A 72,089-nucleotide genomic window follows, 5' to 3' on the forward strand; every position below is an offset into this window, starting at 1 on the left:
GTGCATTCACTCTGAGGGAATTCTCTATCGTTATAGGGTTGTCGAGCGTTGGTCAACCTGTTAACATCGATTTAAAGTTGGGTTTAAACTTCCTTGAGCGTCATTTCAAGGGAGTGAACTGTGTGCAGAGAAATGTCATAACAGAGAAGTTTTTTGAGTTGGCCGGGAATGAGTTTGAGATTGATGATTTGTTCAGATTTTTTTATTTTGCTGCTTTTTAGTTGTGTTATATTTCCTATTAGTAATTTTGGAACACCAAAGTTTATTTTCCAATACTTGGACAATTTGGAAACTTTTTTTGGAAATGGTTGGGGAGATGCAGCCTTTAGGTTTTTGCGTGATGAAATTGAAGATCATCTTAGATTCTCGAAAGTGAAAAAAATGATAAAGTATATGGGAGGTTGGATAGTTGGATTGATGGTATTTTCTTTCTCTTTTTCAAGCTTATATATGTTATTGTTGGTTGTAGTAAATGCTAATCATTTTAATTGTATAGGCTTGGGTGTATGAAAGAGTTCCTATACTTGGTGAACCTTGTATTTTACATTGCTTTTCTCGTTTATTCAAGTGGGGAAAGAGCAAGATTCCCGTGAATCCTAAAGGCGTAGAGGCTATATTAATAGCGGTGAGATAAAACAAGGTTTGCGCAATTTAAACTACATCATCCTATGGTTTTGTGTACATGCATTAATAAAACTAAAAATTTGTCTGTAATGTTGTTAGATTGTGTCGATCAAACCATTCGAGGAGGAATAAAAACTCGTTGATGAAATAGAGAGTATATTTTCAAGTTCAGTCTCGATACAATGATCCAGAATTGTTGGATCAGATAAAAAGGCTTGAAAATGAGATTAAAGTGTTGAAGGAAAAAAATGAAGTGGTTGAAGATGATATAACCCGATTTGTCTTGAAGGATGCGACACATATGTATGATGAAGGTCATACCGAGCAAGATGTGAATGGACATGTTGATTCTGCAGTTGAAAGTTTGAATGAAGTGTTTAAGAATAAAGTGAAAACGAACACAAAAGACAACATTAAAGTGGAGAGTTACGTGAGAGTGGTTGTGGACGAAGTGGAAATCAACACAAATTCTGGAGACAACTTGCACATAGGTACTGACATTGGAGAAGGGAAAGAAATGATTATTTATAATCCAAAATCATCTAGTTGTGAAGACGGTTAAAAAAAACAGATGTCACAGTCCAGCACACTTGTAATATTGTCCGCTTTGGCCCGATGCCTCACGGCTTTACAACGCATTACGAGGGGTTGTTACACATCGCTAAACCACGGGAGAGATGCTGATTATTTTAATGAGCGTGTAACAAGCCCTTGTGACGCATTTTAAGCCATGAGGCCTCGGACCAAAGCGGACAATATTACAAGGGGCTGGGCCGTGACATTTGGTATCAGAGCGACTCCGGATGGTGGGGCAAACCTCAGAGAAGACGCTGCATACCGAAAGGGGGGGTGAAGGCCCTTAGACGAAATCTCACATCACAAAACCACGGGAGAGATGTTGGGCATTTAAATGAATGTGTAGCAACCCCTTGTGACGCGTTTTAAAGCCGTGAGGCCTCTTTAAGACCCTTAGATGAAATCCCACATCGCTAAACCACAGAAGAGATGTTGGGCATTTAAATGAGCGTGTAGCAACCCATTGTGATGCGTTTTAAAGCCGTGAGGCCTCGGGCCAAAGCAGACAATATCACCAGTGGGCTGGGCCGTGACATTTGCTATCAGAGCGACTCCGTATGATTTTGGGATAGTGAGGCAAACCTCAGCGAGGACGATGCGTCCCGAAAGGGGGGTGAAGGCCCTAAGGAAAAATCTCACATCGCAAAACCACAGGAGAGATATTGGGCATTTAAATGAGCGTGTAGCAACCTCTTGTGACGCGTTTTACAGCCGTGAGGCCTCTTTAAGGCCCTTAGGCGAAATCCCACGTTGTTAAACCACGGAAGAGATGCTGAGCATTTAAATGAGAGTGTAGCAATCCCTTATGACGCGTTTTAAAGGTGTGAGGTATCGGGCCAAAGCAGACAATATCACAAGTGGGCTGGGCCGTGACATTTGGTATCAGATCGACTCCGCGTGAGTTTGGGATGATGGGGTAAATCTCAGCGAGGACGCTAAGTCTTGAAAGGAGGCGGTGAAGGCTCTTAGGCGAAATCTCACATCGCTAAGCCACGGGAGATATGCTGGGCATTTAAATGAGCATGTAGCAACCCCTTGTGACGTGTTTTAAAGTCGTGAGGCATCGGGCCAAAACGGACAATATCACAAGAGGGCTGGGCCATGACAACAGATATGTTGAAAAAGAAAAACATCCTGACTATTTGACACATCCTAGTACGACCGCAAAGCGCAAGAAAAAACAAGAATCATCACCTCTCTTGGATCTGGTAATTTAAAATTCATTTGTTTGACAATACCTAAAAACAATTTATATTTTTTATGATTTGTTAGTTCTTAAATTTTGTTAATGAATTTCATATTTGCATATTTCTTGTTTTTATACAAGATGATATTGATGTTAAAGGTATAGCTGAAATTGCCGTAGAGGAATCTTTGTAGGAGTTCCGAGGAAGACAAGACTATGATGGTCATGATCAGATATCAAAAGAAGAGAGAGACTATTGAAAAGTACATATGCGGGGATATTTTGGAGTAAAAAGATATTGTTTTTTAAAATTTTTTGAAATAATAATTTGCCATTTTTTGTTTGTTTGAGTTGTTAGGTTTGTTATTTTGGCTTTGTAGTAGTGTAGTGTGGCAAGATGATGACGTAATATTGCATGGGCACGACTTACTGCTTTGTTTCTTTGGCAACGAACTACGATATGACCTTATTCGTGCCTATTTCAATACTTTGAGCAATAAAAAACATATATATGAGCATGAGATATACTGCATGTCTCTCAATGTCCAGGTACAAATTGTTGATGTTAATTAAAGAATGTTTTCATCAAAATGATAGTTAACAATATTTTTTAAAATTTGCATAGATGAACATAATTCGGATGCTCGAGAAAATGAAGCAGAAGAGGGTGAAGATAAAGATTTTTCAAAAGTTACATCATAGTTGGACGGGAGTACATTGAGCAAGCTGTCCGAACTAAACAAAGAGGTTCTAGAACAATGTAAGCACATAATTTTTCTGATTAGTTACAGAGCACATTGGATCTTGCTCGGGTATACTAGAGTTGATCAATATTTCACACTAAGAGATTCTCTTAGTGGTCCCATTTACAAAGGTGCAACAAAGAAAATTGCAAGTCGGATACAAAAAAAAACTTTTTGTTTTAAACAAAAGTGCACGTCACATCTTTTATGATTTCTTAGAAAACTAATATTGATTGAATTATTTTTTTAGGCCAAATTTATGTCTGGATATCTTTAGAATGTGAAAAATTGTGATATTGACAAAGGTGAAGTGATTGCGTTAAAATGTCGACAACAAGGAAATGATTTGAATTGTGGTGTTTATGTTTGTCTATGAGGTGAATGTTTTGCTAGAGATAACCCTACATTTTGGAATGAAGAATGGAATACATCAATGAAATGGTATAGAGCTTGGATTGCTTTGGCGATTTTGTCTGATGAACGAGGCTTGTTCAAAGGGTTTAAAATGATTTGTCCATGAGGTGAATGATGAGTGATGAGGATAACAATGTTGGTTTTTGTAATGTTCTCATTTCTTGGACTTAGTTCTCCGGTCATCTCCAATGTTTTTTCTCGTCTTTTGTGCATCATGCTCATTATTTGAATTCGTATATTATCTATCATACACACAATATGTAGATATCGCGATGGTTTTACCCAATTGTTCCAGCTTTCAACAATATTATTATTAATGACACCCCATCGCTCACCCACAAACATAGAATTGGCCCAATTTTATGGGGACACACTCACAAGAAACTCCTGGGCAAGCGGCATCAAATCGATTATGCTTTTGATATGCTGCAAAAACTCATGTCTTGATGGGGTGTACGCAGCTTTCTCCAAAACAGAAGACTAATGTTTCTTGTTATGGAGAGGATACCTACGCAATACCTACAAAAATTAAATTTAAAAACATTAAAGATAATAAACAACTGATAAACAATAAAAAAAAACAAATGGCTAAAATATTGAAAAATCAACATAAGACAAACCTGCTTGACAAAGTTATCGACCATATGTTACCATGGAACACATACTGAATAGCTTTGATCAGTCCAGGATTTCGATCAGAGAAAAAAATGTAGCTACGGAATATCAAGATGTATTGGGATGACAAGACATGATTTAACTGGTAACAAAACCATTCTCAATTAGAATCGTTTTCTACATCAACAACTGCATACGCAAGTGTAAAAATATCATCATTCGCATCTTTTGCCACAACGCCTAATAAAAATCATTTGTACTTGTTCGTAATGCGAGTTCCATGCAAAAATATTAATGGCCGACAAACACTAATAAAACCAACAAGACATGCGTAAAAACATATGAATAATCATCTAAATTTGTTTGTCATCGAATCAATTTCACATTCAACAAAACTCCCAAGATTTGTTTCTTTAACAGCATGACAATACCATTGTAATTTATCATACGACCCCTTATTAGTTCCATGAATATCATGCATTGTCATCTCTTTACCCGCCCAAACTTTATGATATTCAAGTTCTACTCCATAATCTCTTTAAATGTCCTTCATCATTGTACATGGGGGATATGATGGCTCTCCCCTTAACTTCTCCTTCACAACATTAGCTGCCTAGGATGAATCAATTTTAGGGTGATCTCTACTCCGCAAATTGTCATCCCAACAACTATGGCTTAGGTTTCACTTTCTTATGCCGAATGAATTGTCCGATTTATGTTTGGAGGCATAAATTTTCCACTCACAATTCTCTTTGGTGCAAACAACTAAGATCTTATCACTTTCATTTTTCTTGTAACTAAAAGATCTTCTACTGGCAATAACATAATTTTTAAGACAAATCCTGAATTTGGCTGCATCTTTAAATTTTTGCCCAATACCACGTATGCAATGAATCAAAGAATCAATAGAATTGGTTAAAGTGCCAACGTCAAGCCCGTGACCTCCGTCTGAACAAACTTCATCATCAAAATCAAATCTAACCATTTTAATACAAATCAATAAAATATATGAGGAAACACATCAATATTTTTTTTACCTAATTTAACTTGAACTATAAAATATCACAAATAATACTCAAGTACTGCACAATAGTAAAAAACAAGCAATAAATCATTAATAAACTTTGCAATTTCTGAAATTTGCAAACAAACAATAAAAATAATGCAAACAAAAAATAATGAAGTTACCTCGCAACATTTGTGTTGAACAAGCTCTGATAATCTTTTGGAACTACTATCAATTTGATTATATTTAATTTCAAACAACTATGAAGGTTTATCATATTTCGGACATCATCATCTTCGTTCAGGGTTAATGCAATCTGCTCATGGGGTGCCATGTATTGCAATATCGTTAATTCAAAATTAATAGCCGCACATTTTCGTCCTAAACTCTGGAATATCTCTAATAGAGTTGCACCATTAGGAATTGAAATCAAATAAAGACCATTGACGTAGCGGCAACTTCCAAGAAACGAAATTATTGCGCTCCCGGAACCGACTTCCATCAATAAATCGATCGTGAATATCTAAAATATTAAAATTTGTTTATGTAGATTTATGCGTAAAAAAATTGGACATCCAAAAAAGAAAATTAATTCTACAATTTCTTTCTTTTAATAATAACTCAAATAATGGGGATAAATGAATTACATAAAATAAAATCACAACCAAACCAAATCGACCTTTGTGCTCAAACAATATTGAAGCAGAAATTTTTCTATTAGCATTATATTTCAACAAAATCGTCCAAATATTTCAGTACTCATTTTAGAAATATTTTACTATAAAATCATCGTAATAAGTCAATAATTCTTTTCAAAATTGTTTGATAAAAGGTAAGTCAAATCACACAAAAAATCATGCACAAAAGAAATCAAGTGGAAACATGACAATGATCTTACAATCTTACATCCAGAAACTAATATCAAATAACAATCACATCTGTCAAACCAAATCAAAAACATTCTATTAAAATAAACCAAAAAAAAAAACTCATTTTGACAAGCCGAACTAATCTCACATGACTATCATTCCAAGCATAGTCTCTAAACTAACATATTCTGTTAAACAAAACTCGTTCCCAAAATCATGCACATTAATGTTCGTACTCGGTCAAAACAACAAAATTAATTCCAGAATAATGTGCTAAATTCAATTTTACAATAATGCACCAAAATCTATTAACAAAGAAACCCCAAATTGGATTTAATCAAGCATATTACTTTGTTCAACCTTTTTCGTGCAAATGGTGTTTGTCTGAGCAAATTATCTGCCGTAGATTCAAGCTTCTTTCCGCAACTTGCATCTCTAAACTTTGTTTCCGGTCCTCTTCAACTATTTCACTTACGATGTCTTTTATGAGGCCGATGGATCTTTCCGCAAATCACAATCATATTACAAACATACAATGTCATAAATATATTTGTGTATTGAAAATGGTATTGAAGAAAAGAAATTGTTTTTACGAATAAAAACCATTACAACTACAAAAATGATGATAAATAAACGACAATTGAAATATGTACCCTTTAATCAACCTTTATTAGTTTTATAGGGTGGTAGTTCCACGGAAATCCGAAAATGAAGTGTGAAAATCTGCATGTGTAAATATAAATTTAGGAGGACCATTAAATTTTGGTACATATTTTGGATGGGATTATTTTGTAATACTTTTGGTAATGCAATATTTAATTAAATGGTATTAGTTTAGGCATTAAGGCATGCATATTTTCGAAAATTTGGTAATGAGGTTTCCAAGATTGGAATATCATACAAGTTTAGAAGAATTAAGGCATGATATTGCATGAGAATTTCGAAATTTCCACTAGATTAAATGTCTAAATATTGTTATGGATAGATGCTAGGTTTTTGGAAATAATCCATCAAACTTGTGCACAAAATCCTTACACCTAGCCTTATAATTTTCGAGCCAACCAATGGGTGTAAATCAATGAATAAATCCCACAATTTAGGTAGCTAAATCATCAGCCATGACAAGGGTATTTGAGGTCAAATTTGGTGAGATTTGGCACAATTTTGGGCATTTTTTAAGTGCCAAATTTAGCTTCATCCTCCTCCCTTATAAATAGTCCACCATTCTTAGCTTTCCCTACACCAAATTTCGAGATTCCCTTGCTGCAAATTTCGAGTTTCAGCATCTTCTCCCTAGCCAAAACTCTGCTCAAAAATTGTCCAAAGTTAGCTTAGATCATGAGCCGAAGTGCTGCCCGAACGAGGAGCAAGAAACAATCCAATCCGAAGCCGTGCACTCCTCGTTTTTAGCACTCAAAATATACTATAAGTGGGTTGTTTTAAAGTTGAAAATTTGAATTTATGCATATGTTGTTTTCGAAAATTCTTCGAGTACAATTCTTCTCCTACTCTTTTCTTTTGTTTATTTTCATACAGTTTTGAGCACTGTGAGGAGTTGACTGTATATGTGTGAGAATCCCAATCATGATATGATCTTTACGCGGTGGAGATGTAACCGCTATATGGCATCGCCTCCTTAGAGGAGTAAAAATTAGGGACTGACATCAGTAAACTATAGAAAGTAGATGAATCTCAGTGCTTGGTAAATGTTATGCATGTGATACGAATGATGTTATACAAGTCTAGTGTTTTCGAAATTTTATGCATGTTGTTATATTGTGCTCGAAAGATCCCTACTTGCTGAGTATTTCCCAAAATACTCACTCCCTTAAAATCATTTCCCAGATAAGCCTGAGGAAGAACTCGAGGAGGAAGAGTCGGACCAGTTTTGGGGCTGGTGAATTTCGAGACTTCAAGATATTAGATTAAGTTTGAACCTTTACTATAGTATTAGCGTTTCCGCAATTAAACTCTGTCATTTTGATTTTTTGGTTGTAAAAGACATTGTTATCTATAAGATATTATGATATAAACTAGTTTTCGGTTTACACTGTGCTACAAGGCTTGTTGTTTTCGATTGTGTGATTGCTAAACAACGTCGATGTCAACCCTGAATTTCGGGACGTGACATGAAGCGCATATTTTCTCCTCCTTAGCTACGCTGATTCGACCAAGAATTTCTGATTTTTGCTATGTTTCCAGCAATAGGACGACAATGGATGTTGGGACGTGTGATTTGCGCTGGTAGGGACTCTTCTTTGCTGGGAATTTTCTACACTTGGTTACTCAGATTTACGGTGTTGAGTGATGGATTTGTGGGAAGATTCAGTTACATAGACCTGCGGAAAATATGGTAAATTGTGCCGATGGGAAACGAGAAAGGGTTTCATAGATAATGGCGAGTAGGAAATTGAAGAAAAAAAATGGTTGCTCGCACAGAAGAGAAGAGGAGTGGGAAGCGGGAAGGAGGAGTAGAAAGAGAAGATGACCAACAAAAATAGGGATTCATACAATTTTTTATTAATTAAAAAAGGTAAAATGTAAAAATGCATGAAACATGGAGTAAAAAGTAAGTTAGACTTTTGTCAGGTATTAAAACACCAAAAAAAAATTCAGGAATAGAAAGAGAAGATGACCAACAAAAATAGGGATTCATACAATCTCAAATAAATAATTGCCAGATGTATTTTTCTCCAAATTACCGACTAATTTTCCTAAATCACATCATTTTGTTTAACTTTATATTTATATTTAAAATTATATGTAGTTTATGGTCGGAACTAAGCAACTATATCATCAATTTTTCTCTACATTTATCTGTGTTTTTATATTTTTCTAGAAAATCAACGAGTCTTTCGGAAAAAAAAAAAAAAACCATACCGAGACAAAAACAATTTGATTAGTCTATTGATTTTGAAAGTAGTTCTTGCCGTTGTAATTTCGTTTCCAAATTTAGATTTCTAGCTAGCTATCCACTACAAACCAGCATTTCATATTACATCTGACGCCTGCAGTCACCCTAGTCCGTAGCAGGCGAACAAAATAATTTTTTTTTGGTTGTAAAATTTGATGTTTTATTTGTACGTAATTTTCTTAATTTATGTTGCCAATTTCAGCTTTACTTCTCCATTTCATTTTCTTATTTTTGTAATTTTAATGTTTTTTTTAATGTGACGTTGACATAAACGATGCAAGGGAACAATCGGTGTATTCTTCTTTATTATGAAGTTCGCCGGTCCATCTAGAAATTAACATCCAAATGACGAGGATTAAGTAAGATATTGTTAATCTAGAGACTGACAAGCACCAGGTTAGAAAAAAATATGCATGTATTTTTATTAAAATAAGTATTATTAATAAGATTTCCAGTTATATAAGTTAATTATCTATTTGGATATAATTATTTGCGAAGAGGAAAGAATACACGTCCTTACCAGATGAATTAAAAGAGCCATCGAAACGTAACCATAAGAATGTTTTAGAATGTAAAAGATTTAACTGTCATCTTCTTACTCAATTTGGTAATGTTACGAAAACATATTTAACAATTTATATATACGTTAGTGCAATTGATCATGAAAGAAAGAGTATGTTTCTTGTGAGATGATCTCACGAATCTTTATCTGTGATACAGGTTAATCTTATTGATATTCACAATGAAAATAATATTTTTAGCATAAAAGGTTATATTTTTTCATAGATGATCTAAATAAGAGATATGTCCTACAAAATACGACCCGTGTGATTGTTTCACACAAGTTTTTACCTGAAAGAAATATTGGATTTGAGTTGCACTTCATAATCAATTATTTGAAAAATACCAATTTCCTATTCAATCTATTTTGTCCCTATGTTGGTCGGTGATGTGATCTCGATGAAATGGATGATCCGAGTAAGGAGCTCCACCGGATCAAATCAATAATTTAGTGTTTAGGAATTTGAGTGAAGATAATGGCTTCGATAATGACCTGCAGACAATGAAAGGAACTCGTGAATAGGCGCGGAAAGGTGTCTGACGTGGCCACTCCGATACTAAAGTCAGCAGGTTGAAGATGAACACAAGCGAATATATGTGAGAATATATGTGAGTGCTTGAGAGTTCAAAGATTTCATAATCGACATTAATACATGTTATTTATAGTAGAAAATGGGATAGATACCTCGTTTCCAATGCCACCTACTAAGTATTGCAAGTCGGTTGTCCATACTACAATCTTATGATGACTTTTAGAACACTCCAAACCCAAATTAGACATCATGTATCAATCACACTCGAGTGTAGTGCAATTTTCGAGGTGGTCTGAGTGGTAAGATACCCGGGTGCTTGTATAAAGGCCCGGGCTATTGACTAATGGGAAGAGAATAAATGCCCGGCTAATGAGGAAAGTACCATACATATTGGCTATGATCTGAACTATCAGATTAATATCATGGGTCAATGATGACCCGAATCGATGACTTGCATCCTTATGTGGTATCAGTCGGTTTATAAGAGAGGGCTGCAATGGCTTTTGATGCATGAAGATCGACTTGTGTGGAAGCTGAAATGAGATGATTGGGAATACATAGGAAGCTTCTTGTCACACATATTTCTAAAAAAAACATATAATTTACATTAATTTGATTTTTATATCTTCGTTTCAAATCCATTTTCAATTCTAATTTCGTTATCTCCGCAACAATTAAATTGAGATCAAAATATTTTCGAATTTTCACAAACCAAAATTACTATTTAAATAGACTGATCATATATATTTTCGGGAAAGAAAATAAAAATAAATTAATAGTATTTACTTTTGTATAAGGAAATCAAATAATAGAACAAAGTAAACACTTGTGTGAGATAGTCTCATAAGTCGTATTTTATGAGACGAATATCTTATTTGGATCATCCATGAAAAAATATTACTTTTTATGCTAAGAGTATTACTTTTTATTGTGAATATCTAACAAAAAATATTTTCATGATGCTTTTTAGAAAATATACAATTTTGGGAGTATGACCATTGAGTAAGTTTTTCATAACGGTTTCACGGACCTTCATACGTGAGATTGATCAATTTTACTATAAAAAAATAATATTTTTCATAAAACATAATATTTTTTTTATGAGTAATTCAAATAATATATTTATCTCACAGTATTTTGATATCTGATCCTGATTCAAATGGGTTGTTTTTTAAAAAAAATCATTTGTACAATTTTTGAAAAGAAAAAGAAAACCTCAACAATGCAGCAATCTTCAATCCATACATAATGCATAATTATATATTTAATAACAACATTATACACATAAAACTACGTTTAACGATATTTATAAGAAAACTATATAAAAAAAAAATTGCTCAAAAGAGAAAAAGAAAAGTTGGAAAAATATAATTTACTGAAATTTAAAAACACGATAATTTTCTTCGATCTTACCGAACTCCAAACAACAACAACACCTCTGTTTTCGTCGAGATGATCACGTGGAACCCACGCGCAGCCGACATCTCTGGGGACGTTACATCAGGCGCTGACCGGGTCTCGGCGGAAGAAGGCGGCGTCTGCGGTTATTGTCGTGTTTGCCAAAGGCACTGCAAAGCCCACAAGCAGAAACTTTAGGAGACGGCGGCTCAATCGCCGGAGACACCCTTCCAGTACGAAACCCTCTTGCGCCGCCGTTGGATCGGCTCCTCTCGATGGTTAATTGGGGCGGAGAAGGCGCGTTATTGGTGGGCAGCGCGGCGGGTGGATCTTGTTTGGCCTCAGCTTGAAGTTTATTGTTCTCTTCCTGTTGATTGATGAGTTGAGTCAATTTGTCGTCCCATACTAAACCTGAAGATCCTTGTCTCCTGAAAGATACTACAGATCTCTGCAAGCCTGCCATCCACAAACTCAGCTTTACTTCTCTGTCTCTCCTCTTCTCCTCTTCGGACTTGTAATGTAAATGGTGGTGCCTGTTGTATGAAGCGTTTATTGGAATGTCGGCTGTGCAATATTATATACTAGTTACACAACGTGTTTTATCGTTTTTTTATAATTATCGAGATATTAAAATAAAATTTGATAAATTATCGAAAAATTAAAATAAGATTTGAATTGTTGTACTTCAAAAAAATAAAAAAAAATGTTTTTTACAATTTTAAAAAACAAAAAACAAAATTATAATATTATTATGACATAAGGTGGATAAGAAAAAAAAAATGGTATTCATTTTTATTCATTTTTGTCTATTAGGCCCAACCTATATATATATATATATATATATATATATATATATATATATATATATAACTTAAATTAAAATAATTCAGAATTAATTGTGCACAAGTATAAATATTTATCACGGTGTCTTAGGACTAAATAATCACTAGAAAATCAATTTTAGTTTACAAAAACTAACACTAGTGATTTTAAACAAAAACTAATTTTCTCAACACATTGAGAAAATAAATTACTTTCTAAACAAACAAGCACAATACATATTCAAGAAAGTAAAAACACGATGTGGAAAATAAGATTAATAAAAACACGATCTTCAACCAATATTTCAACGCGTGTTGTCTTCAGATATTTTCAACAATCACGTCAACATGTAACACAACATTCTTCAAAACAAAGTCTTTGTGAATTATTGTTCTTTGAATTTCAATCGTCCGGGAGTGCAAAAGTGAGCAGCAACCGAAAGTCCCAACAAATGTCAAAAGTCTTTTTCCTTAACTTGCTTTTCTTATTTATAGTTTGTTTCTCTCCTAGGGTTTTCTCCAAAAGGAATCCTACAAGATATGAAAACCAAAAGTTTTATTAGAAATAAAGCTTTTTAAACAATAATATCATATCATAAAAATCTTATCATAAATATCATATCAAGAAAGACAAAGCTCTTAATTAAATATTTCACACATTTTTATCAATAAAGAAAATATATTTAGAAAAAAAATTATTTCAAAGAATAATTATGTATATATATAGTAACGTGTGAACATCGTTATTATGTCACTCACTTTTTAGATGAATAATTTTCTATGATATGCATTTCAAAACAACGAAAGTGGACATCGTGATATTTCAACTTGATTTCTTTTGACATCTCAAAATCTAGTTAATGTTATGTACGACAACGAAATTGATTTGAACAACATTGAAAGTGAAACAAAAGAGGTTCAGTATTCGAGCGAGGATGTTCGTGATATCTACGACGAAAGTGAATAATGTGGAGTTTATTTATGATTGATTTGTAATTTGAAAAAAAAAAAAAAATTTATGCACATAATTAATGAATTTTTTGCATACATAGATTATCTGGTTCATTACTACTCAGTTTTCGTTACAGACCAGCGACAGTGGTATTGGAAGGAGTTCATTGTAAGTTTGGTATATAGATTTTTATTTCAATTGCTTAACATTCTGATTTTTAGTTTTAAAATTAATTTTACGTCATAATAACAACAAAACTAAACCGTCGCTAAATAAAACTACATTTTATTTCAATTATTTTTTCATAGATTATTTACAAATTTGATGAGTTGAGGAGAATAATTTAAACATTCTGATTTATGGTTACGTCATTTTAACAACAAAATTTAGCGACGTTTTTTAAAAAAATGTCACTTTGTGAAAATACGTAGGTAATTAGCGATAGTTTTTGATAAATGACGACGGTTTATAAAAAAAACCTTCATCATTTTAGCGACAATATATCTACTCAAAAATGTCGCTAATTAGCAATACTTTTTGGAAAAACCGTCGCTACCAGATAGCAACGATGACTTTAGCGACGGTTGTAAGTTCCGTCGCTTATATATATATATATATATATATATATATATATATATATATATATATATATATATATATATATATAAACACGTACAAAGATTTGATTCATTGAAAATTTATGGATTTGAGAAAATAGTATTTGCCTATTGTTATTAAATTCCCCGAGAATAATTTGATTAAGTAGGCAATTAACTTATTCATCATTGACTAGAAATTGAGAGACGATGATGTTACCACCAACGATTCGATAAGTATGTTATTATCAATGAAAATATGAAAGATATCTCTATAAATGAAAATAGTTAAGAGTTGGAAAAATTATTATTTTTGGTTCACTAACTTGTCAAATTTTGAGTTTTTTTTTGTTAAAAATGAGACTTGGACCTAACTCAACCTCAAAAACTAACTGAAGAGGGGATGATTATCCAAGTCCATATATGCAAGTCTCAGAGATTTTATTTAACCGATGCGGGACAACTAACACACTTTCCCACACTTAGGAATGAACATATGGAGCGTAAAATGTTTAAATGACTCAATTATGGATAGATTGTATGAGCCAACTTGGGACGATCAAACACATAACGGTAGAACATGTGCTCTGATACCATGTTAAAAATGAAACTTGGACCTAACTCAACCACAAAAGCTAGCTCAAGAGGGATGGATTATCCAAGTCTATATATGCAACTCCCAGAGATTTTATTTAACTAATGTGTGACAACTAACATTTACTATTAAATTTTCAAAATTTTGTTTTGTTACAATAAGTTTTAATTTTTGGCTACTTTAGTCTACTATCTGACGTGACATTAGACATGACAATAATTTCTAATATCACATCAACATTTTTCATAACATATCAACATTCTTCAACGACACATCAATATATAACATAAATATTTGGAATATGTATGTGTGACACAACTTGGTGCTAATATCTATCACTACATAGAAGATTGGCATTAAAAAAATTATTCTTTTTCCAATATATATAACTCATTGACAACTACTTCCACATTAGAAAATTAAATTTGACGTTGATATATATATATATATATATATATATATATATATATATATATATATATATATATATATATATATATATATATCAACGTCAAATTTAATTTTCTAATGTGGAAGTAGTTGTCAATGAGTCTCTAGATTTGTGTATTGCCTCTTTTATGATGGGTTCAATTATTAAGCCTTTGAATTATTCCAAAATCTCGATCGTTCACATAAGGTCACACTATTTATTATTTATTCGATATATATTGCTAAATATCAACACTCAAAATTTGCCCAAACATCACTTAGTTTACCAATCGGAGTTTAAGTTTCATAAATGGATAATAATTTTCTAATCAAATTATACATAATTTTATATTTTACTTAAATATATCATGTTAATACTTAAATCCATAGAAAAAAATAATAAGAAAAGAATATTTGAAAGTAATTTTGGTTGCACCCATAAGTATTGAGGTTAATTTGAATAAAACTTATATGCATAAAAATAGATACCTTATAAGTTATCAAAAATATATACTAATAAGTTATTTATTATAATTTATTAACAATTTATAAAATATTTGAAATTAGTTCACAAATTTTTTCCTAAAAAAATTGTGAGATTTGTTTACCTAAAATAGTAAAATCAAGACACTTTATTTTTAAGATCATAAAATGAATGGAAACGCATGGGTATTTAAAATGCTATCTTTACAATTGAGCCACCCCTCCATTGATAATTCGAGCTTTAAAATCCACTCGCTAGAAGTTTTGTATTGGCGCTTGCAAAATGACTTTTGTTGCTATCGGATTGCGAAAATCTTCCGACGTTCAAGTCAGAACTATCTGAGAAAAACTTGCTGAAATCAAATCACTCCGAATGAAAAATGAGAACATATTTTGAAAATGAGATATTGACATATTTATAGAGTCTTGAAAGATTTTGTGGGATTCGGTCTTAACCTGAGCCTAGCTTAATTTAATGACATTAATAAAGAACAAACTCGATCGAATGTTTAAAATATATAAACATATATTAAAATGACAAGTATTCGATCTCAATTTAAATAAACAAACGCATTTTCAATAATAAAAATGTACAATTTGTTAACTTTTTCAATGGAGTTGGTATGACTTTTTCATTTTTCGTAACTGAAATAACAAGCAAATCCACGAGTCAAAACTTGATCGTGTCCTTAATTTTTAAATAGTTCAAAGTTGATATAATACTACTTGGTATTAGTGATTTTTTCTTTTGGGTTAAGTGGGAGAGGTATGGATTCCATGTCATGCCAACTCAGAATTCTCTCCCCAACTTGGTAATAAAAAAAAACATATAAAATATATTAGACAAAAACTTGTATGTGACGGTATCATAGATCGTATTTCGTGAGACATATCTCTTATTTGGGTCATCTTTGAAATTTTTTTACTTTTTATGCTAAGAGTATTACTTTTTATCGTGAATATCAGTAAGATTGATCTGTCTCACAGATAAAGATTCGTGAGATCGTCTAACAAGAGATGTATTCAAAATACTAAATGACCATGTCAGAAATTAAGCTGGACGAATCTTCCTTCAGAATGTTGAAGTGTATATATGATATAATTTTTTTGAATTTTATTTTAAATAAAAAATGGGCCACCTAATGAAACATGCATGACTTAGAGCATGATCAATATAAGATAACTTTATGTCATGTTGACGTCAGCCAATGGCGGAGCCACCGTTAATAACAATAATTCGGGTGATCTAATTTTTTTAATGAAAAATTTATATGTAAATTTTGTATAATTTTAGATTAATATAATATTAGCTCATGTAGATCAATTTAAAATATTAAAAGATTTCAGAGTTTAAAAATTTAGCTCAGGTAAAGCTATATCCTTGAATCTATCACTGATGTCAGCGTTCATAACTTCATTGTATTTTTGTAAAGTGATGAAATGATGTTACCAAGATTATGTTGAAATATTAATTTTTTTATTCAATTTAATAATTTGGTATTTAAATTTAAGATTGTGTGTAAAATAAAATCAAAATGATTGTCATTTATAGATAAATATTTGAATTTGATAAATAATATTCGTTAGATTTTCAGATTTTGTAAAAACACATTCATATTTTTATTTTTCCAATTTTTGAATTGTTTTTATAATTTTTAAATGATCTTTTATATTATTTATAATTAATTAAAAAACAAAAATAATAATAAAAAATGATGATGTACACTTCTTTGCGCGAAGACTTTCCATATATGGAAGCGTCTTAATCAAAACCCATGTAATATCTTAAATTATATCTCAAGTTTCTACAGATTTATGTTGGAGACTTCGATTATATAAGAGTAGGAGACGGTCTCACGAATATTTATCTGTGAGACGAGTCAATCCTACCGATATTCACAATAAAAAGAAATATTTTTAGCATATAAATTAATACTTTTTAATGGATGGCCCAAATAAGATATCTGTTTCACAAAATACGACCCGTGAAATCGTCCCACACAAGTTTTTGTTATTATATAATTATTGCATAATCAAAATTAATCATTTATATTACTTAGGCAATGTTTGCAACCTTTAAAAAATAATTATTCATTTTTTCTCAGTTTGTTGTATTTGTTAACCACAAATTCTGATTATGCTTCTGATTCTACTTAATTTAATTAAAATCCAGAAGCTGACTTGTATTTTAGTAAATAAATGATCATCAAACCTATCATTTATTAGAAGCACTCCAATAAAAGAGCTAACGACCAAATTTTATTAGTTAATTGTTAATGACATTGTTTTCAAGCCCAATTGTTGTGAAATGGCTTGATTACGAAATAAATGGGCCGGCCAAGTGCATTATTCTTTATAGTTTATAATCTCTCACGTTCCACTCAAGACGAGCTTAAATATCACACTACTTGAACTCGACTCGAAAAAAATTCAAAATATTCGAACTCGAGCTCGAATTGACTGGAGTAATAATTTTCAAACTCGAGCTCGACTCAATAACGTATCGAGTTAGTCGAGAAATATATATATATATATATATATATATATATATATATATATATACATATATATATATATATATACATATATATATATGTATATATATATATATATATATATGAGTAGCTCGCGGGCTACTTGAACAAACCCATCATATACTCGAGCTCGACTCGATTACGAGTTCAAGTGTTGACCCATACAAGTAGCTCGATTCGTTTACACTCCCACCAATATCTTTATTCAAATGCCGAATTCAAAAATATGAACATGAATATGAACATGGATATCTTTAGATTTTACAAAATTATGTGCATTAGTGAGTATTCTCCCATGGATCCAAATGAAAGATATATTATTTAGAATTTATCAAATATTAATCCTTATGCTACTCGGGTTCTCATATCGAAGTTCCTAGTTTATTAACTACCGTGTTGAGGTGTGAAAAATGAAGAATCACTTTATTTAAAAATTTCTGTTTTAAACCAAAAATTATCAGGATGATAGATGAATCAATTCAAGTGAGATCCAATATAGATCCAACTTCCGATATATTCGTTGGGATCCGGACGGTCCGGAAGGATCATCACGACTCCTCTCTTCTCGAGAATCCATAGTTCTATGATTCAAAATATTTTTTTCTATTGATCTCATTTAATTTCATATTCGAATTAGCTATATAAAGATTGAGATACAACTGTTGATCTAAAATAAGCCAGGAGATAAAATGGACAATAATAATGGATGGGCATGTTGGGAATTAAACTATCAAAGATCAAACTAATTTGAGAGAAAAATCAATCTATTCAATTCATAGATTTAATTTACAAAAAAAAATAAAAACTCTCAGATTCTCACAGCACTCTCAAGGCTCTCCTCTACTTGGGATTAGGATTCCTCAACTGGGAATGAGATGATTTAAACAACGAGCTGAAGCCTCTATTTATAGAGGATATTCTGCACATGTTAATGGGTGTGAATGGACGATGGCAGCCATTGGAGAATCAACAATGACTGCACCTACCATTGAAAATTGGACCTTCTAGATGGTGGCTGGAGATTTCCAGTTTGAGTTCTTCAATTATCCCCCTCCAGCCATATCCAAAACAAGCATTCCAGCTATGTCTCTGCATAGCTCTAACTTTTCTCGAGTTACCACTTTTGTCAATATATCTGCTGGATTCTCCTTCGTATGAATCTTAACTAGTCTCAACAGTTGTCGATCCATAACTTCACGTATCCAATGATATCGAATATCAATATGCTTTGTACGGGAATGGTACATGGAGTTCTTGCTTAAGTCGAGAGCACTTTGACTGTCACAATGTACCTTGTACTCTTTCTGCTTGATTCCAAGTTCTTGAAGATATCGCTTTAGCCACAACATTTCTTTCCCAGCTTCAGCGACAACAATATACTCTGCTTCTGTTGTGGATAAAGCAACACACTTCTGCAGTCGTGACTTCCATGAGACAGCTCCCCCCGCGAAAGTGTAGATATATCCTGAAGTAGATTTGCTACTATCAATATCTCCGGCCATATCTGCATCCGTATAGCCCTCCAATATTGGATCAGCTCCCCCGTAACAAAGACATAATTTAGTAGTACCCTTTAGATACCTGAGAATCCACTTTACTGCCTCCCAATGCTGCTTCCCAGGGTTGGAGAGAAAACGACTCACCTTTCCCACTGCATGAGCAATATCTGGCCTTGTGCATACCATTGCATACATCAAACTTCCAACAGCTGAAGAATATGGTATTGATGACATTTCCCCGATCTCTTTCTTGGATAAAGGACATGCACTCTTGCTCATCTTGAAATGATTGGCAAGTGGAATGCTGACTGGTTTGGCGTTGTTCATGTTGAACCTCTCGAGCACACGTTCAATGTACTTATCCTGAGATAACCATAACCGTTGGTTGTTTCTGTCTCGAAAAATCTGCATTCTCAAAATCTGTTGAGCTGGTCCTAAGTCCTTCATTTCAAAAAACTTAGAGAGTTTATTCTTTAATTGACTGATCTTCGTTGCATACTTTCCCACGATCATAATGTCGTCTACATAAAGTAGAAGAGCAACGAAACTCCCATCTGAAAATTTCTGAATGTAAACGCACTCATCTGCAGCATTTTTCTTATAGCCTTGACTTGCCATGCATGAGTCAAACTTCTTGTACCACTGCCTTGGTGTCTGCTTTAGACCGTACAAGCTTTTCTTAAGCTTGCAAACGAGGTTATCACCCGAAACCTCAAAACCTTTTGGCTGCTCCATATAGATTTCTTCTTTTAAATCTCCGTGAAGAAAAGCTGTCTTCACGTTCATCTGTTCAAGCTCCAAGTTCATACTTGCTACCAAGCCAAATATAACTCGGATTGACGTCATCTTGACTACTGGTGAAAATATCTCATCAAAGTCAATTCCTTTCTTCTGTTGGAATCCTTTGACTACCAATCGTGCTTTGTATTTCACCACTTGTCCGCTGCCATCTTTCTTCATCTTGAACACCCATTTGTTTCTTAGTGCCTTCTTCCCTTTTGGAAGTTCTACGATCTCATAATTGTTAGAGTAGGTGCACGTCGAGCCAAGTGTTGGCCGAGTGTTCACGATGAAACTCTTTGTATAAACGATTTTTATTTTAATAATATTTGAATTTATTAATTTGGCGCATCTTTATCTTTATACTCATGCGAGTTGCATAGATAAAGTCTTTGAATATACATATAGTAGAAAGAATATGAGATGCTCATATGATGAGTATCAAGAAACTCATATTTGGAATACTGTATATTCTAAACGGTTCCTAGTCGATTCAGCCGCCACTAAGAAGGATATAGGCCGCTCGAGTTAGAGACTAGTATCTGCGATGTGAGTACCATGTTTCATTGGTAGGGGACATTGTGATGTCCGAGCATGCAGATAGGTGCTCCTGGTAGAGTGCACTGAACAACCCTCTATAAAAGACTTTCCAAGTGGTTCTCACTTATCGAGTGGAAAGATCCTAGTTTATGGTTGTACACCATTAGTCCTTATGACCCGGGACAACATTGAGACTCTATGTGCTAGCGTTTCACTTTGACTTGTTTACCGACTCTTATAGGGTCATCAGGTGGCAAGGTTGGGTGTTACGGCGAAACATATAGGAGTCGATGCATTGTAGTCGGGGATTCACCGCTTACCTATGGGTATGGATATCCTATGTGTTTTTCCATGTATGTGTGGGTTGAAATATCTGATCAGAGTATGGTGGTAATTATGAAAGGAGTTTCATAGATTACACCATCGATGCAACCACAACATGACACATAGTATCGATTCATTGACAACTCTCGATAGACCAATAGTTGTCGAATCGGTCGGGATATATGAGTTGAAGGGACCGTACTGTACGCTAATCATAATTGAATGGTTCTTGCAGGCACTATCATGTGATACCTAGGGAATCATGTAAGCGATGCTGCTAGGCGTTTAACATGATTGGTTGGGTACTATCAGACTTGAGTTCTGACGTTCTTATTATCAAGGAGTTGATAAGTAAGAATGGAGCAATTGGGGTATGCTCGAATAAGGACATGTTTAGTCCGAATCACATGGAGATGTGAACCCACGGCTAGTTGTATCAATGAACCATTGAGGGCCACAGTAGTACTAGCTTTGTAAATCCCGATGAGAAGTAAAATAGTTCAATGTGTTGAACGGCTTATAAATGTGTTTATAAGCGTAAAGAAAAATAGAAGTATGACTTCTATGAGAGAAATATAAATTTTAATTTATGGAAGTGTTCCTAGATTAAAATTTGGCCAAGTAAATAATGTATTTGAAAAATTGTGATTTTCATAAACATTATTATGGACTAAATTAAATTAATTCAAGTGTTGAATTAATAAATCATTAGTGGGCCTAGTAGAGTCCAAATAATTAAATTAATTCAAGTGTTGGATTAATTAAATAACATTGGGCCTTGTAGAGCCCAATTAGAATTAATTATTTAAACTAGTGGGCTTGAGTAAAATCAAGTAAAGTATAATTGGGCTCAAAATGTTTGAGACAATTAAAAGTCCATGGGCCTTGTAATAGTTACAAGCCCATTAGGTTTTGCATGCTTGGGAGGTGAAGAGTCTTGATTACTTTTGAATAAAAAATTGTATGGCATGCAAGACAACTTTTTCCACTTTTCCCACAACCAAGATTGGACTTCACTCCCTCATTCACTCACTCTCACTTGGCCGAAACTTCACAAAAAAAATTCTCTCCAATATTTTCTTCATTTTGTATTTCAAGTGCTGAAGAATAAAAGTCTTCTCCTTGAAAAATCTTCTTGTTTTTCTAGTGCAAAACAAGAAGAGATTTGCCTTGCTAGTGGTGGGCTTTATTTTGGAGTTGGAGGAGCTTGTAGATCTTCATCCATCAAGAGCTAAAGTGTTTACACTTTAGTTGGAGCCAAACATCAACCTCAAGGGGTTGATAGGTAAATCTCTTTAACATCCTATGTATGGTGTTATTTTGTAAATATTGCACAAAACCTAGGGTGGCCGAAATTTTAAGCATAAAATTAAAATTTTTGACTTCCGTTGCGCTTCCGGCCACCGTAACCGGTCCGCTATCAAGTGATATCAGAGCTATGGTTACGATTTTTGTGTAATATTTACGTAATATTATGTTGAGATCGATTTCTAACCGCTTGAGAAATATTTTTGCAAGGAAAACACAAGGGCCGAAAATTTCAAACAAAAAAAAAATTATTTTTTTGGGCAGCCCCTCGCTGCCCGAGAATTTCGGGCAGCATGGGCAGCCCCTCGGGCTGCCCAAAATGCTACAGTTTTTAAATAAAAAAAAAATTTGTTGTTGCCGGAATCCGGCGACGGTGATGACGACTAGGGTTTCCAAAAGTGTTTTGGATAATCAAAGTGTCATGGGCCTTGATGTTGTTGGGCCATTAGATGGTCAACATATTTGTGAAATTTAAATAGGCCAAAGTATTTTTGGTGAAAAATGAGTTTTGGGTCCTTAAGTTTAAATTTACAATTGTTGCATATATTTTCTCATAAAATAAATAATTGAAGTTGGACTTTAATTATTTATAGTAAATTGTGATTTAAAAGAAATTCGATTATAAATAAATTAATTTGAAAGTAGACAAAGGGGTTTGTATACTTTGTTAATTTAATTTATAATTGTGGCGGTTAGTGATTGGATCAAGATATATAATATTGGATCAATTAATTATTGTGATAATTAATTGATGGTGTATGATATGTGATATTATGCATGAAGGATGATCAAAAGCCCAAGCCCAATTTGCTAGGTGTATGCTAGGATATTTGATGTTGAATGATTGTAATAATTATCAATTTATAAAGTGGGCTTGGTTTATGCCCGTTCCCACCCCCATGAGATGTATCCCTATTTGCCATGGATATTTAATTGTAAATATTAGTATAGAGGATGATCAAGATTGGAAGATGGTGGCCATGATGATTATGAAGATCGAAGACATGTAAATATTGGAAGCTAATGTAATAGTTGCATTGCATCCCGTGCATTTACCCTAGGATTGGACCTAGGCCCGTGTTTAGCTCACACGGGCCATTAGTTTTGGGGCGATTGATCATCCTTGTTTGTTTACTGTTTATAATATATGCATGATATGTTATAAATAATGAGTATGTGCGTTATTATTATGATAATAACAAAGTTGCATGAATCCGGCAAACATACGATCAAACATGGCGAGCTTTTAAAATAAAATTAATGATGAGACCTTTCAAAATTAAAAACCCTCATTTTGAATAAGATTCAAAATTAATATCAAGTCCGAAAAGGGGAATTATAAATTTGTTTATAATTTCCTTGTCTTCCATCGACAATGGGTGCATGATGAACGCTACCCGTACTCGGGGCTCGGCTCATATTATTGAGGGGGCCCTGGGTACCGGAAATCTGTGACATCCATTGACATAGTGATGTGAACTACGTGGAACTCCCATGATTTCGGCTCATATTATTGAGGGAACTCATGGCGACCGTCCATTAAGGTTCAATATCGATGGGTTAGGCTTGACACGTAAAGATGAACGACGTCATATTATTGGGTCCTAATCAAACGTGAGACAAAAGTATACGTAGAGGGTTGCATGGCGATGCAATTGGAAACTACCTTTTAGGAATTGTGATTGGCCGATATTATTCGGGATCACAATTCGCTAATTGGACCTTACGTAACTGCTGAGGAAAATGTTTCCTGTTTTCACTAGAGGGTAGTGAAAATGTCAAAACAGTGGGAGCGATAATTTATAAAGTAAAAGTCCAAACTTTATATCTTATTAAATATTTTAAAATAGTCATTAACATTTATCTGTTTTACTTTTCAGTACAAATCTTTGACAATGTCATCAATTCGCAACCCGTTTTCCGTTATTCTCGAAAAACACGTTCTAACCGGACCTAACTATATCACTTGGCTAAGAAATCTAAAGATTGTCTTGAACTCGGAGAAAATTGCATACACACTGACTGAGTCGCCCCCTGCTGAGGCTCCGACTAGCTGCACTCCTGAGGAATTGCAGACCTACAAGGATTGGTGCGACCATGACTTGAAGGCGAGGTGTTATATGCAGACTTCGATGAACGATGAGCTGCAGAGGCGATTCGAGGATGCTAAGAATGCTGCTGACATTCATATGCACCTCAAGGAGCTCTTTGGTGAGCAGACTCGGCCTCTAAGACATGCCACAGTCAAGGAGCTCATCACTTTACGCATGCGAGATGGGGCTTCGGTCCATGAGCATGGCCTAAAGTTGATTGGGCTCGTGGATAAGCTCGTTGGCATGGATTTGATCTTGCCTTCGGAGTTAACCACTGACGTGCTGCTGTTGTCACTGTCGAGCTCGTTCGATCCTTTTGTGGTGAATTTCAATATGAACAAGCTTGAGCCAAGCCTTGAAGAGTTGGTGAACATGCTTGTGACCTTTGAGTCCACAATCAAAAAGGAGAAGCCGGTTCTTTATGTGGGCTCTTCATCTGGCACGAAGACCGGTCCACCTGGGAAGGGAAAGAAGCGTTCTTTCCAGCGCCCCAAGAAGAGCGTGCCCTTGAAGAGGCAAACTCCGAGTCCCGTAGTAGCAGGCACACCAGTGAAGGCTGAGAAGACAGTTGACATCTGTCATCACTGCAAGAAGCCTGGACATTGGAGGCGTAACTGCAGGGAATATCTTGCGCAGAAGGGTTCTGGCAAAGGTATGTTCTATATTGAAGTAAATATCTCGATTAACTCTACTTCTTGGGTATTGGATACCGGTTGTGGCTCACATCTCTGTAATGATTTGCAGGTGATGTGAAGAAGTAGAAGGCTCCGAGAGGGTGAGACCTTCTTGAGAATGGGCAATGGAGCAAGAGTTGCTGCCAAGGCCATAGGAGATGTTTGTTTAATTTTGAACAATGATTTTAAGTTTGTATTAAGAGATGTTTTGTTCGTACCAGACTTGATCAAAAACATTATTTCCATTCCTATGCTTGATATTGATGGATTTTCTTGTTTATTTGGCAAAGGTGTTTGCAATATTTACAAGAATGAATGTTTAGTTGGTACCGGAGAACTAGAAAACAATTTCTACACCTTAAAATTGAAAGATATTCCACTTAACAATGTCCAAGCAATAACAACAACGAATAAACGCAAACAAGATACTCTAAATTCGGCACAATTATGGCATGCTCGATTAGGACATATTTCCCTAAGAAGGATGAACAAGTTAGTGGGAGTTGGCATGTTTGATATGACCGATATTAATGCTCGCACGACTTGTGAATCCTGTCTAAAAGGAAAGATGACCAAAATTCCCTTTAAGGGCCATGCGGAGCGAGCCAAAGGGTTATTGGATTTGATCCATACCGATGTGATGTCCGCTTAGCATCACCACTAAGCACGGACATGCCTACTTCATCACCTTTACCGATGACTTTTCGAGGTATGGGTATGTGTATTTGATGAAATACAAGTCTGAAGCCTTTGAAAGGTTCAAAGAATTCAGAAGTGAAGTAGAGAAGCAATTGGGACGAAGCATCAAGACACTTCGATCGGATCGAGGTGGTGAGTACTTGACTGCCGAGTTCCAAGAGTATCTTAGGGAGAATGGGATTCTCTCGCAGTGGACTCCGCCCGCTACGCCGCAGTTGAATGGTGTTTCGGAGCGTCGTAACCGGACTTTGATGGACATGGTTCGGTCTATGATGGGGTTCACAGAGTTGCCGCCATCCTTTTGGGGATATGCGCTTGAAACAGCGGCACTGTTGTTGAACAATGTCCATACAAAGGCAGTTGACAAGACTCCATATGAGATATGGATGGGTAAGCCTCCCAAGTATTCTTATCTTAGAATATGGGGGTGTCCTGCTTATGTGAAGCAGACAGTGGGAGATAAATTGGATAGTCGATCCATTTTATGCTACTTTGTGGGATATCCAAGGAATTCAGTTGGATATTAATTCTATCATCCCCAAGAAACAAAGGTGTTTGTTTCTAGGAACGCAACCTTTTTGGAAAAGGAATTTCTATTGGATATAAAAGGCGAGATGATAGAACTCGAAGAGGTTCGAGAGACACCCACAGTTGTAGAACCCACACCCGAGAAGCCAAGAGAGGAGATACAAGCTCCTAGAAGAACCGAGAGAGTCTCGAGACCACCTATGAGGTATGGTCTGCTTCTTGAAGAGGGCCATGATGAGCCTAACCTTGGATGTGATCCAAGGACCTTCAAGGAAGCGTTATCTGATGCCGATTCATCCAAATGGCTTGAAGCAATGGAATCTGAGATGAATTCCATGCATTCAAACCAAGTGTGGAATCTCGTGGATCCACCTAAGGGAATTGTTCCCATAGGGTGTAAATGGATTTACAAGAGGAAACTTGGGGCGGATGGGAAGGTATTGACCTTCAAGGCGCGATTGGTAGCAAAAGGGTATACTCAAAGGCAAGGTATTGACTATGAGGAAACCTTTTCTCCAGTTGCGATGTTCAAGTCCATTAGGATTTTGCTAGCCATAGCTGCATGGTATGACTATGAGATATGGCAGATGAATGTCAAGACTGTCTTCCTTAATGGGGATATTAAGGAAGAGATTTACATGTCTCAACCTGAAGGGTTTACATCTATCGGAAGTGAGCATATGGTATGCAAACTTCAAAGATCTATTTATGGTCTTAAGCAGGCATCTAGGAGTTGGAACCTCAGATTCGATAGTACAATCAAAGAGTTTGGTTTTACTAAGAATCCTGAGGAACCCTGTGTGTATAAGAAGGTCAGTGGGAGTGCTGTGACATTCCTTGTTCTTTATGTTGATGACATTCTACTCATTGGGAATGATGTAGGAATGTTGCAATCAACTAAGATATGGTTAGCAAGTAAGTTCTCGATGCAGGACTTGGGTGAAACATCTTTTGTATTGGGAATACAGATCTATAGAGATAGATCAAAAAGATTGCTTGGTCTGACCCAGCCCACATACATTGATACCATCGTAAAGCGGTTCTCGATGGATGAGTCCAAGAGGGGACATCTACCAATGTGTCATGGCGTGTCCCTATCCAAGTCTATGTCTCCCAAGACTGATGCAGAGATAGCGACGATGACACGAATTCCGTATGCTTCGGCTATTGGTAGTATCATGTATGGAATGATATCTACACGTCCTGACGTGGCATTTGCACTAAGTGTAGTGAGTAGATATCAATCCAACCCTGGTCTTCCACACTGGAAAGCTGTTAAAGACATCCTCAAGTATTTGAGAAGGACCAATAAATTGTTCTTGGTCTATGGGGGTGGAGAACTGAAATTGGAAGGCTATACCGACTCTAGCTTCCAAAGCGATGTTGATGACTCGAAGTCAACCTCCGGATTCATATTCATGCTCAATGGTGGTGCTGTCTCTTGGAAGAGTTCCAAGCAAGACAGTACTGTGGATTCCACCACTGAGGCAGAATATATTGCTGCATTGGCTGCAGCAAAGGAGGCTGTTTGGATTAGGAATTTCGTCCAAGAGTTGGGCGTCATTCCAAATGGAGTTGCTCCTATCCCGGTGATGTGCGACAACACGGGAGCCATAGCTCAGGCGAAGGAGCCAAGGTCTCATCAGAAGTCCAAACACGTATTGAGAAAGTACCACATCCTCAGAGAGATCGTGGAAAGAGGAGATGTCACGATTGACAAAGTCGGCTCCGCAGATAATGTTGCTGATCCACTAACTAAGCCTTTACCAGGACCATCATTCGAGATGCATCGCGAATCAATGGGTCTAAAGTATATGGGTAGTTGGCTTTAGTGCAAGTGGGAGATTGTTAGAGTAGGTGCACGTCGAGCCAAGTGTTGGCCGAGTGTTCACGATGAAACTCTTTGTATAAACGATCTTTATTTTAATAATATTTGAATTTATTAATTTGGCGCATCTTTATCTTTATACCCATGCGAGTTGCATAGATAAAGTCCTTGAATATACATATAGTAGAAAGAATATGAGATGCTCATATGATGAGTATCATGAAACTCATATTTGGAATACTGTATATTCTAAACGGTTCCTAGTCGATTCAGCCGCCACTAAGAAGGATATAGGCCGCTCGAGTTAGAGACTAGTATCTGCGATGTGAGTACCATGTTTCATTGGTAGGGGACATTGTGATGTCCGAGCATGCAGATAGGTGCTCCTGGTAGAGTGCACTGAACAACCCTCTATAAAGGACTTTCCAAGTGGTTCTCACTTATCAAGTGGAAAGGTCCTAGTTTATGGTTGTACACCATTAGTCCTTATGACCCGGGACAACATTGAGACTCTATGTGCTAGCGTTTCACTTTGACTTGTTTACCGACTCTTATGGGGTGATCAGGTGGCAAGGTTGGGTGTTACGGCGAAACATATAGGAGTCGATGCATTGTAGTCGGGGATTCACCGCTTACCTACGGGTATGGATATCCTATGTGTTTTTCTATGTATGTGTGTGTTGAAATCTCTGATCAGAGTATGGTGGTAATTATGAAAGGAGTTTCATAGATTACACCATCGATGCAACCACAACATGACACATAGTATCGATTCATTGACAACTCTCGATAGACCAATAGTTGTCGAATCGGTCGGGATATATGAGTTGAAGGGACCGTACTGTACGCTAACCATAATTGAATGGTTCTTGCAGGCACTATCATGTGATACCTAGGGAATCACGTAAGCGATGCTGCTAGGCGTTTAACATGATTGGTTGGGTACTATCAGACTTGAGTTCTGACGTTCTTATTATCAAGGAGTTGATAAGTAAGAATGGAGCAATTGGGGTATGCTCGAATAAGGACATGTTTAGTCCGAATCACATGGAGATGTGAACCCACGGCTAGTTGTATCAATGAACCATTGAGGGCCACACAAGTACTAGCTTTGTAAATCCCGATAAGAAGTAAAATAGTTCAATGTGTTGAACGGCTTATAAATGTATTTATAAGCGTAAAGAAAAATAGAAGTATGACTTCTATGAGAGAAATATAAATTTTAATTTATGGAAGTGTTCCTAAATTAAAATTTGGCCAAGTGAATAATGTATTTGAAAAATTGTGATTTTCATAAACATTATTATGGACTAAATTAAATTAATTCAAGTGTTGAATTAATAAATCACTAGTGGGCCTAGTAGAGTCCAAATAATTAAATTAATTCAAGTGTTGGATTAATTAAATAACATTGGACCTTGTAGAGCCCAATTGGAATTAATTATTTAAACTAGTGGGCTTGAGTAAAATCAAGTAAAGTATAATTGGGCTCAAAATGTTTGAGACAATTAAAAGTCCATGGGCCTTGTAATAGTTACAAACCCATTAGGTTTTGCATACTTGGGAGGTGAAGAGTCTTGATTACTTTTGAATAAAAAATTGTATGACATGCAAGACAACTTTTTCCACTTTTCCCACAACCAAGATTGGACTTCACTCCCTCATTCACTCACTCTCACTTGGCCGAAACTTCACAAAAAAAAATTCTCTCCAATATTTTCTTCATTTTGTTCTTCAAGTGTTGAAGAATAAAAGTCTTCTCCTTGAAAAATCTTCTTGTTTTACTAGTGCAAAACAAGAAGGGATTTGCCTTGCTAGTGGTGGGCTTTATTTTGGAGTTGGAGGAGCTTGTAGATCTTCATCCATCAAGAGCTAAAGTGTTTACACTTTAGTTGGAGCCAAACATCAACCTCAAGGGGTTGATAGGTAAATCTCTTTAACATCCTATGTATGGTGTTATTTTGTAAATATTGCACAAAACCTAGGGTGGCCGAAATTTTAAGCATAAAATTAAAATTTTTGACTTCCGTTGCGCTTCCGGCCACCGTAACCGGTCCGCTATCAATAAGTGTGATTCTTCTGCAGAGATTTCATCTCATCTTGCATTGCTGACAACCATGTTTCTTTGTCCTTATGAGATAGTGTTTCTTGGAAACTCTCTGGTTCTCCATCTTCAGTAAGCAGAAGGTACTCGGATTCCGTATATCTTCTAGATGGAATCCGTCCTCGTTCAGACCTACGAACTTCTGGAATAGTCTGAGAAGATTCACCATCATCTGGGCCTTGTGATGATCCTGGAACATCTGGTGGAGTGGGTTGTGGCTCCCCCTGCTCAACACCCCTTTCTTCCTCAGCTTCTGCTTCTGGCATGTATTCTGTCACTATATCGAACGGGTTTAGTGATGCATCTGAATTTAGAGCACCAACATTTGACTTCTGAGTCATTGTAGGTTTTTCAATGTCTTCTATTGTGTGGCTTTCATGGAACACAATGTCCCTGCTTCTGATCACCTTTTTCTCCTTTGGATCCCATAGTCTGTATCCAAATTCTTCATCTCCATAGCCAATGAAAATGCATGGAGTGGTCCTTGCATCAAGCTTTTGTCTGAGCTCCTTGGATACATGTGCGTACGCCAAACATCCAAATACTATTAAGTGTGAGTATGATGGATCCTTTCCAGACCACAGTTTCTCCGGAACTTCAAAATTCAGTGGTACTGATGGTAATCTGTTGATCAGGTAACATGCGGTTCTGACTGCTTCTCCCCAAAATGACTTTGACAGTTTAGCCATACTGAGCATACTCCGAACACGTTCCATGATTGTCCGGTTCATTCTTTCGGCTACATCATTGTGTTGAGGGGTGCGAGGGACCGTCTTCTCATGTCGAATGCCGTATGTTTTTCAATACGCATCGAACACCTTGGAAGTGTATTCGCCTCCATTATCTGACCGGAGACACTTCAATTTCTTCCCAGTCTCACGTTCTACCATGACATGAAACATTTTGAAGTACTCGAATACCTGGTCCTTCGTTTTCAGGAAATAGACCCACACCTTTCGTGAAGCATCATCAATGAACGTCAGAAAATATTTATTTCCGCCTAGTGATTCATCCTCCAGGGGACCGCAAACGTCAGAGTGTACCAGATTGAGCAACTCTGATCTTCTCATTGAATAGGAACTGAATGAGACTCTGTGCTGCTTACCAAACAGACAATGATTGCAAGGATCTGGCGCAGCATCTTTGTCAACGATGATAAGCTCTTTCTTTATTAGGGTAGACAGCCCTTTCTCACTCATATGGCCGAGTCTCTAGTGCCACAAATTTTGAGAACCCTCCTTCTCAGCTACGTTGAGGGTGTCTGTACATATCTTCATGTGAGTCTTGTACAGTGTGCCACAAATGTGTCCTCGAGCGACTATCAAAGCACCCTTTGACATCTTCCATGTGCCGTTGCTGAAATGATTATCATAGCCCTGGTTGTCAAGGGCTATTCCAGAAAGAAGATTGAGCCGAATATCTGGCACATGTTGGACATCCTTCAAAGTGATTGTACTTCCAACACTTGTCTTTATTTGGATATCTCCAATTCCTACAATCCCAGAGGAACTGGAATTTCCCATCTTCACTGCTCCAAAGTCACCAACTTTGTATATCATGAAGTATTCCTTGTGCGAAGTCACGTGGTAGGAAGCTGCAGTATCTACCACCCATTCTGTGTCTTCTTTTGAAATGTGAAGGCATGTCTCATTATGGGTCGAACAGAACGCTACATCTCCAGGAATGATGACTAGCGTTTCTCCACCCTTGTTCTTCGACTAGGAACTGCTTTGGCCTTGCTCCTCTAGCCATTTGTAGCAATTCTTCTTCATATGACCCTCTATTCCACAATGATGACATTTATACGAAGGATTTCTGCCATCTGTGGATCTGCCTCTGCTCTTGCTTCTGCCTCTCCATTTGCCTTTACCCCTTTGTTGTTTCTCTTGTTGTCTTCCTCGGGGCTCTGTGACAAGGGCATGAGTCTGGTCTGTGCCCATATCCTTTCTCCTGGCCTCCTCGTTGAACAGGACATCCTTAACCATGGACATGGTAAGTTTGCCATCTGGAGCCGAGTTGCTGAGAGAAACTACAAGTGTTTCCAAGCTATCAGGAAGTGAACTGAGAAGTAGAAGTGCCTGCATCTCATCTCCAAGCGGCATCTCTACAGACGATAATTGATTTACCAGACTCTGGTATTCACTGGTATGCTCGGCAACAGAAGTTCCACTTTTGAACTTCATATTGACTAACCGCCTCATCAGCAGGGCTTTATTCCGAGCGGTCTTGGCCTGGTACATGTCCTCCAGCTTTTTCCAGAGAGCATATGCGTCTGTCTCCTGTGCAACATGGTGGAAGACACTATGATCAATCCATTGTCGGATTTGACCAATAGATTTCCGGTTTAATTTCCTCCACTCAGACGCTTTGGTTGGATCAGGATTTTCACCTTTCAATTCTAGGGATCGAACAAATCTTTACAGCTGAGGAGATCTTCCATACGAGGTTTCCACAGCGTGTAGTTGGTTGCCGTGAGCATAATGATAGCTCCAGAATATGATGTTGACTCTTCTGTGGTCATCTTCAATATTTATTTATCAAAATAGGAGCTGAATCTCGTAAAACGGAGTACACCGTTGTGTCCGGAATGGCCGAAAATGGTGGAATAGGCACTTCGGGGTCAGAAATTCTATTGTTGAAAATTTTGGGATCACTATATAAATTTCTGATAGTTCAGGGGTCTCAAAGTCATTACCAAAAGTTCAGGGGCCATTCTGTACTTTAGGAAAGATAAAGGACCATTTTGAAACGAACAGAAAATATGAGGACCAAATGCAATTTCCAGAAAATGGAATAGTGCTGATGACATGGCGCTGTCTGGATGCTAACGTGGCAATGACGTGGCGCTGACTGGACGCTTACGTGGCAATGACGTGGCGGGCACTGTTCATCTTCTTCTTCGTAAAGAACTTTTGAAAAATCACAGAAAATTTGTTTGATGTCCGATTTTCGATCTGAAAATACCGGTAGACTCGTGGGAACGAGAGCTACGTCGTGGTATGATCAAAACAAGATTTCAGACACTTCACGAAATCGAATTTTTCACAGAGAGCTCTCCTTCTATGGCTAATATCTCTAACCAGACTCTGATACCACTTGTTGGGAATTAAACTATCAAAGATCAAACTAATTTGAGAGAAAAATCAATCTATTCAATTCATAGTTTTAATTTACAAAAAGAAATAAAAACTCTCAGATCCTCACAGCACTCTCAAGGCTCTCCTCTACTTGGGATTAGGATTACTCAACTGGGAATGAGATGATTTAAACAATGAGCTGAAGCCTCTATTTATAGAGGATATTCTGCACATGTTAATAGGTGTGAATGAACGATGGCAGCCATTGGAGAATCAACAATGGCTGCACCTACCATTGAAAATTGGACCTTCTGGATGATGGCTGGAGATTTTCAATTTGAGTTCTTCAGGGCATAGCACCATTTACCCTAAAACCTCTCGAATATTTGCCAAATTTACCCTAATACCTATAAATTACCTATTCTAACTCGATGTAAAATTATGATTGAAATATGCTGATAATATGTCTTATATGTCGACCGATTAAAATTTGGTCTCATAAATTACTATTTTTAATTATAAATGTATCAAATAATAGTAAAAGAAATATAAACAGTTGATTTTAATAACAGTTGATTTCAATAATTATTGTAACAAATGAAACAACATATTTTTCAAAATAAACACGAGATCTAATTTCATCATATCAGAGATCTTAGTGTCAGATAAGTCATAAATAATTGACATCAGTCTTGTATTTAGCATGTCATTAGGGTGGCATTGTCAAATTGTGGGACAATGTTGGTATTTTGCAATGAAATTTGTTTTCCACTACCATGTCTTGCCATTTTCTTTAAATAATAAAAAAAAATCGATGCCCGGACCAACAGAGAAAAATTTGTTAAACAATTTTAATCTTAAGATGTAAATTCTTCATTTTAATAATATTTTCTGATATTCAGTAATTTTTGTTTAATGACGCACTTAAATTTACACATATTTCGATTCTTAAAGTTTTTTTTTTTTTTTTGTAAAGTAAAATATTATTTTTTTAAAAAAAATCAAATAAGATTAAGAATTAAGAAAATGTACCAAGATTACATATTTAACTAACCATGGGTTAATTACATATAACTTACGTTCACAGAAAATTTTGAAATTTTTATTTAGTAAGTTGGTGTTGTCACCCAGAGGAAAAACTTATTGAAATTAAAATTTTGAAAAATAATAATCTCGTAAAATATATTTATTACTCATTTATAGGTATATCTAATAAAATATTACAAAATATTCGAATAATATTGTACGCTAAAATGTCAAAATGATTTTGTTTCCTTTTAAATTTATGTCTCTTCCCCTGAATAAAGGCTTCCATTTTCGAATTTACATATATCAAAACAAAACAAATCCCGCTGATATATAAGTTTTTTTAAACCATAGTCTAACAAATATTAATAATAATAATAATTATTACACACAAAAAATAATTTTATTATTTGGTGACCCAAAAATCGTGATGGAGAGAAGATAGCATAATTATTAAGCAATTTGTATATGACAACATTGTTTTCTTTTCTAAGTTTCAGAAGATATATTAGCGAATATTTGGTAGAGCTTGTAAGTTTTGAATAGGTCTCTATCTTTATCTATGAAACGGGTCAATTTTACCGATATTCACAATAAAAAGTAATACTCTTAGCATAAAAATTAATAATTTTTCATGAATGACCTAAATAAGATATTTGTATCATAAAATACGACCCGTAAGACCATTTCACACAAGTTTTTGCCATAAGTTTTAAGAAACAGTTTATAAGTTGTTTTATAATTAATAAGCTCTCATATTTTATTTAATAAAAAAAGTTATAAATAAATTATAAGCCGTCAAAATAAATTTTTTGACTTTATAAGTTTTTGTTTAGAATATAAAAAACAAAATTGTTAAAGTTTTATTGAATAAATTAGCAACTACAAATTTTTTTAATCAACATTTTACTTGCACACATTAAAAATAATATTAAATATTTTTTCCCAAGGAGCATCAAAATTTTATAAATGTAAATATAAAAAAGATTTATTTTTTAATATTAAAATTATAAAGCTATTTTCACCCTAAAAATATTAGTAGCTTAATATATTCTTTCATTTTAGAAATCACAGCATTTAATCCTTACGTTCAAAAAAATTCAAAAAAAATTTACTTAATTTGAAAAAGATTTTATAATGTTACCTATTTGAATACAATTAATTTTACATAAAAATATCGTTTTTTTGGAATTTCATGGAAAAGTTGACGGCACCCTAAAACATGATGGCTCGTCTAAATTATCGGCACCTTCATTATGTACAAATTCCAAAAGGCCCCCAGAGATTTCTTGGTTTAGTATGTTTGTACCAAAGATTGGCTTGGCCCACATATCTTGCTGTAGTCTGATTCAACATTTGAAGGACCTTACCAATCTCTCATGCTTTATGTTGGAAGTATTTGAATAAGTTAAATTCTACTTTTGTTTTTTAGTCTTTTGTTTCAAAATGGTTGAATTATTGTCGACAAGGGGAGAACATTTGTGATTGAAGACATCAACGGTGAAGATTCCGTTCAATTCTGTCACCGATTGTGTGTGATTTGTTGGCTTATACAAACATTTCAATCCAATATATTTTGTGAAAATATGAATATGATTTATGAGATTAATTTTTTGGTGCATGATTGTCGTCGAACCCTCTGAAGCTGGAGTCTTTGTTTGGGTCATCACTTTCTTGAACCCCACTTGTAACTGAAGGTCCTTTGGTTGTTTCTCGACATTTCAAGGGAAGAGAGAGACTTTTTTGGGGTTAGATTCTTTTAAGGGGTTGGGTTTTGTATAGGAATTGTCATAATTTGCTCAAACTGAAATTGGGTGCTTGGTCAAGTATAGATCTTTGATAGAAATTCTTGAAAAAGGAGGGGAAAGTTCCATTTTCTTGAAAGGATGAATTCTTGGGCGCTGGGAAACTGATCAGGCGAAGCAAATGTCTGCATGGAAGCTGATTTTGCATCATTTGTTCTTCAGGCTCCCGATTTTAGTGGGTATTTTCTTTTACCGGCATCAAGGTTTGTGCTTGAACATCTGAGATATTTGTGATTAAAATTTTTGATTGGATCTTGTAATAGTTCTGAACTTTATTCAAGAATGTCATCGTGTTTCCCATCATCATTCATTTATGTAACAAATGGGAGTGTAAGTTGTGGTGTGAGTAAACATACAAAAGGGAAGAAAAACCCATCCGTTGTGAAGCTTCCGGTTGACAGTAACGTAAGTTTTCTGTCGAATAAATCTTCAAAAGACAGGAATTTCAGTGGTCCCGTAACAAGTCAAGGCAGTGGGATTGGGATCCTTGGAGGTGTTTCATTGGAGTCCACACTTAATTTTGCTAAAAAGTTGGTGAATTTTAAGTTGGATGACGGAGAAAATGGCCTTCCTTTTGTCCTTTGTTCAGATCCTGCACTAAGCAAGGATCTCTTATCCCTTGAAAGAGGTTCTTTTCCTAGTCTTAATCCTGTAAAACCCGCAAGTATAGGTGTTGATCAAAGTTCAGTGGTCGAGAATTTAAGGTGTAAGAGGAATTTTCTCGAGAAATCGGGAGTATCTTGTATAGTAATGCCTTGTCATGTATTGCATTCTTGGTATGATGAAATTGCCGAGGGATGTTCTGTTCCTGTCCTGAATATGGGTGTGTGTGTGGCAAATGAACTCAAGGAGGCTAAGTTGAGGCCACTTGAAGCTGGAAGCCCTTTGCGTATAGGTGTTCTAGCGACCAATGTGGATTTGGCGACTAGATTTTATCAAGAAAAGCTTGAAAATGAGGTATTCTGAGTTTGCCCCTTTCAATTGATTCATGAGCTTGAAGTAGTTTTATTCTGTATGATGATTGAAAAATTATATGTTTTTTATGTTCTATATATTTGATTATCCCTTTATTTTTGTGCTCTATGCATTATTATTTTGGAATACAATAACAAATTCTCGATGCACAAAGGCCGATAAAACGGGCGTCCAACTAGTTTAGAGGGTGGATCTAGGATTTGCAATGAGTAAGACAAGCGAGGACACTTGATAGAATTTGGAAGACAGAACTTGAATGTTTACAGATATTACAGGGTTTTAAAAAATTTAGTTTGTAGCGAGGGGGGTGGGGGAGTGATACTCTTCTGGGGTTTGCCCTGGTTCCACTTACTACTTCTGCCTTTTTCTTCCTGTTTGCTCTTTAGGTAAACCATTATGGTCATGGTCAGGTGGTATGGTTGATCGATGATTCCAGCTTCTTTCATCGAGTTGCAACCTATGCCAGCAATTTGATTTTTGCCCACAACTTAAGATTTCTGATTCTTTCTTACAAGTACTAGGTTGTATGATTTAACAGATATTTTGAGCTGCAACATTACTAGCGTTTACAATTGTCAATACAATGACATACGTTCGGTCCAACAATTAGTATCCAACTTTATTGGGCAGGGATTTGAGGTTATACTGCCAGACAAAGCAACAATGGAACATGCTGTGATTCCAGCAGTTGAAGCATTAAAAAGAAAAGACACAGAAGGAGCACAGAATTTGTTCAGAATTGCATTGCAAGTTCTATTAGTTAGAGCGGTGAACAAAATCATTCTTGCCTCCGATGAATTTCTGGAGGTCTTACCCCTAGATGATCCTCTGTGGCAAAAATGCATCCTTCCGATTAATGCTTTAGCCCGGTCGACCGCCAAGTATGCTCAATCAACGGGGAAAAGCAAATAGACCAAAAGTGGTAATGGGTAATTGAAGATTCTTGTTCAGTATGCATTTTATCAGGTACTAGTGATCTCATAATTTGCTACTTTATCTTGAATTATTTATCATGCTCAAAGAATATGTATGTACAATGAATGGATTTTAAGGATTAGAGCATTAGATTGAGTAGAGTTAGTATATCATAGAAACTGCACTTATGGATAATGAACTATTTTTTTTAATGACGATGAACTTGTAGATGTTGTCTTTCGATACACACTGGGTGAACTGCAATAGCTTACAGACCATGTTAGTTAAGTAAATCGCACTGGACAAACCACTTATATATAGACTTCAATCCATTATGATCAATCTAGTTTCAAACTCATTCCACTTAATTTCGTTTCAAAAAAGAAACAGATACATCAAACATCAAACAAGATTTTTGTGAGACCGTCACATTGTCAATTATTGATCGGATTGATCCGTCCCACATATCTACTCATAATAGTTAAATTAAAACAAAATTGTAGAAAATAAAGAATAATTAGGATAAAGAAACTTTTCTAAGTATAAAAATATCATAAATCTAATATCCTATTTAAAAGGGTGAGTTGAATTGTGCATTGTCCATATTGTATTTGTATCCATATTATGTGTTGTCTTTGTATCCATAGTGTGTTGTCTTTTAAGTGATTGTGACAAATTGTCTTTGTATCCAATATCCATATTGTGTGTTGTCTTTAAGTGATTGTGTCAAATATGTGTGTGCTTATTTTTTTAATTAATTGTGTTAAATTTGTGTTGTCAGGTGTCTTTCATTTATTATGTTAAATTAAAATTTTAAATCTGTATTTTATTAATTAATATTTTTGTGTGGTGTGGTCTTTCGTTTATTGTGTTGGAATCAAAGAGGAATCTGATACGTGGCATTGTTTTACCAAACATTTCCTTAGTGGCTTTCGCACACATGGAGGTTATTGGTTTCCAGTCTATATACCATCTTCAACTCAAACTGAGCTAAGAAAAGGAGAAATTTAAACTCCAGAATAGTAATGAATATAAGATTCTTGCTTGGAAATTTACAAAACATAAAAGGATTTACGAAAAATATACCAGAGAAATTAAACAACAGAGGATTTATCGAGGGCCCAAAGAATCATAAATTCATAAAAAATCACCCATAAACGCCTTAAACGCCATTTCTCGGCTAAGCAGGCTGAAGGGCTACAACATGAATTTATTTTTCTCGGATAAACTCGAACCTTGTGTTCACTATTTCCTGGTTCATCTTCTTACCTTATGTTCTAACCAAAGACTCTTATATTACATTAGATTCCAGAAATTTAAATAAATCTTTTATTATATCAATCTGATTCCAAGTTACAAATAAATATAGATCATATCATAGTAAGGAAAATAATTTAGCACGAATACTTTAGCCTGTCATTCAGGCTAATCTCTGAAATATCAAATTAAAAACAAAAATTAAAAACAAAAAATAAAAACAGTAAACTTACAAGGTTGTAAACAGAACTTCAAACTTTTATTGATTTACTTCAGAAGGGTTGTATACAAGAGAGAGTAGAGAGGGGAGCAAACTCGACCGTGTCCTTCTAAGAACACAGAAGTCACCTATATATAGATAGAAGAGCCGGACATCAAACCCCGGATTCCATCTTAAAATAAAAATAGTAAATGCTTTATTAAAGCAAAACAAACTTTGGTTACAAAATTCAAAAAGTAAATAGTGATATGCCACCCACTTTTTGTCATGATATTCCATGATGTGTTATTCCACCAACTCTTGAATAGTGAGATTCCACTTTCAACAAATCTAGTCATCTTTGATATTATCTTTTAGAGATTTCTTCAGATTTTCAAATATATCCTCAATTTGAGATAATTGAGGAATATCCTCATCTGGATCCTGTGCATCCTGCATCTTCATTAGATGTATGAATTGATTTTCGCTGGATTCAGACGCCATTGATTTATCTGATTTTGAATCTGAGCATCCAATATTGGAATATAAATCCTTTTTCATTTCCTCAATATAAACTTCAATCATCTTCTCTTTGGAATAAATATCAGAATATTTCTGAGTCAGAATCTTGAAAGGACTCATAGAGTCTTTCTCTTTTTCCTGTTGATTAAAGAATTCTTTCTGATATAAAGAAATTTTTTCCTCCATAGTTAGAAGAGTTTCATGACCATGAAGTTTTTCAGTTGCTGGATCTTCTCTTAACATTTTAACCCATAATTTAGTATAACTGACTCTTTTTAAACAAGGGATACCTTCCTCAGTATAATCACATTCTGGTTGCCATCTCCAGATCCATGGAATTCCAAATTCCATGAAGAATAGACATAAAGTCTTGCCATCAATCCAATGATCAGAAAAGGATTTCTTTATGCATGGGACCACGTTTAACCATGTATTCATAGGTTTTATAAAAACCTCTGGCAAAATCTTTGCAGATGGACTAAATATTTTCCACCATATATAAAACCAATTTGGAATAGGATGGTGAAAAATGTTTTCACAAATCTTCAGAAACCAAGTATGTTTCTTCTTTTCATTTTCATAAAATAAAGTTTTATTAAAACTTTCAACATAATCCCAAAAATTGAATTTGAAACTCATTTTATGAGGTTCAGAATAAAATTCTTTTTCAACTAATGGAGATATAACTCATTCCTCAATAGATATAATCTTTTTGATAATGAATTTTGAGAAGTTATAACTTCTTTTTTGTTGAGTATTACTAAAAAAGTGAGTTATATCAACACTTTTTGTAGAAATGAGAAGATTTTCATAAAATCCTCTTTGCTTATAAGCACCATATACATATGATGTATTAGTTAAATATCTGTCCAAGATAGTCCATGGAGCTTTTTCCCATTGGAGATCTTTTTCTTCTATAAGAAGAATTAATTCACGATGTTTAGTTTCTGTATAAAGAGCTGAATCATTATCATCTTCTTTGATGATATTATCATATGATGCTGAAGACTGAGAATCTGTATTATTCTTCTGCTTTTGTTTCAAGAATTCTTGAAACTCATTATATAATTCAGTATCCTGCTCAGTATTACTGGCTGGTAAACTAGATAAGTTCTGGGCTATTAGCCTCTGTTTACCATGCTGTGCTATTATATTAGGAGGTTTTCCCCTGCTACCTCGCCCTCTATAAGAGGACTCTCCTCTGCCTCGAGAGTACATATCTGTAAATGAAAACATTAAGATAAATATTCTCGAGTTAAAAAATCTGGTAAGTGATTATCTTCACCTTTTTTATAAATGATTTCAAAATCAAAAGGAGCTAAATGAGCCTGCCATCTTGCAAACATTTGTTTAGAAACATCATGTTTGAAATCTTTATTAAACATAAATTTTGCAGATTTGGAATCAGTTTTTATAATAAACTTTTGATTGTATAAATCATCTTGAAATTTTAAAATGCATCTAACAATAGCTAAGATTTCTTTTGCTACTGATGATGATAATGATTCAGCTCTTTATACAGAGACTAAACATCGTGAATTAATTCATTTTATAGAAGAAAAAGATCTCCAATGGGAAAAAGCTCCATGGACTATAAGCAAAGACTAAACATCGTGAATTAATTCATTTTAATTCATTTTATAAGCAAAGAGGATTTTATGAAAATCTTCTCATTTCTACAAAAAGTGTTGATATTACTCACTTTTTTAGTAATACTCAACAAAAAGGAAGTTATAACTTCTCAAAATTCATTATCAAAAAGATTATATCTATTGAGGAATGGGGTATATCTCCATTAGTTGAAAAAGAATTTTATTCTGAACCTCATAAAATGAGTTTCAAATTCAATTTTTCGGATTATGTTGAAAGTTTTAATAAAACTTTATTTTATGAAAATGAAAAGAAGAAACATACTTGGTTTCTGAAGATTTGTGAAAACATTCACCATCCTATTCTAAATTGGTTTTATATATGGTGGAAAATATTGGTCCATCTGCAAAGATTTTGCCAGAGGTTTTTATAAAACCTATGAATACATGGTTAAACGTGGCCCCATGAATAAAGAAATCCTTTTCTGATCATTGGATTGATGACAATACTTTATGTCTATTCTTCATGGAATTTGGAATTCCATGGATCTGGAGATGGCAACCAGAATGTGATTATACTGAGAAAGGTATCCCTTGTTTAAAAAGAGTCAGTTATACTAAATTCTGGGATAAAATGTTAAGAGAAGATCCAGCAACTGGAAAACTTCATGGTCATGAAACTCTTCTAACTATGGAGGAAAAAATTTCTTTATATCAGAAAGAATTCCTTAATCAACAGGAAAAAGAGAAAGACTCTATGAGTCCTTTCAAGATTCTGACTCAGAAATATTCTGATATTTATTCCAAAGAGAAGATGATTGAAGTTTATATTGAGGAAATGAAAAAGGATTTATATTCCAATATTGGATGCTCAGATTCAAAATCAGATAAATCAATGGCGTCTGAATCCAGCGAAAATCAATTCATACATTTAATGAAGATGCAGGATGCACAGGATCCAGATGAGGATATTCCTCAATTATCTCAAATTGAGGATATATTTGAAAATCTGAAGAAATCTCTAAAAGATAATATCAAAGATGACTAGATTTGTTGAAAGTGGAATCTCACTATTCAAGAGTTGGTGGAATAACACATCATGGAATATCATGACAAAAAGTGGGTGGCATATCACTATTTACTTTTTGAATTTTGTAACCAAAGTTGGTTTTGCTTTAATAAAGCATTTACTATTTTTATTTTAAGATGGAATCCGGAGTTTGATGTCCGGCTCTTCTATCTATATATAGGTGACTTTTGTGTTCTTAGAAGGACACGATCGAGTTTGCTCCCCTCTCTACTCTCTCTTGTATACAACCCTTCTGAAGTAAATCAATAAAAGTTTGAAGTTCTGTTTACAACCTTGTAAGTTTACTGTTTTTGTTTTTAATTTGATATTTCAGAGATTAGCCTGAATGACAGGCTAAAGTATTCGTGCTAAATTATTTTCCTTACTATGATATGATCTATATTTATTTGTAACTTGGAATCAGATTGATATAATAAAAGATTTATTTAAATTTCTGGAATCTAATGTAATATAAGAGTCTTTGGTTAGAACATAAGGTAAGAAGATGAACCAGGAAATAGTGAACACAAGGTTCGAGTTTATCCGAGAAAAATAAATTCATGTTGTAGCCCTTCAGCCTGCTTAGCCGAGAAATGGCGTTTAAGGCGTTTATGGGTGATTTTTTTATGAATTTATGATTCTTTGGGCCCTCGATAAATCCTCTGTTGTTTAATTTCTCTGGTATATTTTTCGTAAATCCTTTTATGTTTTGTAAATTTCCAAGCAAGAATCTTATATTCATTACTATTCTGGAGTTTAAATTTCTCCTTTTCTTAGCTCAGTTTGAGTTGAAGATGGTATATAGGCTGGAAACCAATAACCTCCATGTGTGCGAAAGCCACTAAGGAAATGTTTGGTAAAACAATGCCACGTATCAGATTCCTCTTTGATTCCAAGCCTCAGATGGTATCAGAGCCATGGAAATAGTCTGGTTAATAATTTAGCACTTTTTATTCAAATGAATATTTTCAGTTTAAAAGAAACTGTTCATAACAGTTTAAAAGAAGAATATGATTTACCTGAAAATTTAGATTTATTGAATAAATGGACTATTCCTAAGATAGATTCTAAAATGATCTATAAGTTAGGAACCTTTGAAAAAATTGGTTTTAAACAAGTAGTTAAAACTACAGAATCATCAGTACCCCTTCATAATGAAGAAATGATAATTAGATTGTTAAATAATAAAGATATTATGCCTTATATAAAAAATTATAAATTTATTCATATAGGATTAATTCAAATTGCTTTTAGACCTTTAACTTTAGAAGGTTTACCAGAAAGCTTCATAGCAGCTTTAAGAGATGGTAGAAATTCGAATTGGAAACAATCCCTTATGGGAATAATTCAATTTAGTCTGGCTCATGGTCCAGTATATTTTGATGTTTAGTCTCTGTATAAAGAGCTGAATCATTATCATCTTCTTTGATGATATTAGCATATGATGCTGAAGACTGAGAATCTGTATTATTCTTCTGCTTTTGTTTCAAGAATTCTTGAAACTCATTATATAATTCAGTATCCTGCTCAGTATTACTGGCTGATGAATTAGATAAGTTCTGGGCTATTAGCCTCTGTTTACCATGCTGTGCTATTATATTAGGGGGTTTTCCCCTGCTACCTCGCCCTCTATAAGAGGACTCTCCTCTGCCTCGAGAGTACATATCTGTAAATGAAAACATTGAGATAAATATTCTCGAGTTAAAAAATTTGGTAAGTGATTATCTTCACCTTTTTTATAAATGATTTCAAAATCAAAAGGAGCTAAATGAGCCTGCCATCTTGCAAACATTTGTTTAGAAACATCATGTTTGAAATCTTTATTAAACATAAATTTTGCAGATTTGCAATCAGTTTTTATAATAAACTTTTGATTGTATAAATCATCTTGAAATTTTAAAATGCATCTAACAATAGCTAAGATTTCTTTTGCTACTGTGGAGTAATTTTTCTGGGCAGTATTCCATTTCCCAGAATAAAATCTTATAAGATATTCTTGTTTAGTTTGGGGATCTTTTTGTTTCAAAATTCCACCAAAACCTATATCCGAAGCATCTGTTTCTACAATTTTATCCCATAAAGGATTTGCCAGCATAAGACAAGGAAGATTTTTAACTTTATCTTTGATAATCTGAACAGCCTTAGTATGCTTATCTGTCCAGGGTAAAGGATTTTTCTTAAGTCTATCATATAAGATAGCAGAATCTTTAGTAAGATTTTGAATATAAGGAGAAATATAATTTAAACTTCCTAAAAATCTTTGCAACTGAGTTTTATCAGTTATTATATCAGAGAATTTTGATCCAAACTCAATACTTCTTTGAATAGGAATCATATGACCAAGAAAACGAATATTAGTTTGAAATAAAATCATTTTAGATTTTGAAATAACTAATCCATTTTGGATAACTATATTTTTAAACATTTCTAAATGTTTAAAATGTGTTTCAATATCATTAGAAAATACTAAGATATCATCTATATAGACAATTATAAAATTGCTATAATTATAAAAAATATCATTCATTATTTGTTGAAATTCTGAAGGGGCATTTTTAAGGCCAAATGGCATTACTGTCCATTCATAATGTCCTATAAGAACATTAAAAGCAGTTTTATATCTATCAGATTCTTTTATTTGAATCTGCCAAAATCTTGATTTTAAATCAAATTTGGAAAATATAATTGCATGAACTAATCTGTCTAATAAATCTTTTTTATTAGGAATAGGATGCCTAATCTATTTTAAAACCTTATTAAGAGGTTTATAATTAATAACCAATCTAAGAACTCCTCTTTCCTGCTCAGAATGTTTATTAACATAAAAAGCAGTACATGACCAAGGAGATTGAGAAGGTGTTATTAAACCTTTATCTAACAAAGAATGAATTTCATTCTTACATAATTCTAAATATTCAGAATTCATTTGACAAGGACGAGCCTTAGTATGAATATTTCTTTCCTGGAAATCATCTTCATAAGGAAGTGATATAATATGTTTTTTTCTATCCCAAAAAGCATTGGGAAGATCATTACATATTTCTAATGAAAATTTATTATAAATAATTTTTATTTTTTCCTGTAATTTAGGATTCTGTAATTTATCATCAATTGTAAGAAATTTTATTTCTTCTTTTAATGAATTTATTTGAAAGGTTTTTCTTTCAATTTGTTCTTGTAATTCATTTAAAATTCTATGAACAGGTTTAGTTATAAACTTAAAGGAAATAGGATTACCTTGAAAAGTTCCTATAATACCTGTTTCATCAACATAAGTTAAAGGATATATTTGATAAATAAAAGGAAGACCAAGTATAAGTTGGCTAGAAATATCTTTTGCTAATAAAAAACTGGTTTGAATACAGTTTTTATCTTTGCAAATATAAGCTTTAGGTAATTTATAATTTATTTCTAAAGGTTCTCCTCTTGCATGAGAAAGAGAATGAGTAGTTTTATGAAAATATTTTGTAGGAATTAATCCTTCTTGTATAACATTTAAATCTGCACCACTATCTATCATAGCAATGAAATTCTTTTTATAAGAATTATCAATTAATAAAGTAATATTAGTATAACATTTTTGAGATATTATCATACTCAAAACAAATAAATGTTTCTGATTATTATCAGGAAATGAAATATCTTGAATATTTTCAAAACTTTCAGAAATTGAATTATTATTATTTTCAATAACTGAAATACGATAATTTAAACTATTATTGTTATTATGTAAAATTTTTACTTGTTCTTTAAGATTATTAGTTTCTTTAACTAAATCCTGTATAGTAACTGGATTTTGTTGACTATATTTTTTCTGTAAAAGATTTTTAACTTCTTTCATAGAATAAGCTTGTTCTTGTTTAACAAGAATGTTATTATCATTGTTACTGGTTGAAGCACTATTTTCCATCTGATCAATAATAGTAGATTTTAATATTGGGTCCTTAATCATTTTAAGGAATTCTAAAATATTATTGTTAGTTAAAACATTAATATTTAAATCTTGAAATTGAGACATAAGTTTATAAAACTCATCATTTTTATTATTATCATCTATTGGATTAATACAAGATTTTCCTAGTATACAATTATTACATTCTTCTAAATCAGAAATATCTGATTCATTATCTAAAATTTCTTCTGAATTATAGGATTATGAAGAATTCTCAGTTTCATCTGTCAGAATTATTATTAGAATCCATTATTATTTTAAATAATGTTTCTTTTAGATTTTCATCTATATCTAAATTATTAATTTTGTTTTTAGCCCAACATTGATTAGCATAATGTCCTGGTTTTTTACATTTTCTACAAATTATTAATTTATTTTTAACTTTATTAGCTTTTCTTTCAGCTTTCCATGATTCACGGATTTCTTTTCTTTTCTTCTTTCTATCTCTTTGTCAATCAGACAAATGTCTTTTCTTATAAATTTTTTCATTATTATCTTTAATTTTCTTCTTACCTTTATTAGGTAAGTCCATACCAAATTTATCACAAAATTTACCTAGTTGTTTTTTCTCTAGTAAATTTTGTCTTTTAATTTGATTATTTAATTTTAATTCATTACAGAGAGCTAAACCATCTTGAATACAAGTATTAATTAAATTACCATAAGTGTAATTATCATAAGAGATATTTATATCTTCTTTTCTTAATACTTTTCTAACCCTTTCAGCAAATAAGAAAGGTAAGCCATCTATGAATTTAGCTTTCCAAAGACTATTATTACAGTCTGGAATCTCATAAATTCGAGATAAGAAAGTATCTTTATACCATCTAAAATCAGTAAGTGTTTTACAGTTTAGATTACTTAATAAAGTTCTAATTTGTTCACTATTATCGGTGAATTTTCCAGTAAAATGTTCAATCATAGTCAATATTAATGTATAAACTACATTTTCTGATTGAATATTATTTGCCATTTGTATAGAATTAAAGATTTCATCTTTTTGAGAATAATGTAAATAATTATCCCACCAACCTTTAAGTTGGCCAGTGAATCCTGCTGTTATCATTTTAGCAATATTTTTATCAGTATTACCTGATGATTTACACACAGTACTATACATAAGCATTCTGTGAGCAGTATTATAAATTTGCCTAACACTATAACCATCAATATTCCATTCATAAATGTTTTTCCATTATAGCTATTAGCGAAAATATATTCATTTTCTTCAATAAGAACATCCATAGGAGTAGGTTTATTATAATAATATTTAGATGTAGTAGGTCTATCAGCCCATTTAATTTTATTAATTTCTTCATCAGAATTATTTATTTTTTCTAATTTCTCAAACTCTTCATTAAGAGTATTTAAATTAAGATTTCTTAATTTTTCTTCTATAATTTTTCTATATCAGAAATAGAAGATTTAAATTTAAAATCCTTAATATCAGGAGGAGATTGTATAGATGAAGTATTAACAGAAACAATATTATTTTCTGGTTCTTCTATATGAACATCTGGTTTTATTTTATTGATAGCTAAAATAATTTTATCAATACGATCTTTAAGAGAATTAATCTCTTCTCCTATAGTCGTAAGATATAAATTTGTATAATTTTGTTTTTCAATTATCTGATTAATATGTTTAACAGTAATTTGTAACATATCATTTTCAAATAATTTTGAAAAAGCAGTAAAATTTAAAATTTTATTATTCTTTTCTATTATAAAAGATTGTTGAGGAGGATAAACAGATTTTTGAATCTGTCCTGAAGAAAGTTTATAATTTCTTTCAAGAATAAAAATATAATCTATAATAAATGTTTTAAAAAACCAAGGAACAAAATGTATTAATTTATTCTGGTTTTCACAATATTTATAAAATGTTGAAACAATATGTTCAAACTCTTCTTCAGAAAAACTTTTAAAGTACCAATCTCTGAAAGATTCCCATTTGGGTAAATAAAATTCTGCATTGATCTTTGCTCTAGCAGAAGATCCTTTAGTAAAATCAATTTTAGGTTTATTATCCATTAAATACTAAAATTCATTTCTGAAACTGTATCAGTTTCTCTAACTTTTTGAAAGTTACTTTTATGAACAATATTATTTTGATTTATAATTAAATCATCTACTGTATTAGTAGATTCTAAATCTTCTCTAACTTGAGAAGTAGATGCTCTAGAAGTTTGTGGTATATCTACCATATAATCTAGAGGAGAAATAAAAGAATGAGTAGATCTTGATCTAGCATAGATAGAAGATGGTAATAATCTTCTTTGTTCATTATTAAACTGTATTTGAACATATCCTTCATTATTTTGAATAACTTGTTTTAAATCCTTATTTATTATAGGATTTCTAGGAACAGCTTGTTCAATTATCCAGTTTTCTGGAAATTCAATTTTTTCCCATTTTATAGATCTACGGGTTGTGATATTAGATCTATTAAAATTAGTTTCTATTAGAATAGATTGTTTCCAATTCAAATTTCTACCATCTATTAAAGCTGCTATGAAGCTTTCTGGTAAACCTTCTAAAGTTAAAGGTCTAAAAGCAATTTGAATTAATCCTATATGAATAAATTTATAATTTTTCATATAAAGCATAATATCTTTATTATTTAACAATCTAATTACCATTTCTTCATTATGAAGGGGTACTGATGATTCTGTAGTTTTAACTACTTGTTTAAAACCAATTTTTTCAAAGGTTCCTAACTTATAGATCATTTTAGAATCTATCTTAGGAATAGTCCATTTATTCAATAAATCTAAATTTTCAGGTAAATCATATTCTTCTTTTAAACTGTTATGAACAGTTTCTTTTTAACTGAAAATATTCATTTGAATAAAAAGTGCTAAATTATTAACCAGACTATTTCCATGGCTCTGATACCATCTGAGGCTAAATATAAGAGTCTTTGGTTAGAACATAAGGTAAGAAGATGAACCAGGAAATAGTGAACACAAGGTTCGAGTTTATCCGAGAAAAATAAATTCATGTTGTAGCCCTTCAGCCTGCTTAGCCGAGAAATGGCGTTTAAGGCGTTTATGGGTGATTTTTTATGAATTTATGATTCTTTGGGCCCTCGATAAATCCTCTGTTGTTTAATTTCTCTGGTATATCTTTCGTAAATCCTTTTATGTTTTGTAAAATTCCAATCAAGAATTTTATATTCATTACTATTCTGGAGTTTAAATTTCTCCTTTTCTTAGCTCAGTTTGAGTTGAAGATGGTATATAGGCTGGAAACCAATAACCTCCATGTGTGCGAAAGCCACTAAGGAAATGTTTGGTAAAACAATGCCACGTATCAGATTCCTCTTTGATTCCAAGCCTCAGATGGTATCAGAGCAATGGAAATAGTCTGGTTAATAATTTAGCACTTTTTATTCAAATGAATATTTTCAGTTTAAAAAAACTGTTCATAACAGTTTAAAAGAAGAATATGATTTACCTGAAAATTTAGATTTATTGAATAAATGGACTATTCCTAAGATAGATTCTAAAATAATCTATAAGTTAGGAACCTTTGAAAAAATTGGTTTTAAACAAGTAGTTAAAACTACAGAATCATCAGTACCCCTTCATAATGAAGAAATGATAATTAGATTGTTAAATAATAAAGATATTATGCCTTATATAAAAAATTATAAATTTATTCATATAGGATTAATTCAAATTGCTTTTAGACCTTTAACTTTAGAAGGTTTACCAGAAAGCTTCATAGCAGTTTTAAGAGATGGTAGAAATTTGAATTGGAAACAATCCCTTATGGGAATAATTCAATCTAGTCTGGCTCATGGTCCAGTATATTTTGATGTTTATCCAAATTTATCTTTATCTTTGTCTGATATTAATATATTAGATTCTTTAACATTAAATGCTATAACCCATGGTTATAATTATACTCCTGGAACAGAAGTAATATGTATCTGTTATCGTATATATTATAAGCCATTATTTACATTGAATATTATGTGTAAAAGAATAGATAAAAAATTAAATGAAACTATTCTAATAGAAACTAATTTTAATAGATCTAATATCACAACCCGTAGATCTATAAAATGAGAAGAAATTGAATTTCCAGAAAACTGGATAATTGAACAAGTTGTTCCTAAAAATCCTATAATAAATAAGGATTTACAACAAGTTATTCAAAATAATGAAGGATATGTTCAAATACAGTTTAATAATGAACAAAAAAGATTATTACCATCTTCTATCTATGCTAGATCAATATCTAGTCATTCTTTTATTTCTCCTCTAGATTATATGGTAGATATACCACAAACTTCTAGAGCATCTACTTCTCAAGTTAGAGAAGATTTAGAATCTACTAATACAGTAGATGATTAATTATAAATCAAAATAATATTGTTCATAAAAGTAACTTTCAAAAAGTTAGAGAAACTGATACAGTTTCAGAAATGAATTTTAGTATTTAATGGATAATAAACCTAAAATTGATTTTACTAAAGGATCTTCTGCTAGAGCAAAGATCAATGCAGAATTTTATTTACCCAAATGGGAATCTTTCAGAGATTGGTACTTTAAAAGTTTTTCTGAAGAAGAGTTTGAATATATTGTTTCAACATTTTATATATATTGTGAAAACCAGAATAAATTAATACATTTTGTTCCTTGGTTTTTTAAAACATTTATTATAGATTATATTTTTATTCTTGAAAAAAATTATAAACTTTCTTCAGGACAGATTCAAAAATCTGTTTATCCTCCTCAACAATCTTTTATAATAGAAAAGAATAATAAAATTTTAAATTTTACTGCTTTTTCAAAATTATTTGAAAATGATATGTTACAAATTACTGTTAAACATATTAATCAGATAATTGAAAAACAAAATTATACAAATTTATATCTTACGATTATAGGAGAAGAGATTAATTCTCTTAAAGATCGTATTGATAAAATTATTTTAGCTATCAATAAAATAAAACCAGATGTTCATATAGAAGAACCAGAAAATAATATTGTTTCTGCTGCTACTTCATCTATACAATCTCCTCCTGATATTAAGGATTTTAAATTTAAATCTTCTATTTCTGATATAGAAAAATTATAGAAGAAAAATTAAGAAATCTTAATTTAAATACTCTTAATGAAGAGTTTGAGGAATTAGAAAAAATAAATAATTCTGATGAAGAAATTAATAAAATTAAATGGGCTGATAGACCTACTACATCTAAATATTATTATAATAAACCTACTCCTATGGATGTTCTTATTGAAGAAAATGAATATATTTTCGCTAATAGCTATAATGGGAAAAACATTTATGAATGGAATATTGATGGTTATAGTGATAGACAAATTTATAATACTGCTCACAGAATGCTTATGTATAGTACTGTGTGTAAATCATCAGGTAATACTGATAAAAATATTGCTAAAATGATAATAGCAGGATTCACTGGCCAACTTAAAGGTTGGTGGGATAATTATTTACATTATTCTCAAAAAGATGAAATCTTTAATTCTATAAAAATGAAAATAATATTCAATCAGAAAATGTAGTTTATACATTAATATTGACTATGATTGAACATTTTACTGGAAAATTCACTGATAATAGTGAACAAATTAGAACTTTATTAAGTAATCTAAAATGTAAAACACTTACTGATTTTAGATGATATAAAGATAATTTCTTATCTCGAATTTATGAGATTCCAGACTGTAATAATAGTCTTTGGAAAGCTAAATTCATATATGGCTTACCTTTCTTAATTGCTGAAGGGTTAGAAAAATATTAAGAAAAGAAGATATAAATATCTCTTATGATAATTACACTTATGGTAATTTAATTAATACTTCTATTCAAGAGGGTTTAGCTCTCTGTAATGAATTAAAATTAAATAATCAAATTAAAAGACAGAATTTACTAGAGAAAAAACAACTAGGTAAATTTTGTGATCAATTTGGTATGGACTTACCTAATAAAGGTAAGAAGAAAATTAAAGATAATAATGAAAAAATTTATAATAAAAGACATTTGTCTGATAGACAAAGAGATAGAAAGAAGAAAAGAAAAGAAATCCGTGAATCATGGAAAGCTGAAAGAAAAGCTAATAAAGCTAAAAATAAATTAATAATTTGTAGAAAATGTAAAAAGCCAGGACATTATGCTAATCAATGTTGGGCTAAAAACAAAATTAATAATTTATATATAGATGAAAATCTAAAAGAAACATTATTTAAAATAATAATGGATTTTAATAATAATTCTGACAGTGAAACTGAGAATTCTTCAGAATCCTATAATTCAGAAGAAATTTTAGATAATGAATCAGATATTTCTGATTTAGAAGAATGTAATAATTGTATACTAGGAAAATCTTGTATTAATCCTATAGAGGATAATAATAAAAATGATGAGTTTTATAAACTTATGTCTCAATTTCAAGATTTAAATATTAATGTTTTAACTAACAATAATATTTTAGAATTTCTTAAAATGATTAAGGACCCAATATTAAAATCTACTATTATTGATCAAATGGAAAATACTGCTTCAACCAGTAACAATGATAATAACATTCTTGTTAAACAAGAACAAGTTTATTCTATGAAAGAAGTTAAAAATCTTTTACAGAAAAAATATAATCAACAAAATCCAGTTACTATACAGGATTTAGTTAAAGAAATTAATAATCTTAAAGAACAAGTAAAAATTTTACATAATAACAATAATAGTTTAAATTATCGTATTTCAGTTATTGAAAATAATAATAATTCAATTTCTGAAAGTTTTGAAAATATTCAAGATATTTCATTTCCTGATAATAATCAGAAACATTTATCTGTTTTGAGTATGATAATATCTCAAAAATGGTATACTAATATTACTTTATTAATTGATAATTCTTATAAAAAGAATTTCATTGCTATGATAGATAGTGGTGCAGATTTAAATGTTATACAAGAACGATTAATTCCTATAAAATATTTTCATAAAACTACTCATTCTCTTTCTCATGCAGGAGGAGAACCTTTGGAAATAAATTATAAATTACCTAAAGCTTATATTTGCAAAGATAAAAACTGTATTCAAACCAGTTTTTTATTAGCAAAAGATATTTCTAGCCAACTTATACTTGGTCTTCCTTTTATTTATCAAATATATCCTTTAACTTATGTTGATGAAACATGTATTATAGGAACTTTTCAAGGTAATCCTATTTCTAGTGATAATTTGATTGTTCGTCGCCGTAGTAAATAGACGAGAAAATAGAATTTCTTTTTTTAAGTTTATAACTAAACCTGTTCATAGAATTTTAAATGAATTACAAGAACAAATTGAAAGAAAAACCTTTCAAATAAATTCATTAAAAGAAGAAATAAAATTTCTTACAATTGATGATAAATTACAGAATCCTAAATTACAGGAAAAAATAAAAATTATTTATAATAAATTTTAATTAGAAATATGTAATGATCTTCCCAATGCTTTTTAGGATAGAAAAAAACATATTATATCACTTCCTTATGAAGATGATTTCCAGGAAAGAAATATTCCTACTAAGGTTCGTCCTTGTCAAATGAATTCTGAATATTTAGAATTATGTAAGAATGAAATTCATTCTTTGTTAGATAAAGGTTTAATAAAACCTTCTCAATCTCCTTGGTCATGTACTGTTTTTTATGTTAATAAACATTCTGAGCAGGAAAGACGAGTTCCTAGATTGGTTATTAATTATAAACCTCTTAATAAGGTTTTAAAATGGATTAGGCATCCTATTCCTAATAAAAAAGATTTATTAGACAGATTAGTTCATGCAATTATATTTTCCAAATTTGATTTAAAATCAGGATTTTGGCAGATTCAAATAAAAGAATCTGATATATATAAAACTGCTTTTAATGTTCCTATAAGACATTATGAATGGACAGTAATGCCATTTGACCTTAAAAATGCTCCTTCGGAATTTCAACAAATAATGAATGATATTTTTTATAATTATAGCAATTTTATAATTGTCTATATAGATGATATCTTAGTATTTTTTAATGATATTGAAACACATTTTAAACATTTAGAAATGTTTAAAAATATAGTTATCCAAATGGATTAGTTATTTCAAAATCTAAAATGATTTTATTTCAAACTAATATTCGTTTTCTTGGTCATATGATTGAAAAAGGAAAAATAATTCCTATTCAAAGAAGTATTGAGTTTGGATCAAAATTCCCTGATATAATAACTGATAAAACTCAGTTGCAAAGATTTTTAGGAAGTTTAAATTATATTTCTCCTTATATTCAAAATCTTACTAAAGATTCTGCTATCTTATATGATAGACTTAAGAAAAATCCTTTACCCTGGACAGATAAGCATACTAAGGCTGTTCAGATTATTAAAGATAAAGTTAAAAATCTTCCTTGTCTTATGCTGGCAAATCCTTTATGGGATAAAATTGTAGAAACAGATGCTTCAGATATAGGTTTTGGTGGAATTTTGAAACAAAAAGATCTCCAAACTAAACAAGAATATCTTATAAGATTTTATTCTAAATTAAATCTGTGTTTTATTTATTTATATGTGTGTCATTAAATTATTGTGTCAAATTTGTGCTTGATTTGTTTCGTGTAGCTTTTATTATTGTGTTAAATTAAATTTGTGTTGATTCATTGGATTTTCAATTACTATCAAATTCTATTGCTTGTTTCACCTGGTACCTAAATATTAATATTAATTAATTCAGTTTTAAAGTTTAGTTAATATATTATTTATAATATCGGGGAACTTTGGTTAATCCTATATAGTTTGATGCATATGATAAGATATAAGGGAATATTGATTTTTTAATCTTTCATTTATCATGTGTTTGATGTGCATGATTAAGATTGTAATAGGTCTGTTCAGCCAAAATTCGGCTCGCACTGTAGGCATTATTGTCGTCTTATTGATGATTATATAATGTCTCAGAGAAAAAGAGACGATGTTTGATTAATTAATTTATTTAATATACAAAAGTTTAAAATAATTATAAACTCAATAAATTTAGTAGTACTTAAATATAGTTTATAATTTGACTAATATTATAAATAGTTTAATTATTATTTATTTTTAACCGTAATATTATAATTTTTACTAACGTTATTTAATATTCAAATTTGTATTATTATTTTAATTATCATAATAAATTCATATTTTCGCTATTATTAAATTTTAATTGTTTTCTATAATATTAATTGATTTTAGTTGTTTTCGAAAATTATAATTAGTGAAAATGATAATTAATATAAATTTTTTAATAAATTAATTCTAAAATTTTATTTATTTATTTAATCATTTAAGAATACATTACTAATCAATATATAATAAGGACATTTTAGTAATCATAAAATAATTAACAAATACAATCAAACAATTTAAAATCATATTAAATATCATATAATTTATCACAATGTATTAATTATTCTCACATTATAATAACTCTTATTATATATTATTTATAATATGTTTTCAAAGTTTAGTGTTGATTTACAAACTTTTGATTTTAAGTTATTTTGGTCCAAATGCTGATGTTGCAATGGAAAATACTGATGTGATAATGAAAAATACTGACATGACACAAAAAAATGATGACGTTGCTCGAAAAATTCTAATTTTTCAAGCTGTCATGTCAGTAATTTGACCAAAATAACCAAAAACTATAAATTAATGTATCAAAACCAAATTTGAAAGTCAATAGACCAAAACCAAAATATAGACAAGCTAATGGATGAAAAAATAAAATCATTTTCCCAATACATGAAATACAAGTGAAATCTACACCGTATGCCTACACTTGACGTATTTCTATACAAATCCGATTCGATGTATATATATCTACATATTATCCATGGAAATTGAATTTTACAATCATTCATTTATACCAAATTTAATATATAATTATCTATATTACACAATATGTTATATATATGTATCTATATGACTTCATATAATACGACCGAAATGACTGTTATTCACAATCTTACGACATTGCGTATAGAACAAATTAATATTACTACTTCAGAACAATCATCAAAGAAATTGAAAATAAATCGTCCCCGTGGTGGTAGCTGTTACAAAGATGTTACCAAAACTACTGATGTTGGGTGCAATAATTGTCCTTGCTTGGTAGAGCGATAGAACCTGTGGTGCTTGAGCTGTTGTACAGTTTAAAAAGATTTGAGTTGCACTATTACCACTAGCTATAGCTTTTGGTAAAATAACAAGCTATCGTTCCTACAATTGATGAGTTTAATTGCACAACTTGTGAGAAGCCCAATATAAATATTGTCTCAAGATACTCAACTATGCTCAATTGTAAATGCTTGATAAAAAAACATTTAATTATTGTGGTGTATAAATTCTCACAATTGATTTTTCAGGTACCAAAAAACAATAATTATCTAAAATGAAAATGAAATGGCCAGAGTGACATTGTTGGAAGAGGTTGCAGTGCCATTTATTGGTTGTTATGTTGGAAAATACATCGAAATGCATACTAAAGATTATTGTATTTATCTTATATTGTTTCGAATAATTACATAGTTCATACTGCAACAACAAAGCATTGTGGAGCAATGAAACATACTTTATCACTCGAGAAAAGAAGATCATTGGTTTCTTTTCAAATTAGACAATCTCGTCTCAGAAAAGAATGTAATACTTAACAATTTCATGTTTTATATATCACACGTGCAAATAGATAATGAATATATTTTTTCTTAAATAAATTTATATAAATATCTGTAGGATTGAGAGCTTGCCGCTTTACCAAAAGCTATAGCTAGTAGTAATGGTGCAACTCAAATATTTTAAATCGCATAGCAGCTCAAGCACCACGGTTCGATCGCTTTACCAAGCAAGGACAATTATTGCACCCAACAATATCTAATTTCCATTAATTCTTTATAAATTTAATCTTATTATGTATCACACATACAACGAACTTATTATGTATCACACATACAACGAACCAAGATCTTGGCAAACCATTTAAATGCAATGTTTTGATTGTCTCCCAATACAATGCCAACTATTATTTGATTGATCTTGGTGAGAAAGACAATTGTTATTGCTCAACAAGATTAATACTAAATATGGATGTATTATTCCTCAAATATATATAAATATATTTGTATCTTATATTTTTATTTTAAAATAAAAGCCAAATAAACTAGTAATAAAATAAAAGTGCTAATAGTAACTACTTTTGGTTAAGTTTTTTTCTTAATTAAAAAATTACACTTCACACATTTATCTCTAATACATAGAAATTTTGTTCTTGAACTTGACATGTTCATGTAAAAATGATTGATTGTTTTGCTTGGCCTTTTTCCTCGCCTCTTATCATATTTAAATTTTATTTTGAATAATTATTTATTTAGCATAAAAGATATGTTAATCTTTCACATTTCATAATTATGAAAAATCATATTGCTAAATCATATTGTTTGGGACTCCAAAAAGTTATTCAATGTTGAGTTAGGAATAGTATTTTAATATTTAGCATAAAAGGTATGTTAATTTTTCACATTTCCTAACAAGCCTATCTGAACGTGTACGACCTCTAGATGATTTTCTTGTTGTTTCGGTCTGTGTAGATTCAAAAATTGTTTTTCCCCCACAACTATTGTCATTGGCAGAATATGAAGTATTTTGTTTAGGATTCTCATTCTTTGACATCCTGCGAGCATTTACAATTTGTTTGGCCATCAGAAAAATGCACTATGCAACATATGTGATAAAAAAATTAATATTCACTTCTTTATTTTTCTTTCTACATGAAACTGTAATATGCAGAATAGTAAGCGAATGTAACCTATTATGCTGGTTCAAATCATTTAGGACCGCACTTAATTATTGTCAACCCAATACCCGTCACAATCTTCACGAATGCATGACAGTTCATTTTCATCTATTCAATCAACATCCATTGATATAAACCCTCGTGTAAAACATTGATAGTGGGTTACAGCATTTTCCGATTCAACACCATTCATGTAGTCAATGTACTATCTGGTGGGACTTGCAAGTACAACATGCGATGCAGGATCTGGAGGATCTTCAATGTAAAACACATGCTTTGCTTGATTGCCGAAGATAAAAGAATCAGACTTGAATCCAATTCTCTTAAGGTTTACCAACGTGAAACCAAGATCATCAACTTTAATACCGTTAATATTCTCAACCCAATTACATTTAAACATTGGAATTTGAAACATTTGGTAATCAAGTTCCCATATTTCTTGAATAACTCCATAAAAAAATCATGTCTGCATTGCCGTTGCGACTAAGCTTACTCCGGAACTTTGCACAACTCGTATATCATCTCGCTCTTTTGTATGATAAATGACCCCATCAATCAAATAACTAGAGTACTCTAACATTTGTTTGCTAGTCCGCGCGCTACCCACTTCAATCTTTCTGAAATTTCACGAGTGGAATTGCCAACTGCACTTGCAACCTACATTTCACAAAGTGCTAAAATGTATCTGATAGGCTCATAATAGTTGTATTTTTTTGTTGTCATATCTCTCATTGTTACCACTTTCAACGTGCTTAATTGACACATTTTTGTGTGATTTAATGTAGGATGAATTTTTCTGTTCATGAGATAAAATTGGGCTAAAAAGGTGATTTTATATCACAATTAAAGTTGTCGATATGATCGTAGTGGAAGACTTGAACAGAAAAAATTCAGAATTGGTTTTTGGATAAGGCGTGATCACGCCTTATGAATGCTCCTCGGCTGCTTAGTGAGAATTGAAGAATTTTCATATCAAAGAAGAAGTAAGAGATAGAGTTTTTTTTCCATAAAAAAACTCTATATTTTTTAGTAGATATTTCATATTATCTTTTAATTTTTTAGTGATTAGGTTTTAATTTGGATTAATGGGCTTTTTAGCTTTAGACCCAAAAAGATTACCCCAATCTCACGTGAAAACAAAAAGAAAAAGGAGGCAGCAGATTTTTCATCATTCAACTCACAATTCACAATTCCTTTCATCAAAATACACGTGAAGAAAGAACAAGGAGGCTCAAGATTTTCTCTCCAATTCTCTCCACAACTCTAGGCTAAGTTTTATTTTTGATTCAAGGGATATTTTTACTATTTCGATTTATCACTGTGAGGCTATTTGTACTTTAATTTAATATTCGTGTTTTGTTCAAGTATTTGTTGATTTATATTTAATTCTATGAAAGTTGTATCTCGGTTAATCTGACAATTTAATTCGATATATAATTTTCTACTGCTATCCATGAATTCAGTGATCCGTAATTGTCATGAATGATTGGTACATGAGTAGCGATAGATTAGGTGTGTTGTGCTATCATAGCATATTTAATCTAAATAAATCAACGAAACTCGACCTATCAATTGCAGCTATCTCGGTTGTTAGATTTAGGATTAACTGTTTTCACAAAACGAAAATGCTATTTTTAATTAATATGGAACGCTATCGTGCCCAGTTAATTATTAATAAGTTTTGACTGGATGATGGGTTTGGTCAATTATTTTAGGAAAACACAAGAATTTTAGCGGCTATCCCTATAATTCTAAAGTTAATTGCTTGTAATTGCATGAATAAATATATGTTAGCCGATGAACAGTGATACAATTGAATAGTAGAAATCCCTTGAATCGAGCTTGGTAATATTAATTTCCATTTAATTAGTTTTTCATCTTGATTTGTTATTTCTTCTTGCATGTTAAATTAGTTCTAGTATTTTATTTAATTCATATCCAAAATCCCCCGTTTATTTGCATTTTACTCGAAATGAATAATCCCCCGTTCCCTGTGGATTCGACCCTGCTCACCATTACACTAGTTTTATTTAAAGAGTAGGAATTTAAGTTTGGTGGTACAACGACAGCACACCAAATTTTGGCGCCGTTGCCGGGGAACGGTGCAAGGTTAATTTTTTCGAGTTTCGTTATTTTTTGTCTCATTCTTCTTGTGCAGGTGATTTTATCAAGAAAAGAAGAATTTGAGAATTTTTTTGTTGTGAAATACTTCGAGATGTTTCATCGACAAGTATTCACAAGTTTTTCCCAACAAACCGAAGAGCCATTCTATGCAGCATGGGAGAGATTCAATAATTTAGCAACAACATTCAGGAATCATGATTTTTCTAACTATGTTCTTATTCGAATTTTCCTTAAAGGTTTGGATGCAGTTACACGAAGATGGGTATTTAATGGAGCAATAACAACTGGAAGTCCACTACTTAGTCGAGGTGAAGACAATGTGATATATTTGCTAAATGATATGGCCGACTTTGACTACCATCAGTATTGGGATCCTTCGCTGCAGAGTTGGAGACACCAATACACTCTAGAAATTAACCAATCTGATTTTACAGACCAACCATTCGAGCATCAAGAAGATGAGGGATATAGTCTTGAAATAATCATAACTCGATTGAATGATATGGTAAACAAGCGCGTGGCATTGAATGAGGAAACTGTCGAGCCTCAGTCTAAAGAAGTTTTGGAAGAAATATCAAACGAAGATGAGGCACCAATGAAGTTGAGAGATGAACAAGCTCCTGAGACTATCGATTTGAGCTCGTCGATAATATCATCATATATACATCTAGGAGATCCTTGTCTTTCTCCATTGCCGATTTCAACAGATTTTGTTCTTCAAGAGCCAACTATGATACACTCATCTCATGCCTATTATTTAAAGTCACGTTTTGTTGAAGAGACGAGCTTACATTGCATACATCAAGCCAAACTTGAGGGCACATGGAACCAAGACCCATATATGGTGTCATATGACACGTACTTTGGGCGTCAGCCGCTCTTTGAATGAGAGTTTTTGAGGGTCAAGCCGACGACTAAAAATCAAGCGCTTTTGGGAGGCAACCCAAATTTTTTGTTCTTATTATTTTTATTTTTTTCAAATAGTACAATTTTTGTTACCTTTGTGCAGAAGATGTCTTCTAACAAGGCGTGATCACGCCTTACAAGAATATCACTTCTGCACCAAAATAAAAAATAAAAAATTTGCCCTAAATACAGTAGATGTCTTTTGACAAGGCGTGATTACGCCTTGTCCGAAAACATCTTCTGAAAAAAAAAATTGTCTTACACACAGTAGATGTTTTCTAGCAAGGCGTGATCACGCCTTGTGAGAAAACATCTTCTGATTTTGAAAATTTTTGGCCCTATATGCAAAAGATGTCTCTTAACAGCGCGTGATCACGCCTTATAAGAAAACATCTTCTGATGTTGTCTCAAGGGCAAATAAAAGTATTATTATTATTATTTAAAAAAAAAGAATTTACGTTTCTTTTATTTATTCTATTTGTTCTCACCCCTTTCACATCTTCTCTCGCAGGCTTCTTCAATACCGCCACGACAATAGAAAGTTTTGCTCTATGATGTCCAACCATTTTCAGGGGAGTTCTCTAACTTCTCTTGTTTGCTTTTATTGTCTATGATGCGCATCTAAATTTTGTGTCATTGAGGACATTGTCACATATAGGTGTGGGAGGAGGTATATAGCCTTATTTCTCGTTTCAATTTCTATTTTGTTTCAAATTTTTTGCATGTTTATTCGGAAAAAAATAAAGAAGAAAGAGATTAGAGAGTCCGGCAAAGTGAAGTTGTTTGATCCATACAACATTTAGTGTTTATTCGTTATCTCTCTCATTTGAATCTTAAATGCCTCTGAAGCGAGTCTATGAAAAAAAAAAAAAAACTATTGTTTTCCTTGTGTGCTACTGATTTTGCATTCTTACTGCTGTATTTATGGGTAGTTGCTTTTGATGATGTGTTGAAATGACAAGTGTATGGGGTCTAGCACACATACCGTTTTTTTTTTGTGAGCTTTGAGCCATGAGCAATCATCATATCATGCTCCAATTTTTTCTTGATTGTGTGTTAGTCATACATTGTTGATTTTTCTAGAACTTGCTTTGTTATACATGTCTTTGTTGATACCTTGTGATGGATTAGGTGCATAAACAAAGTAAAGGGCATTAGGTTCAAACCATTTTCTTTCGCGTCATCTTAGCCGTTCTTTGAGCCTACCCTGATTCATTAACCCTTAGTGAGCCAAGTTCGAGCCTGAGCCTATTTGTTGGAAAATAACCACGTTACAAGCCATGATAAATCCTTTTTGTTGGTTATCCCTCTATTTGAACCTTGAATTGGAGAAGCATACACACTTTTCGCATTTAGCATCGCTTTGAGCCAATAAAGCGTAAATTGTTGAGATCGAGTGATTAATGCTCGAAATCGTTGTCTCAAACGCCTTGTTAGAAAACATCTACTGAAAAAAAAAAACTTCTTATGAAAAAAATAATAAAAAAAAAAGAGAAAAAATATATATTTATAATGAAAAGAAAAAAAAAGAGTGAGAAGGAAAATAAGAGCAACGAAGAAAAAAAAATTTCTTGGATGTTATAATGAGATTGAAGATGTTATTGATAGTTAGATGCAATTGTCTTTGTTGAAAGTGTGTATGTGTTCTTCAGTTCCATAAACCGTTGTACTTATTTCCTACCTGACCTCTAGCCACGGTACAACCCATGCATTTTAATTCATTCACTTGGTAGAGGATATGATATATTTGCAAGCTTATGGTAAAAAATTTTCAGTGTTTTGACATGAGAGCTTCTTGATACATACCTAGACACTTACGAGTGAAATGAGCGAATCTTGTGAGGAGTGTTTAGACTCTATGCGTTTTTATTTCTACACATTCGGATGGAAGCAATTGCTCATGATGTTGGTAGTCAGATGCCCAACAATTAAATTTCTTTGGTGCATGAAAAAAATATTTTGCGGACAAGTAAATGAAGCAGAAAGAGGATAATGAGTTAAGATAATGAATTGAACTCTTTTATGCTTGAGGACAAGCATGGTTTAGGTGTGAGAGATTTGATAGGCTCATAATAGTTGTATTTTTTTGTTGTCATATCTCTCATTGTTACCACTTTCAACGTGCTTAATTGACACATTTTTGTGTGATTTAATGTAGGATGACGTTTTCTGTTCATGAGATAAAATTGGGCTAAAAAGGTGATTTTATATCACAATTAAAGTTGTCGATATGATCGTAGTGGAAGACTTGAACAGAAAAAATTCAGAATTGGTTTTTGGATAAGGCGTGATCACGCCTTATGAATGCTCCTCGGCTGCTTAGTGAGAATTGAAGAATTTTCATATCAAAGAAGAAGTAAGAGATAGAGTTTTTTTTCCATAAAAAAACTCTATATTTTTTAGTAGATATTTCATATTATCTTTTAATTTTTTAGTGATTAGGTTTTAATTTGGATTAATGGGCTTTTTAGCTTTAGACCCAAAAAGATTACCCCAATCTCACGTGAAAACAAAAAGAAAAAGGAGGCAGCAGATTTTTCATCATTCAACTCACAATTCACAATTCCTTTCATCAAAATACACGTGAAGAAAGAACAAGGAGGCTCAAGATTTTCTCTCCAATTCTCTCCACAACTCTAGGCTAAGTTTTATTTTTGATTCAAGGGATATTTTTACTATTTCGATTTATCACTGTGAGGCTATTTGCACTTTAATTTAATATTCGTGTTTTGTTCAAGTATTTGTTGATTTATATTTAATTCTATGAAAGTTGTATCTCGGTTAATCTGACAATTTAATTCGATATATAATTTTCTACTGCTATCCATGAATTCAGTGATTCGTAATTGTCATGAATGATTGGTACATGAGTAGCGATAGATTAGGTGTGTTGTGCTATCATAGCATATTTAATCTAAATAAATCAACGAAACTCGACCTATCAATTGCAGCTATCTCGGTTGTTAGATTTAGGATTAACTGTTTTCACAAAACGAAAATGCTATTTTTAATTAATATGGAACGCTATCGTGACCAGTTAATTATTAATAAGTTTTGACTGGATGATGGGTTTGGTCAATTATTTTAGGAAAACACAAGAATTTTAGCGGCTATCCCTATAATTCTAAAGTTAATTGCTTGTAATTGCATGAATAAATATATGTTAGCCGATGAACAGTGATACAATTGAATAGTAGAAATCCCTTGAATCGAGCTTGGTAATATTAATTTCCATTTAATTAGTTTTTCATCTTGATTTGTTATTTCTTCTTGCATGTTAAATTAGTTCTAGTATTTTATTTAATTCATATCCAAAATCCCCCGTTTATTTGCATTTTACTCGAAATGAATAATCCCCCGTTCCCTGTGGATTCGACCCTGCTCACCATTACACTAGTTTTATTTAAAGAGTAGGAATTTAAGTTTGGTGGCACAACGACAGCACACCAGTATCCCTAAGTTTTAAGAAACCCCATAATACTGATATTTAGATAGCTTACACTATCACGTAACCAGTTGATAAAGGTTCGGTTTTGCTCATCTTGTATCCACCTTTTGGACTTGGCCTTATGAGGAAATTTTGCATCCAAAAATGTCATGTGTTCCCTGATGAAATGATTAAGGATAAGTTAACCAATTGAATGTAAAACAATAGCAAGAAAGTATTACTAGTCAAAGAAATTACTCGATATAAGGCTCAACGTCAACATCAATTTTTAATAGATAACGATGTGCTTGATTCAACTCATCATCACAAGTGTAGATAACTTTGTAAATTTAACACATTCAGGATATAAAGGTTTCTCGGAATCTTCAAGTAGCTTATGAAATTGGTTTGGATTCTCAGCATAACTATCATATGCACCATGTACCATACTTATAGGTTCCTCGGTAAAATATTTGCGTTTATTTTGCCCTACTCGATCACTATCATTCATTGAGTTCCCGAACTTAAATCTTTTGCCATGCCAAATCCATGCATGATATGTTAAATCTATACCATTACAACAAAAATGAGCCCTTATAGTGTCAATATCTTTCGTCTTTAGATTACCACATTTTTCACATGGGCAAGGCATTGCATTCGGATTGTTAGCGTTTCGCGATGCAAACTGCAAGAAATACTCCACCCCAACCTCATATTCATGTGACAACCTATTCTTTGACATCCAATCTTTGTCCATTATACGTACAGCTAACCAACCAACAATGACTCAAATCCTTCAAAACAATTGCAAAAATAATGTTAAGTTGGTGTTCAAATTAGTTGTAAACAACAAAATTAGACATCAATATTGTGATGAATCTATCAACAATGGTTATGTTACAATGTTACATATCTTCATTTGCTATATTTTTGTGGCGATGGCTTTATCAATAATGACATTAATTTAATTCGTAAATATGCATAACATACATACAAGAAACCGCCGCCGCAGTTTTTTTTACCGACTATAAATTTGAAAGTAAGCAAATTTCCTACCCCACTGTCACCTTCAATTTTTTGCACATAAAGCATGAAAAATTCATATCAGGCCCATCACGTGACACAACTACACTTGAAAAACAACCATAACAAAGGAATTACCGCTCAAATCCGCATCAAAGAAGCTTGCTCGTGATAGCTTGCCACCTTTGAAATTGATATGTCGCAGTAAATACTAGTCAAAATAACTGCAATCAAACAGTAAAAACTAGTCAAATTACGAACTTGGTTTAATCAACTTGCTCAACAATTAAAGCCCTTATGGATGATTACATTATGGGGTTATTTACCAAATTCAACATTGAAGTTAAATAACATTTAAAGAAGAAGTGAAAAGTAAATGATTAAATGAATTGGCTAGCGATTGAAGTTTCTTGTTTTGAAACTAGAAGGCATTGTTATCCGATTTCAGTGCTTCGAATTGGCTCTTCAAGACATCATAGTCCTTCTCCAATTGCTTAGTCTTCCAACGGTCCCTCATCTTCTAGAACCATACGAACCCTTTATAGAGCCAGCACCCAATTTCTGGAATTTCGGTCTCTATTTCTTCACAATCTAAACCAACACACTAATGATATTTGCAATTATTCTTGGCATTAACTCAATACAAATTCAATGATCTTTCTACCGCATCAGACTTCATAATTATTCAACCTGAAATAAGTACGTTCGACAATTTTTTCTTCTTAAACAATCTGTCCATTTTTTGACGGTTCATATCAAATTGCACCCCAAAACAAAATAAACAAGAACCACAAGTTAATATTTAGCCATCTAAATAGATCCTTGATACATACATCCGGTATATTAGCATTTTTACAAGCAAAACTAAATAATACATCCACAGAATCAAAATGAAATAAAATGCGCAACATGAGTACTAAATGAAAGATTTAAGAAAATTTCATCACTGATTATCGTAATCAAACGATCGAGAAATCAATTATTGCTGAAGAGTAGTAGTAGAGAACTGGCATGTTAGGGTTTTACGAAAGGCGAACACTCTGCGGCCTTTTTGTGGTAGAAAAACTTCAAACTAAGTATTAAAAAAATTAAAACATAATATACGCCATAAATTTCATAGACCAAAATGTGGCTGAAAACACAGCTGAAATTGGGAGAATACTCTGGTTACTAACTAAACACAAGAACCATCTACGATAACTAGGATAAATAGAACCAAAACTCACATAAAACAATCAAGAAATCGAGCAAGAAACACCCCATAACGGCAGCTTCAAGCAGCTGAAAACTCGGGTGGAAACTTCGATTCAGAGCTTAACCAAGGTCTCAAAGTTGATGGGTAGATCGCACGGTGGTCGGCCGGGCTTCCTTGGCGGTGAGAAGCGACGACGTCAGCTTGAGGATTTGGAGGGGAAGAGGGCGACGTACATGGCGGGAATGGAAGTGCCCTGGAGTGCGGGTTAACGAAGAAGTTGGTATGGGGACGTGCAGTCTAAAGGGGTCGGGAATGATGTGTCCCAAATCGGTTAGCAAGAGTTGTCTTGGGCAAAATATATATGAATTCACAATCTTCCTCTCATCAGCTAGCTTTTCAAGTGGAGTTAGGTGGATTCGTATCATATGGTATCAAAGCTTTGGTTCATTGAATTCAAGTATCTTGTTCTTCAATTTTCAGCTCTGTTTATTTCTTCGTTCGTTTCCAGATCTGTTTTGGTTTATCGTGCTTCGTGTTTTTTTTCGTGAGTCTGTGATTCTCGAAAATTCTGATTTTTTTTCTTGGTATTTTCGAGTAGCACTCAGCAAAAAAAAAAAAGAGTACAAAAATTCACCATTATTTCTCTTTGGTATTTTGTTATATTCTTTTTTGTGAGTCATATACAAGTGTCTCACACAGTTTGAATAAAAATTATATCTTCAAATTTCTTGTCTACGCAGTCCAAATGAGCCAATCACAATTGTTCACGAGTTGAAACTTGATTCTTTGATATACTCAAATAGAAAGCTTGAGCACCTTGAGAGAACTCTCGAATTCGAGTAAAAATACTTGAGTGCGAGTGAACTTTCTTTGGAGTGAACAGTGAGTATTTGTTGTGAGCAAAAAAAAAAAAAATAGAGAGGAGTGACGAGCGACTTTTCTTTGGAGTGATCGTGAGCATTTGGGTGAGGAATATCTATAATTTCTACTAACTTTTTCTTGCAAGTACAATTCTAAAAGTAAATGGAGAGGGAGGTAGGAGATAGTTCGAACCAAGGATTATCTAAGGTTCAAATGGAGGCGTTGTTTGGGCATTTTGGTAGGATGATGAGGAACGAATTGGAGCCCTTACATGAGAGGTTGGATAAGCTTGAAGCTAGTGCTAGTGGGAGTAAATCTAAGCCAAAAGATTTGGGTAGAGGAGAAGATGAGGAATATGATTTGGGAGAAGATGATGAGAGCTAAAATGAAAATTGGGGTAGGAATGGAAGAGGTAGAGGAAGAAGAGAAGCTGTACGAGGACGTACAGTCTAAAGGGGTTGGGAATGCCTGGAAGTGCCCTGGAGTGCGGGTTAACGAAGGAGTTGGCACGAAGACGTACAGTCTAAAGGGTCGAAAATGCCTGGAAGTGCCCTGGAGTGCGGGTTAACGAAGGAGTTGGCACGAGGACGTGCAGTCTAAAAGGGTCGGGAATGATGTGTCCCACATCGGTTAGCAAGAGTTCTATTGCGCAAAATATATATGAATTCACAATCATCCTCTCATGAGCTAGCTTTTGAGGTGGAGTTAGGTGAATTCATATCAATATGTATATATATTACCAACTAAAGAATTTTTTTTAAAAAAATTCTATAACATCGGTTTTTGTAAAACCGTTGTCGTTTACAATATAAAACAATAAGAAAAGACAACGTTTTACAAAAATCGTTGTCGTAGTTACAAAAAAAAAACCAGCTGAAAGACAACAGTTTAATAAAACTTTTGTCTTTGACCCTTGACACAATGGTTTTTAAAAACCGTCGTTGTATCAAAAAAAAAAACGCTCATAGACAACGATTTTTTAAAAATCGACAAAAAATCGTTGTCGTAGACACATCAAAGACAATGGTTTTAAGAAGTTGTTGTCTACGAGTGAGTTTTTTTAGACTACGACAACGATTTTTGTTGAAATCGTTGTTAAAACAAAAAGCATAACGGTTTTAATAAAAAACCGTTATCTTTGATGTGTTGTTGAATTCATATTTTCTTGTAGTGTAGGTAAATATTTTGAAAATGCATTAGACGTTCAAACTCCAATTGGTTTGTTGTTACGGTCTATTTGTATATGAAAACGATGAAGATTTGAGTTTGAAACCTGTCTTCCACAATCAAGAGAGTATTACTTTTTCATACATCTTTTATATGGTTAGAGAAAGTATTATTGGGATTTTATTTATTTTGTAGGGTTCATGCATATATGGAATAATCAAGCATACGGTTATGGACAAAGTGAAACCTATTATCAAATAAGGTCATATATTTACCATTAAAAAAATATCATTGTTGCAAAAATCACATCAAGTATATGATAATAACAAAAAAATACAAAATTAATTTTATTACTAAGACTCATGTATGTGAGATTTTTAATTATATATTTCCGTCAATGATGTACAAATTCAAGTCTTTTAGTGAACTTTCGAATGCAAATGTGGTTGATGAGACAATTCTATTTGGTAAGTTTAGTTATGTTTTTGCTTCACGTTTCATTGAACTTAGATTTTTCTGTTATATTTTGAGTTTTGATTTGTTTTTCAGATGCCATTGACAAAATGGTCACTGCAAAATAGAGAATTTGGTGGACGTGTTATTAAGCTTATGAATATCGTCTTAATTAGAAGATTAAGCGTAAATATTGTATTATTTATATATTATTAATTACTAATTACATATTTACCTTTTCTTTATGAATAATTTTATCATGTATTTTTTGGAGAGAATTTGTTGATGATATTATGTCATACTTGGATAATTAAGGTCGGAGAAGAACCAATTGTTTTTCTTTAAATGTGTCGAGCAAAACGATTTAGGGATGAAATACATATTTCAAATATGTAACATGAACCAAGATGATATTAAATGACAATTTGGACGATATGATTGAATTCTGAATCAGGTATTTTTGTTTTATTCATTTTCTAGATATTAAATATTAATACCTTCTCTAATTTTATGCTCAATACATATAAATTTAAGCTAATTATTGATTGCAAAACCCCAAACACAATAAGAACCATTTTAGTTCTGTCTGCCCAAACCATTCGAGATGAGCTTTGGAGTTCAAAAGATATTTTCAAAACTATAGAGAAAATTTCTGAAAATAATAAGGTACTGTTCATATCTTATTTTTAGGTGTGTTTCTTTTTTACCTATTGGAATATAATTTTGTTTTTTATAGGTTGGGAGCTTAAGGGTTTATGTAAAGAATGTATGTATGTGTTGAGGTTTAAAGAATGTATGTGTCGAGGTTTCCTGATATATATATAGGTAAAAATTTGTGTGAGACGGTCTCACAGATCATATTTTGTGAGACAAATCTCTTATTTGGGTCATCCATGAAAAAATATTTATTTTAATGCTAAGAGTATTACTTTTTATTGTGATATCGGTAGGGTTGACCCGTCTCACAGATAAAGAGATTTGAGGACTAAAATGGGAAATGAGGTTTTCCAATCTGATTTTATTAAAGATAGATTTTATTCTTTCTTTATAAAATGTATTAAACACCCATATAATATTTCAGGATTCGAAAGTGAGTAGGGTTTCTTGTGAGACTATATCACGAATCTTTATCTGTGAGACGGGTCAACCCTACCGATAATTACAATAAAAAGTAATAGTCTAAACATAAAAAGTAATATTTTTTCATGGATGACTCAAATAATATATCTGTCTCACAAAATACGGTTTGTGAAATCGTCTAATATAAGTTTTTGTCTTCGAAAATTATATAAAGGCCAAAGGAATTCGATGATTTAGTTGATCACAAGGTTGTCTTTAAAGTTCAAGTAAGCACCCGGTCAGATTCGTAGTTTCTTTTTTTTTTTTTTTTATTACAACACACGCGGGGAGAGAGATCGAACCTGGGGAAGGAAGCCAACTAATCTGGCAGGGTGAGACCACTGTGCTACAAGCCCGGTCTCATCATATTCGTAGTTTCAATTGCACGTATAATGTAATGAAACTTGACAGTAGACCTTAAAATTATTTGAAATATATTTTGGACAATTTTTTGAAAGTAAGGTGGAATAATGATTTTTATTAGAATTTCTTATTCCAAGCGCTCAATGCTTATTTCTTAACATTTTTTTTTTAATTTATTACATGAGTCAGATGTTTTTTCAAAATTAAAAATCATTGAGACAAGATTATTTATACCAAAAATTTCAATTTTTTTACGAATTACGTACGGTTTGTTTACATTAAATTATATATATATATATATATATATATATATATATATATATATATATATATATATATATATATATATATATATATATATATAAAACATAGTAACCCACAGCGCACTCAATTTCTTGTATGTATTGCATTTGCACCTATAAACGTGACGAGGAACCCTACCCTTCTCCCCCACTCTCTGCTATAAAGCTGCATGATTTCTGCAGATTGTTTGCTGAATTATGCAGGGTGGTCCACATTTCCTTCAAAGGAAAATCCATCCCACAAATTTAATCATTCAATTTTTATCTCCATATATATTTTGCTATTTGAAGTCCCATTATCACCACCACCACCACCACCACCCTTCTCTTACCATTTTCTTGAACTTATTTCAATGGTTTTCCTCGCAGATCTCACCGCCATACATATTTTCTTAATTTTTAGCCATTTTCTTGGAATGGGAGTACCGTTGGGAATCCTGTCATGTTTTTCCACAGCTTTCTTGAACTTCTTGGATTATTATTTTTTCACTTCGAGGATCATAGATACAGAAGTTCAAGAAACCTGTGGGAAGCCATGGCGAAATCAGGATTTTTTCGGAATTTCGTAAAGTTTTGTTAGTTCATGGATTTGATGGAATGGAGAACAAAATCACTATCTTAATTCCATGGCTAGCTCTATATATGCACTCATCTGCAGCTTATGGTAATTATTTTTACTTGGTCCATTTTTAAGTTTTATGTCATCTC

General features: G+C 32.6%; 2 protein-coding genes across 2 annotated transcripts; one reads left to right on the forward strand and one right to left on the reverse strand.

The window, feature by feature from the left end:
• Positions 1 to 11,536: 11,536 nt before the first annotated feature.
• Positions 11,537 to 11,902, reverse strand: LOC140805575 (MAPK kinase substrate protein At1g80180-like). Its single transcript, XM_073161838.1, has one exon. The coding sequence runs from the start codon at positions 11,900 to 11,902 to the stop codon at positions 11,537 to 11,539; it is 366 nt and encodes a 121-aa protein (XP_073017939.1).
• Positions 11,903 to 35,721: 23,819 nt separating this feature from the next.
• Positions 35,722 to 38,269, forward strand: LOC140805299 (uncharacterized). The gene is made up of 2 exons (XM_073161561.1): positions 35,722 to 37,091; positions 37,740 to 38,269. Exons 1-2 carry the CDS (start codon positions 36,417 to 36,419, stop codon positions 38,019 to 38,021), a joined length of 957 nt encoding a protein of 318 aa, XP_073017662.1. The 5' UTR covers positions 35,722 to 36,416; the 3' UTR covers positions 38,022 to 38,269.
• Positions 38,270 to 72,089: the final 33,820 nt, after the last annotated feature.

The sequence above is a fragment of the Primulina eburnea genome, chromosome 11 (genome assembly GCF_022965805.1).
Source record: "Primulina eburnea isolate SZY01 chromosome 11, ASM2296580v1, whole genome shotgun sequence".
NCBI classification, from domain to species: domain Eukaryota; kingdom Viridiplantae; phylum Streptophyta; class Magnoliopsida; order Lamiales; family Gesneriaceae; genus Primulina; species Primulina eburnea.

Excerpts from the sequence above, each read along its gene's own strand:
- LOC140805575 (XM_073161838.1), bottom strand. The coding sequence starts at position 11,902 with ATGGCAGGCTTGCAGAGATCTGTAGTATCTTTCAGGAGACAAGGATCT.
- LOC140805299 (XM_073161561.1), top strand. The coding sequence starts at position 36,417 with ATGTCATCGTGTTTCCCATCATCATTCATTTATGTAACAAATGGGAGT. Across the intron at positions 37,092-37,739 it reads AAGAAAAGCTTGAAAATGAG|GGATTTGAGGTTATACTGCC; the intron begins GTATTCTGAGTT and ends TTTATTGGGCAG.